The following is a 55,539-nucleotide window of genomic DNA, read 5'->3' on the forward strand; positions in this document are numbered from 1 at the left end:
GTTTCTTCTCCTACCAGTTGGTTTTCCTTCAACTGTTTTAGTTGCCTAATAGAACGCCGAGTTCCCAACACCTTACCATTAACCATCTGCATAGTTCAGCCTCTTACATTAGGCTTTAATTGAGTGTGTGCTTTTGCTTTGGTGCACATCAGCAGCTCTAACATCGGTCATTATGTTCTCTGTGCCTCCATCCAACTGTAATGGATAACTGAACCATAACTCAACCTCAACCAACTAGTTTTAAATGCCTAAATATATATATAAATAAATATATATAAAAATATATAGGGATAAATTAAATAAATGTTTTAACTGAGCGATTGTAAGATATTTTTCATTAGTCCTGCTCCTGGCAGGTTTACCACGTGAATTTGAAGTGTTAGCAAAAAAAATATTATCTCAAGGGATACAACTATTATTCCTAAAACTCCTCTATTTTAGATCCATATGGTTTTCATCCAAAAATATCTTCAAGCTCTTTTGCTCCATTAACACCTAGAGCAGAGCTCCACCTGTGCCATCAGCGATAGGCCACATATGACTAGCTGACATCTAGGAATGAAAGATAAGATTTAAACAGAACCATCCGTCTCCTGAAAACCACACAAGGCCTTTCAGACAGTAACAAAAACAGGGTGTAGATAATTCTCTAATGCCAGACTTTTTAGAAACCACAGACATGGTTTTCAATAAGAAATGGTCGACGGCACTTCCCATCTGAGCTGCCCAGCTGCACATTAACAAGACTAAAATAACCTTAACAAGTTAATGACATCAAATTATATGTCTAGCCATCAAAGTTTTATAATGTGCTGCAAATCATGTCAGTAAAATCTAAAATATTTTCTCTGTCAGACTACTGTGTTAGAAAGTGTAACGTGTAATACGTTTTTACTGCTTGTTATTCGGCAGCCTCTGCTCCGAACAGCTTACTTGGAGAACACAACTGCTTTTTTCAAACTGTTCTGGACATGAAGACGTGAAATTAACCGAACCACAAATAAAAACAGGCATTTGTCAACAGGTTTGATCCTGCTCACATGTTGCCTGCATAAATTACATTAATTCATTTCCTGGATTTTAAGGCCAGGTGTGCAAAGCTCCTCCATCTGGCAGCCGTAATTAGGTGGGATTGTAATTATGCTGCAGTCCAGCAAGAGATGAAATCAGCTTCCACCCCGGGGCCTTGGGAGCAGATCCATTGTATAAAGAAACATTTCCTCACTTCACTTTCTCTGTGACACGTCAACAAGGAGCCGCTGCCACGAACGCACAACCACTTCAGCAATCATTTGTTTCCCTTTTCCTCCTGCTAATCCAAAGTTAAATCCCATATTGGACATCTTTACAACAATGCCATGAGAGGACAGCTTTTATCACCGAGTATGTGACACCACAAAGAGCTTTACGGGTGAGTAATCCCTCCTTGTTGTTTTAAAGAGCAGTAATTCTGGATTAATGTTTTTGTTGGTGTCACCTGCTCAAAGGATTCCCACTGTTTCATCGCCAGGGGTCTAATATCAGTTACCACGTTTGGAATTATTTTAATTAACTTTCTGCCAAAACAACACTCTTGAACACAAGAGTTCTGCCCAGCTACCTTTTAATGCTTTTAACTAATTTCCTGAACACAACGGGAGAAGCTATGATGAGAAACCATTCAACGTGGCTAATCCAGCATGTCCCAAACCATATAAAAGAGGATGGTGCGATCTTGGGGTCAGAACAACGAAGCAACGAGCCCTGGAAGGAAACTCATCCACCAAGCCAACGCTTTGCCTCCGCCTGGAAGACCTTCACTATGAGACAGTCACTCATGTCCATCATCTTCGCCACAGCACTGCTATCCGAGTACTACACGCTGGCAGTGGCGTTACCCATGGGCAAGACTGACGACGGCTCCATGGAGCAGGATACTTTCGCCTCGCTGCTTAGCAATGACGCGACAGAAAACGACCTCGGCGACTCAAACCTGGCCACTGCGGGCAAAACCAGGGGGCCGAGGGTATTCGTCATCGCCGAGCCGAGCCTGTTGAGGGACCTGCGGGTGCTGCAGAGCGGACTGTCCATGAAGCGGAGAGCTGACGACAATAACCAGGTGTTCGAGCACAGAGACACCAGCCAGGACCTGAGCATCCCCATCCTCAGGAGGGACACAATGAGGTGCATGGTGGGACGGGTGTATCGGCCGTGCTGGGAAGTCTAGGACGTGGCGCCCAAAAGAGGACCATCACCACATCCTTTCCTGCCTCACACTGAGTTGCAACATAATCCTAAGAATCTATGTATCTATATTTAAATGATTGCAGATCTGACAATTAAAACCACTGAATTCTGCCTTATGTCTTGTGCATGTTTGGTATCTGTCTCGCTACAAACCTTTACTCCTAAAACTGAGAGATGTTTCTATCGTCAGACGTGTTCATAAGAAGAATGGTTATAGGACTTTTCTGTTTGTGTATGAATTACATAAGATGCAAGGTTTTAATTAGTGAGTTGTAGAGGTGCTGGTAGGTTTGCTGTTTTGCTTGTTCTATCCCTCTGCCTCCAATCTTAATACTAACCTCGGCAACTCATCTAACTCGACAAAAACACTAAATGTTGAACTGCTGCGACTCAAAACTAGACAACGGAGGATGGAAAAACGGGGCTTTAGAGGGCACACTTCAAAATGCACAAAAGCAGGTTTCATTTAAAATGCTTCTAAACGTGTTCCCTCAGTAGCAAACAGCTGGAGTAGTTGCAGTAATAGTAGTCCGTCTTCTTCTGGATGCATCGTCTGGTTTATCTTCTGTGACGGGAGGAGTTACCTTGATAACCCCTATGACTAGCTCACTTGCAGCAGCTCCACTAAAATTACAGACAGGTTTTTTACCTGAGAGATTGTTATATCAGATCCTGCATACTGGTTAGTCACCGCTGTCTTACGTGAGCTTCTAGCCTGCAGAACAAAGGCGTGCTCTTGGGAGAGTATTTCCAAGCACACAACAGCTCAACAGAGCATCAGGATAAATTATTTCCTCAGCTTTGCAGATGTGTCCGGCCCTCAACCAGCAGGGTTTAATAGAAAATGGCTTTTCAGTGAACCAGGAAGCTTCCTGATGTCCGACAAACATTAATTACAGATGATTGGGCTCATCATAGCTGCTGTGGCTTCTGCCTTTCCAGTTAATAATGAAGCTCCGAAGATGATGATGTTATAAACCGTATTTATACCTCTTTGAACCTTTCCTTCATTATTTACAACACATGAGGTCCAGTTGTGCTCTTGAATCATGCTCTTGGGTCTTTGTGACACCAGAGAGGATGGATTAACCCTTACAGTGGAGCAAGGCTCTGATAGTGCAGAATGATTGGTCAATTTGTGTGGGAGTTCATAACGCCAATGAATTCAAAGTGTGTGCAGCCGTGCATGCATGTGAGGTCCAGTTCTGACTTGTGAATACCCCCACCACCACCACCACCACCACCAGCAGGAATGGCTGGTTAAAAGCAATAAAAAGGCTTCTGGTGGTTGATTGTTGTAGGTCTGTCAAAGTGACTCAGTTAACAACTGCAGAACATTCCTCACAAAATGAGTGAGAGCAGTGAGTCAGCAGAACGGAGGATGTTTTTCAGGGACAGTCTGCACTCTTGGTATTTGGGATTAAGCTTCTGGTTGGAAAAATATTAGGCTGAAGATATACGGATATGCAGCAAGTGAAAAAATGTAATGTCTGACAAAACGACTGATGCTTTTCCCTAACTTGTGTCTAAATGAAAATATCTCCACAGCTATTCCATCTCATTTTGTGCAGATTGTCATGGTCCCTAAATCGTCATGACATTTTGTACAGACATTCATTCTCCCCAAAGGACTCATTTAAGAGTTTTCTTTTCGCAACACTGGCAGGTCCAAATTTCTCTTCATCAGTCTAAGCTGTACTTTGTGTATTAACAAATGTTAGCATGCTAACGATGTTATAGTGAGAATGTTGTCAACTACAGCCTTACAGAGCTGCTAGCTGCGGCTGTGGAGTCTTAGCCTGGTTTTATTGTGAACAAATGGTTTTACTCAACTGACCCTGATGAATCTGAAAGGGCAATTAATGAGTCATAATGTCGGGAAGATTTACAAATGTAGCGGAATTATGTGACGTAAACTATTTGTTACCGATTGAAATACCTACCGCAGTGTGTATTTTCATCTGTGACATCCATGCTCTAAAAACTCTTTGCCATAATGCGACGAGTCCTTGGCATTAAACATAAAAGACTTCTCCCTTTAGAGTTATGACAAATAACAAGGCAAGTGTTTTGGCATTTATTTACCTCATAATCATACTCAATTCAGATCAACGTTTTATGGGAAGGTGTTTTGTTTTACCAATAATTGTGGGGAGCAACATCTGGAAACGGTTAAACCAGAGGCTATGCAATTTTTTATTTTAATCAGTTGTTGATTATAGTGTTTGTTTGTTTTTTATATAACGTACCATGAATGTTATACATTTGATGAATGAACATCAGATACTTCACTGAGATGAATAGTTTTTTTATTTTATTTTAGTGTCGTATAATTCACTGTTACCAACCAAATTTTAAAGGTGCATAATACAAGATTTGGAGCATTTCCATTGACTTTCAATGGCTCTCAACATGGCGGTGCACCAGGAGCTTGTAGCTAACTACATTTTTAAACTGCAGCAAAGGTGCTGACAGATTTTCTGACTACTTAATTGGATTTGTTGCATATCACTGTATGTGAAGAAATGCTATAACCACTACAACCTCGTAGTTGGAGAATTTTATATCATTTAAATTTTTCCAGATTAAATAAAATACTGCTGCTATATTAATGCTACTGTATTTGTAAACAAAGAATCATCATTATTCTATATTCTACAACTTCTCAGAGATAAAAACAAATATGCAACCAGGTCAAGCTTTAATAACCTGATAGCTATACCAAAACTTGTCATTAAAGGCAAAAAACATATTTGACATAGTTAATAGCAACTGCAATCAGAGATTTGTCTATCATCAACTGCAATTACCAGAAGAAACACTAGATAAACAGAAAATATTTACTTTACTATGTTCCTTTTTGTTTTTGCTTAAAATGTGGACTTTTCTTCAGTATCTAAGTGGCTTTTATTCAACAAAAATATTGTATTAGCCCGGCCAACTAAGTATTTAGAAAAGGTTTGGGAGTTTGAACTTATTTCACTGACTAAAATGTCAATGTAAATTTTACATTCAACCTCAAAATATTATTATAACTGCAGCAAAAGCCTTTTTACTATGACGTTTTTGTGTTTGACTCAATAAACTCTTGGCCCAACATCGCTCCAGTTAATTGCAGGATTTAAAGGCACTTTGTATCTGCTGCAGGGGAGGCGTTGTAAGGCTTGCTTGCCTTGCCCGTCGTTTCTTACGGAATAATAGCACTATTAATAGCCGAGAAACAGCAGGAGAGAGGTTAGCTATCCATTGAAACTGGGTTTGACTTGAAAGGCTAGAAAGCACAGCTTGGCTGTCTGCTTCATGCTACACGTTCCTGAATCCCCTTTCACCAGGAACAATTCCATTTAGGAGGCTCTTAAGAAGCCTTTGGACAGTTGATCTCAGTGAATGGAGCATCATACTTCTTTAGCGAGGATTTAAAAGAAAGAATTACAATTGCAGTAATTTTGGAGGGCAATAAATGCACAGAAAATCAGGGAATTAATGTGAATGTAATCCATTTTCATACATGGTGTAAAACAAGGTGTGAGAGCGTCAAGATTAACTGCAAGCATCACAGCAAGGGAACATATATCTAGTATTACAAGGGACGAATTAGCACATGATCAACTGGAGCCTACTGTGGCATCAAACACCACTAAACCAAGGTGTTGACTTCATGAAACACAGAACATTTTCCATGGCTTACCATAACAAGACACTGAGTAAATAGATGTTCCTGCTTTACTGTGACGTTCATCTCACAAACACTAGTCCAGACACTATTTTATATTCATATCAAGTATGTGTTTCAAGCTATTAAATGCATGGGTCAAAGGGTCAGGATGATGGAGTACTGAAGACTATTTAGCTGTTTCGGTATTTGCTTGTGAACTAATATAATATAATGACTATGCCTTTTCTTGATTTATCATTTGAATCTGTATCACTGCAACATCATTGAATTATTATGTTGTTGTTTAAGTTATATTTTATTGTTGGTACTATTTACAGCAGATGAAAAGACAATTTTTTATTATTTATATAACAATTGTGTTCATTTTACATTTACTGCTGTATTACTATTCGCGTTATGTATAATTTTGAAAGTTACAGAGCCCTCAAAGTCTTGGATTTGTGTGCATGAAATTATTTGATTCATATATTGTTCTCCCAAGGTGTTCACTAAACGCAACATATTTTATAATAAATAAATCATGTTTTTGGACTTTAGTGGCCAATAGAAAAATAAAAGAATATGTAAACAGAAGAAAAGTTGAAAAAACGTATACACATGTATACAAATATACAAATCCAGCTCACAGATAATAAGAGTGAATGATGAATAAGAATAATTCACCAATGAAGGAAACAACCCAGAAGAACACAATAATCACTTACCTTTTGAATCTTGATCAGCTTCTCTCTGAAGTACAAAGCAGATTAAGTGGTATGATACCATTATAGAGTGAATGGTGTAACATGCTAATGTTTTGGACAAAGAAGATACTCAAGCTGTGGTAGCGAAGGCCTGCAATTGTGTGAAGTGGCTGAAACAGCTGACGCAGTGAAAGGAGGTGAACACATGAAAGCTAATTATAGCCGGAAAGGAGTCATCAGTGTACGGTTCCTGCACATTTCTGTTTGTTCAACAGTGCTCGTTTTGCACAGTTTACAACAAATGGCTTTCACCCTCGATGGGGTGCCTTGGTGAAAAAAAAAGAACATCTGGAACCCATTTTTGGCAACGTGATTATTCTGTCTGGGCTGTCAAGATAAAAATCAGTGCATTGTTTTACCAAATTGCAAGTGTTTTTATTTATGCCCCTGAGACTATAGCGTACTTGTGAAATTGAATAAACAGTATGCTACATCTAGTTCTGGTCATAGATCCGCTTGGAGCGGTTCCTATAGCATTCATATATTTTTCTTTTTTAATCCCATCTGAGGATGCATTTTGTGATTTTTTTGACAACAAGGATGCAAAAAATAAAGATTCTGTGAAATTATATAAGCGCTTACTTGAAAAGGGATTTGGGGATGGTACATCAAACCAACATTCTGCTTATGTCTACTAGTCACCACGGAACTTCTATGGGGTCTTTAGGACAGACAGAGAAACAAACCTCATCAAGTTGTTATGGCAAACAGTTGCATAGTAACACTAACTCCCATTGTAAAGCAAAGGCGCTTGTTTTGGTTGCTGCGCCAGCATCTGTACAACCACACATTACCACACCACAAATTCTGTCTTCCATCCTCCTTTTCAAAACCAAACACTTCCTGTATGTTTCAGAGTGAAAGCTACACCAGTTAGGGTTTTTTTTTAAGGACAAATGCACTTGCTTTTTTGTAATATTTTTAGTAATTCCTTTAGAATTCTTGAAATAATGAAAATCACCATCAAGCTTAAAGATTTAGTGATGAGGCAATCGGTGCAAAAATGTCAGCCCATGCTAGTTGACCCTTGACAAATGCGGCTGGTCTCAGTGGAAAACTGTGGTCATCGTAGTCTTAGCTGCCTCTGCTGCACTTTATTGATCCCCGAGGAGGATCTACACTTCCTCCCTCAATGGAGGGTGACAGCCAAGAGGACAGGGGTCGGTCAGACCACAGGGACCCCCAGGCTGAGAGGGAGTCAGCTATAAGCACGAGGATTGTTGTGCATCGGGTCTCAGCAGGAAGTTATTTGTAGATCATTTGTTTCAGGTCTCCAGTCTGATCACATTGTGGCTCGAGACCTGAAAGTGGACACAGTTGTACAGTTAACACATGCAGTAGACTCCATGAGACATGTGAGTGCATCCACAACCTCACACACATGCAATACATGCGCAACAAATAATCGATCATTAAGATAATAAAATTGACCTGTTTTATATAGACATATGTGCATTCATATTTCATAAAGTAAGTTACAACATTCATTCTTTAGAGAAGGTATATTTATCAGATGGTGTTCATTTTATTGTATGGTGAACATCTGCTCTCCACCATCTGTCTCAAGTCGTAACCATCGTACTTAATCTTTAAATTTATTGCATTAAGTGCAGCGATAATGACTGGCTCTGCGCGAATGAAACCTGATACTAAAATCGAATTAGGTCCGTCTCAATTCTTTGTTCCCTAATATGATCAGTGGGGCAGTTTGGTCAACCAGTTACATGACATCTGGCGCCAAAGGGCTCCCTCCGATGTCCAGTGCTAATTGAATTCCTCTCAGTCCGTTTAAATAATCAGTGCTCAACATGTTTGAGCCTGACAAGCTGTTAATCACCCAAAGGCTGGAGGCAGCTCCGACTGTTTTAGAGAATTACAGCTGGTTGAATGCTCTTGAATCTTTCAGGAATCTATGAGTCGGTTTTAAATGGACGGCAGGACAAAGTGCTTCACAGTGTCTCTTAACACTGATGCACTTCTGTCACTGAATAATCATTGTCGCTTTAAACAGGGAGCTAAATGGTGGTGAGCACTGTTGTAAGCTCAGCCATACTACAAGGCATTACTTCCTTGTTACCATTGTTTCACCTTGGAAGTGTGTGTGTGTGTGTGTGTGTGTGTGTGTGTGTGTGTGTGTGTGTGTGTGTGTGTGTGTGTGTGTGTGTGTGTGTGTGTGTGTGTCATCATTTCTGACGAGACTTCTCTAGAAGTTGATTAAAATACTGCAAAGCCACAGAAACAATCATAGTGTGATCCAAATACTTAGTTATTAACCTTATTAGGGCGTGTGCAGGACTACTTTTTACTGAACTGAACAGAACAGCTTGTTCATACTGAGCTGAGGCGTTCACTTACTGTTGTACATACTGAGGGGAATTTCAACAACGATATAATCACTTACCACCTCCAGAAAGTTTACAAACTGAGATTAGTTTGGCCAGTCTGTTTGAGGGGCGGGACTTAGTGATGGGTCAATTAGCAAATGTTAGGATGTTAACACTAAACTAAGATGCTGAACATGGTCGACATTATACCTGCGACATATGTTAGCATTTTGCAGCATCGCTGTGATAATAGCAGGAGTCAGGAATTTGGACTTGTTATCATTTTTAATAGTTGAGACCCTGATAACATTTTTTACAGTGTGCCTTGATTTGTTAATTCTGAATAAAGCCCTGCGTTTGTGATTTTGGCCCCTGTCCACCGTAGTCAGAGGCCCCTGGACACTGGCCTGTCCATCCTTCATCCTTGCATGTCTTGCAGATATCAGAGCAGTCACACACCAGATGTTTTTGAAGACCTTTCCAGGCTGCATGAAGGCCTTTGCTCAGAGGGCGAGAGACATGCAGAGTGCCAAGGAGAGAGAGAGAGAGAGACGACTCTTGGCAACAGGGTTACTACTCTTCTTCGGCTGGACTTTGTTGCTGACTGTGTTGATTTTCCGCTGTGTTTTAGTGTTTTTGCTGCATTCTACGACTTGGACTTCCCAGAAATGAGACAGCAGCAGACCAGCTGTGGAGCAGAAATACCTCACACTATGCATGGCTTATTTCATGTGCTCTAAAATTTCGTCCAAGCCTGTATTTTGGCGCGATTGTCCGAGTTCAATTGCCTTTCTTCTTTTCGTTTATTTCCACAGTCTCTCTCAAGGGTTCCCTGGGTTCATATTGTCACAAGTAGGATACAGTGGGAACACATTTGAAGTCAAGTGGGATTTGCAGGTTGCTATAAAGTGGTACCTGTCGATATGAGTCGGCTGAACAGCACAATGAGCAGCGGTCCTCCTGGAGAGAGGGCATAATGGCAGTATGTGCTGCTTGTGGTTGACAAAAGAGTGGTCAGTTGAGCGAGTTCAATCAGGCGTTCCTCCGCTTCGCCCTCGCTAATCCCTCACACTGTGATGTCGACACTCCTGTCAGCCGGAGCGACTCACATGTAACTGTAGCACTTCACTGTGGATCACTTCAATCAGAATTTCCATACAATTGAAACAGTGTCAGACTGATGAAAGCCACAAACTGTGGTGTGTGATCTCTGCTATCTTTGACAGCAGTCTCAACACTTGTGCTTTTCAGTCTTTAGGGTTTTAAAAAATGACAAACGATTAAATTGATTTATAAGTTGAGGTGTGGCACCTCCAGTATTAAGTATAAGAGAGGGACTTCTCTTTCTACTCATCAACATGTCACTCACGCAACTTCCATTCTCCCTAATCATTCTTTATGAACCATGATTACATAAGCGTGTATTGACAGATAGTGTCCTCTCTTGACAACCGAGCACGGTTGGTGAAGTGACCTGCAGAGGCAGAGCACTCCTTTCCTCAGACAGACTCTTCCGGCAGAGCGGAGGTCCCCCTCTCCATCATTCAGTCCCAGGTGCCCTTGTCTGGCTCCATGGGGCCGGGTGACATCATCGCCATCCCCCCATCCCCATCCCCCTTCTTCCCCCTGCTGTCTCTAATGGAGGCCCGGAGCTGGTGATGGGGCCTTGTGAATAATTTAGGAGCTCTGGTGCACTTTATAACCTGGCCTGCAAGGCTAACCGGGACATTCACCCTAAGTGCATTAGTATAATAGTTGGGGAGGAAACTAGCTCTCATTGACTGATACAATCAATAAGTGTGCTTGTGTTCGCTCTTGAGTCCCTGGAGGCTGCTGTATGTGTGTGGGATGGGCCAAACTACCAGAAAACACTCGTGAGAATGACCTAAAAAAATACTCTCACATAATTACACTTTGAGGAAATTGGGTTTATCCTAAATTCTCTACAAAATGAAACAGCTCGTTGACATTTTATTCATTCGTTCATGTCTTGGCGTTAAGCGAGGAGACGCCTGTAACACTCACTTTTCCCTGCGGCAAGGCAAAGAAACTCCACAGACTACAGGCATCGTGTGTCTGAGGTGACCAATTTCAACAAGCAAAGAGCCCTGTAATCAAATAAATTCAGAGTCGAGACTGACGTGACATATTACGTAATTATCCGAGGCTTCTTGTGTGAGATGAGGGTCCGCAGAATCCTCATCGAGAGGAGGAGCTCACCTTCATGTGGTGAAAGCTGGAGGAAACAAATGACTCCATTGTAATTTACCAAAGTGCTAACACAGCACTGTACACACCCCACAGTGTACCGTTAGGATCATTAGTAGAAATAAAATCTCGATAGTCCTTTAAAACAGCGAGTGCCTTTCTGCCTTTTTTACACACTAGCATCGTAGATGGCGATGCCGGCCTGTGAATTGGTCCACATTGAATTATCTCAACAGAAATGTGATGGATTTGCATGAATTTCTGAAGAAACATTTATTTTCTGACTTTGGTGACTCTCTGAATCTTCCTCTGACTCGTCGCGAGGTCCACATTTATGCTTTTGAGTGAAATGTCTCGCATACGACTGGATAAGTTGTCCTGGAACTTGATATGTCTAAGTTTACCACAAGATACATTTGAATGTGTTTGGTGATTCTTTTTTCATCTGGTGTCATCATCAGGTCAAAAGGTTAATTCCTCCAACACTTGGTTGGTTTATGACTAAATAGCTAACGACGTTCCCATCAGACTCATCTAACAGCAGACTCATCTTTTCAAGGTTTTTTTTTGGTAGTATATTTCTGCAAAAGCCAAGTACAGATTTTCTAAGTGCAACCATGGATTCAGGCTTGACTTCTTTCCCATAAAAGGCCATGGAGGTGCCAAGGTTCAGTCTGTCAATCTCTGTTTCGCATGCAGACAACAAAGGAGATGGCCAAGTGACCCCAGAGGTTGATTTACATCGTGTCAGCAGGAGCAGCAGTGTATCCCCTCCCTTCCTCCCAGCACACGGAGGATTTATCACAGCTCAGTGGCGACGTGTGCCAGGCAGCCTGAGTCACCAAGCAGGTCAGATTACAACACTGTAGATACCAAGGGACGTCTCTGAAGAGTGGCCATGCTGGGTGCTCACATTGCGACTAAAATTAAAGAGCAAAATGGTTTTATTACTACTTTATGTGTGGGAAAAAAATCTGTGGTTTTTCTGTGAATATAATGATCCTTTCTGAGGACATACGCGCTCAAAATTATACATTCAAAAGAAATTCAACAAAGCAAACCTTCAATTCTACATGGCTCATAATAAACCAGCCTAGAGCACTTGTCATCATAGGAGGGAATTATGTCCAAAACCTCCAATCACAGCGCCAAGCACTAGATTAACAAGCAGTCTCGTTCTCATTATAACTGATCTCGTAAATCAAAACACAAATACTGGCCCAGTGCCCTCTAAACAGTGATATAACCTCTGATAGTTATGGTGCCTGACAACATTAACTTAATAGCCCTTTAGTGGTTATTTTGTTGCATGGTGATGTCAGGTTAAAATACTGGGCACAGTCTGACAAGCAGACTGTTGGTGCTTTAGTCAGTATGATGTAATGAGAACATTGAGAAGTGCTGTACGTGACCACTGGTGAGAAAGTTAAAGGTAAACTGCATTTCTGAAGCCAGGCTGGAACCATTTAAATTACTATCAAACGATCAAATAAGTACTTTGTCTTTAATCTCCGTCTGCAAAACTCTGATTGATTGCTTCTCTAACCAGCATACAAAAATTCACTCGTCGCATCAGAAGTGGGTTAAACTAATGCATTATTTGGTACAGAAACACCCCTCAAACAAGTAAAACAAATGCAACCGTTCTCCTGATTGAAATGCAAATTTGTCACCAATACCTGATATCTAGCACTGAGCTTTTTCCTACTTACGATCCAGGAACAAAACAACTACTGTCGTTGGCTGCTTTGTCCCTGTGAGAAAATCCACTGGTACCTTAACATCCTTGGAGCGATCCTAATAATCCCTAGAATTTGCATCGTGAAGGACAGTGGAAAGATCTCATTTGGGGAAGTGAACCAACGACGGCCCTCACTTCCCTGAAACCACACTGTACTCTGAACTGGTCCAGTGGAGTTGCTCAGTGGCCAAAAATAACCTCAGGGAGCCGAAACAAGATAATAACTTCGTTTTGTCTCCCCAAAACAACATCTCTTGCCAAAGCATGCGTGTAATAACAGTTTGGATGTCCACATTGGGGTTTTTTTCTGTACAACTGAACTTCATTTCTCTGTTTGTTTTTTAATGTGTGCAGGAAAATATGGTTGTTATAGGATTCTTTTCCCAGTGTGTTGAAAGTTACATGGATCAATCTTGTCTTTAAATGCTCCTTTTAAGCTGAAACTGATGTTTGAGGCTCCACATGGATCATTTTAATTTGCTACAACTTTAGTCTTATTTTCAGCTCAGTAGCTGTTCTGGAGCTGCCAATCATAACACATGATCTCAGCTTTTCACAGAAGCTGTTTTGACACGTCCTAGCAGGGTAAACACAGGTTTAATTATTAATCATTAAACCGGCAATGACATGTCAGAATGGCTGTTGTGTAAAGGTCATATTCTCCTGTAATTGTTTGCATTTTCATTGTTATCTTGAGCACTTTGACTACTTCTCGTCCATGTTGGCTCAAATCAGCTGAGGAAGCTCATATGATATGATAGAAAGTTCCAGAACAGCTACTAAATGGACCTTTAGCTGTGCTCATTTTATCAACTGCTGTTTTCAAGGTGGAGAACGAACGTGGAAGCTCAACATTTAAGCCAGCGTGGACAGGAGGAGGACCTTGGAGTGTCCAGAAAAGTTACTGATCATGACCATGTGACATGATCAAAAGCTCCGGAGCAGCTACTAAATAGATCTTCAGTTGAGATTGTTTTGTTAAATGATTTACGGCTGTAAACTTGCAGGACAAGACACTTAATACATTCCTTATAGAATACATACTCAATTTTTCCCCAATTCCCACTGATGTCTGTTCAGTTCTTCATCGGCATTAAAACGTTAAAATGAATGTGAAAACATTTCTGCACTCCGACCAAAGCAATCTGCGTCGTCTTTAAAAAGGAAACACACAGCTCCCCTGTCTGCCACTATTGAACACACATGTAAGTGTTACCTTGATGGTGAGGAGATGGTGAGGAGAACCTCTCCCACGTACCAAGTCCCATTCACACCTGGCTCAAATGCTCCTCTGTTCAGGCCACAATGAGAGCCTTTCTTTGCTCCGTGTGACACTGAGCGTCCGAGGTCAGCAAAGTTCAGGAAGCACATGATTTTTATTTGAAAATCTATAAATTGTGAAAATGAATGCCCCTGTGTTTATTTGTGTTTCGCTCCACTCTCAAGCCCAGAGGCCTCTTTCTGCTTGCCAGTTGCCAGCCTATTAGCACCCCACAGAAACCCTAACAGTGCTGCCATGGGGCGGCTGTTTGTTTGACTTTGTCATATTGAATTGAGACGTGCAGACTTGGTGGATGGGAGGTGAGAACGGGCATTGACTCATTTTCAAGGGTGCACATGTCAAATCTCTGGCCATCACGGACGATATTTAGACTGGTCTTTGGACGCTCCGCTTGTGGGTGAAATCTGTATTGCTGAAATGCTGACAGGTCCTCAGCCAACCTTTGCATTCTTTCTGGACCTCAGTGCTGACTCGCAAATTCACTTAATGGGGAGAGAACTTGGATAAATATGGGAAAGGACAGAAGCATTTGGGGCTTTAAGGATACAGAAATGTGCATGAATGCATGAATGTTCTTTGCAGAATGGTAAATGTCACTGGATATATTCTGGTTCGGTTGTGGTTGTACATAATGGCATTTAAGTGGTTGGGTTACTCAACATATTTGATCATTCAATAGTATTACCGTAGTTTAGTTTTTATACCCATAGAGTGTTTCAGATATCCACTTCTGATGATACTACTAAACCAATTCTACAGTCGAAGGGAAATAATTATTTAGATAATCCCACTTCTTATTTTAATAGAGCAATTTTCTACCAAATAAAAATCCTTAATTGAAAACCAGATTAACAGATTCAGAATTAGTTTGAGTTATCGACATTGTCAGTAGACGGCTGGAGAAAGATGTTTCTGGAAAGTCTCACTGCTGTTTCAAGAGTACTCCAGTGATTTACTACTAAGCTTTTCCCATAAAGTTGCAAAAGACAGATTAAATGGAGGCTAAGAGCCTGCTCTTACAGGTTTATTAGTAATCACAGTTGTCACTGAATGATGAATGAGTAGCCTTTAAGCAGTGGAGCTCCTCTGGTGACAGAACGCTGTTGTCAGCTCAATCGTGATTCGCAGTACGTTAACTCGTTGTTAAAAGCTCATTAAAAGGCTGTGAGGGCAACATAAACAATCATAATCTGATCACTCAATCATTAATTAAAAGTCTGCTGAGCACTTAACCTTTAAAGATATTTCAATAAATAGTCAACCTCATATCATCGAGATAAAAATTCAGGGGATCACCAATGTCATTAGGGATATATTGTCTGGGTGCCATAAATGTGCAAAATGATGTCCCAATACAGCCTGTAGATGTTGAAGTATTTCACTGTGAACCACAGATGTCAACATCTGGCAGTCAGGAGTCTTTCTGTGAGAGATCTGTAGTCAACACTAAATAGACTAAGTGTGTGGATTTCCACACAGGTTCTCTTAGCTCCTATGATCAAAGTCCTGCTGTATTGCAGTATAAACCGATTCTGCATTCATATGAATTATTGACTCTATTATTATCTATTTGACTCTAAATGGATGTTTATTTACCAAATTAACATTATGCTATATTGAGCAACTAGAGATTGAGACCATAAATCAGAAGTAGGGTCATTTTCTCATAGACTTCCATGCAATCCGACTTATTTTTGCAACCAGCGCTGCCACCTGATGGCCAGTGGAGAGAATACAAGTTTAAGGCACTCCAGCCTTGGCTTCGCTTTTCAGGACCGGAGGTTGCTGCCAGTTTGTGCGGAGGGCAAAAGAGGCATCAGGCACGTTTGCGTGACTAATGTTATGAATACTAGCAAACTCTCCATCAGTTCTGATAACTTCCTCTGTCATTGCCATAACTGAACAAAAGTGCCTTCTGACATTTAAACAGTGAAGTGAATCTCTGCCCTTTAGCCCTGCAATAAAATGACCCTTTAAGTATTTTACAGCAAGGTCACTAGCAAACGCGGTGTCTCTGCTCAGTTGACTTGAACTGCATGTTGAATTTTCCATCAGAATAAATGTCACACAGCTGTATCTTCATCAGAAAGGCCAAACGGTGTTCCAGGCAGCTGCAAGTGTATGGTTTGGAGCCCCGCACAGGAGGAATCCGTCTTGTAAACTGATATGGCTGTCCAGTCATGACCTCAGCCTCCAAGTATGAATTCTCAGTATGATCTGTGGGTTTAAAAGCACAGCCTTCCAGGATAACTGAGGCTAATTATCATGTGTCTCTGCGGAAAACAGCAGAAGGCTCAGAGCTGGAGGGATAAAAGCTCTCAAGGAGTCAACATTACCGTCTAAATGTCAGCATGTCAGGTAACAGATGCACAGTCCTCAGTGTGTTGTTTAACACCTTTGCATTCTATAACTTTTCCAACTATCAAAGCATGGTTTGGCTGTGTTTGTACCTCACAAGACAGTGAAAGCACCAGTGATCTTTTATATGGAAATTGTACCAGTGAATGAACTATAATAAACCCAAACTTCACATGTGCCAAATAACGTTACTCCCTTTAAGCGGCAGATGATTTCTAGTCTCCGTCTATACAGCAACAGATGTATTCAAGCGGTTATCCAGCCGGCCTTCACGAGTGATGGCCTTATGTGACTCATCTGATGCACATGGCAGGTGGTCTTGTACAGCGGCGGCATCTCCCTGGGGGGACAGAAGGATGGATTGTGGGGCCTGGTTCCCTCAGGGTCTCAGCTGTGAATGGGCTTAAGTGATAACTGCTCCCACTCTGGTCCACCCATTAGCTTTAAATACTTTGTGATCCTGTGTGCAACAGGAGGGGGAGCCTTTGCATCTGCACCATAAGACCCGTGTCTAACTTGTATTAAAGTTTGTGATGTGGACAAATCTAATGGGGATCAGTAATGGATAACTTCCCGATATGGTGAAATTAAACTGAAAGACATGTTTAACAAGCCAGTAAATACCTGAAGGCAAGGTACCAAAGACAATTCAGATGGAAGTCTACCATGCCTGTAAAACTGCGCTGCTCAGTGAACAGTTTTGTAAACAGTGGCTATGTACCAAGGGACATTTTGCAGTTGAGTGACTGTTTAGTGGACAATATGTAAAGACAATTTGAACAGTTTGCAGACAGCAGCACTAATCCAAACTCAGTCTAGCTCTACTGCACAATTACTAAAGCAGTGTTGCCTTAGAATGGAGGCATTAAATGAGACAAATGACTGGGGATAAGTGCAACCGTGTACCAAGATTATGGTCCAATAATAATCTTTCCTCTGAATAAAGTGTAGTTTACATTATCCCTCATGAATTACCAATGCACTCTCAAAATCCGTCTCTGGTCAAGCAAACATGTGGCGAACTGGAAGCTCAGCAGAGAATCAGCCTAGAGTGACCTCTAGTGGTAGTCAACAGCAATGACAAGGGAGCAAATGTCTGGTCTGAACCATTTAATAGAGGCTTTAAGAACAAAATATTTAAAAATGCAAAAACTTATGCATTGCTGTACATTTTAATATTTAAAAAAATCCCATTTAAAAAAAAAAAATCACAATCGCCACTGGCCACTTTATCAGGGGGCCATTTTAAAAGCATGCCACAAGTTTTAGATTCAGTTTAAGCTATAAAAATAGCTGGACAGGGGATATGCATTAGGGACTTTGTAAAAGTGGCAACATGGGGATTGAATAGTCAAATGTGCTCAAGGATAGTCAAGATTTCAGTCAGACAACGTTGGAACGTAGTGCGTTAACGGTGTTTTAAGCGTTGTGAAAATGAAAGTTAGGATAAATCGCTGACTGAATCACATTGAGCAATCACCGAGAGCAAATCATTTAAAAAGACTAAACTGCCATTTTGCGTGGGCTATGAAGTCTAGAGGGCCATCTTTCAGATTGAAAACAGGGAATTAAAAACTTGTAGCATGCTTTGAAGAAAGTATACATGATATTCAGTTGGTTAACATGCAAACCACCGACAGTCCTTGGCATGGGGCTCCTTCAGTCACGTTAAAAAGTTTAAGTTACAACTGTACAAGTCAGCACATGGTGCCAAACACAATGACCTCACTGGGTGAGCTGCTTTGCAAGATCCTTCACCACTGAAGATTTGAGCTGCGAGATGGTGGCAATCTTCATCTGCTTGGAAGTAGAGTATTTGCCTTTAATAGCCTGCAAGAAGAGAGTGAATTTAGTCAGACTGTTCAATAGCCAACTTAAGATGGAGGATCTAAAGCTATGTGGATGAGGCTACAGATGCAGTTTAAAAATGGTTAATGGTCACTTACCATTTGCTTGGTCAAGCCCTCGTTCACCTTCACGACATTCTTTGCAATGTGTGCCATCACAGGAATCAAATTCTCTGCTGTGTAGTCCATGTAGTGCTGCAATGTCACATCCTGTGGAGAGACATGCCAGACAGTTGTCTACAAGTCCAGGTCAAGGGTGGCTAGTCCAAATTATCAATAATCCTGACAAACTTTGTATATAAAAGTCAGCTGTGCATGTTCTTTCCTAGTGTTTAAGAAACAGATGGGCCAATAATGCCAGGCTTACCCAGTCACCAGCATCCAAGACCTTGAGGGTAAAAGCCAATGCAGCACTTGCCACCATGGAAGGCGGGAAGTGAACCATCTCATAGTCCACCATGGTGAGCTCCAGGAGATATTTTGCCAGGGTGTGTTGCTCAGCAGTTACCTGAGGAGACAAGTCAGAAATAGAAGTTAGCAATTTGTTTATAGTAAAAAAATACAGAGCTCTCAAAAGAACTTGTGAAGCCGATTTGAGATGCCGCTACAAACCTCGTAAATCTTGGAGGCCCTTCTGAGGAACTGGAGGGGAAGAGGGCGGCCTAGTTGGAACTTGAGGACCCGGAGGAGCGTCATCTCCATGTCTCTGATCTGGGCAGTGGTGTAGGCCCTGTCCGTCACATACGCAAAGTCCGAGATCTCCGGGGGATACATCTCCTCATATTTGGAAGCGAGGAACATGGCAGACACGCCGACCAGCTGCAGCTGCTTCTTGGGGACTGGGTGGTCCTGTTGAAGGGCAATCACATGCAGATTTTACAAACTGGTGTGGCATGAAGACACGCCAGAGAAAGTCATGGTTTAGCCTGGAAGAGTTTCATGCATTAAGCAACCGGCTGGGCTCTAGTTTGAGACATTAACCCACCTGAAGAAAGCGATCGATGATTCCCACGGTCATGTACATCGTCTCCTGCAGCAGGCGGAACTTAAGGCTCACTTGGACTAGCCAGTCAATGAGAATGGCACGCATGTTACCCGTCACCTCCTGACCCTGCAGATAAGTGACTCGGACGTTCTGCTCGATCTGAGGAGATGGGGAAACTGGTTAAAACACAAGTTTATGTGGGCATACAGATTTTAATTTTAAAATTAGATATTGCTTGCCTCAAGCTGTCGGAGGTACTTGTAGATGTCTTTTACATATTCGCTGCAGAGCATGGGGTTTTCGTAGTCATCTGCATCCACATCCCTGATAGCCGTGTGAAGCATAACGTCAGAAAAGGCCTGACAGAGGTCAGCAGGCGCACAGCCAGAAGTCTCCATTGGAGTGGGGGATGCTGGTTCAGGGAGAACCTGGAACCACAGAAATCCCAACAAACTGAAGCGCCACACCCAGCAGTCATTTCTTATTGGCCAGACAGCAGTCGGCATACAACTCACCTGCACCTCAGGTTCAGCAGGAACAACATTTTCTGGTTTTGGTTGCTCAACTACTACTACTACTGCTGCTGCTGCTGCTGCTTTTCTGGTGGCAACTCTGGTCTTCTTAATGGCTTCTGGCTTGACAGTCTTTAAAAAAGAAAAAAAAAGTTAAAAAGTCAAGATTGATAGAATAAGTCAGGTGAAACGGTATCTTCGTTTGAAGTAATGTAGAGAAAAACAAACTGGATTACACTTAAAAATGTGGGTATTGATAGTTAGTCGTCGTCTTTTTGAATGTCACACAAAAACAGTTCACTAAGACAAAGCTAAGCTCTTTAAAACATGTAGCCGAGTAGCATTGGCAACAAAATGCACACAGGTTAGCTGGACCTTCTTACAGCGTAGTGAGTGCTTGCATGAAGCATTAACATTACTGGCACAATTCCATAGTTGTTCACACTTTTGATCCAATACATTTAGGCTGTCTATGGGCATAGCCGTTAGTTGTTTTGCATACGTTTCGTGCAACATGCAGACATAACCACTCAAGCTACAAGACACGTTTCAAAAGCAACGCATTAGGTTAATCAGCCCACAAACCTGAAGTTTAAATGCGTGTGTACATAGGGCGTATGCATTGTAGCACTATTAATGTACCATCACCTATATTCGGTGTTAAATCACATTTTACCGAGGGGAAAATAATTCATAAAAATACCGTTCTTACCTTTTTCTGTACTTCTTTGTTAGCCGCGATGTTTCCGATTTCCCCCAGCGCTGCTCGAGGCTTGGTTGTTGCGGGCCCGGTGACGGAGCAGGCCTTCCCCCCGAGGTCGGCGGTCCTCGTAGAAGCCAATCGGTTCTGCGGTGAAATAGCAGCATTTAGGGTCAAGTTGCATTGCATGACATATTATGCATTTTATCAGAGGGTTGCCCAGTCTTTGGTCAAATGCCTATTATGGAACGCCGCACGAGCGCAGACGCCACAGCGACGCACGAGGACCTTTAACATTGCATTTAGAAAAACAGAAATTCAAAAACATAGCTCTACTTACCGTCTTTCAAGTCATAAATAACAAAAGCATGAGTAAAAATGTTTAAAGTACGTACTCTGGTCACTCGGAGAGCCATTTCGAAATGTGCGTCGCTTCAACAACAGGCAGAAAGGCGTAATGGTGAACGTTGTGGTGTGAAGTTTTGAGCTTCGGCGTCTTGGTTTAAATCCTCGCACGCTTCAAGCTGATTCGCTGGTCCCTGAATTATCCGGCCCATTGATTGGTTGAGCGCATCTGATTCAAATGCGTCCCCCAGACAACCGTGGTCACGTGATTTAAATTCCGTTCTCTTCCTTTTCCGGTTACGTGTTGCTTATTTTTTTTCACGTTTTCTAAATCTGAACGTACTTTTCTTTTATGTTATTTACACAAACGAACAATTTTACTCATGTTTACATGCCCCCCCCCCCCCAACAAAAAAAAAACAAGAACTGTGCTGATTTACTGTAAATCGGAAGTCGGAAGTAGTCACATTTAAACCCTAGAAAACATTAATTTTTGTTTCGTAATGAGGAAAGACTGTACGATTTCGATTATGTATTGTTTCATTTAGAAGTTTCTGACTTTTTCCCCCTAAACAGTTATTATGCTCTATCGTGCATTTATATTTTGTCATCGGGGGATCAATATGTGCCACTCTTTACCCGCAAAACTCAAAATGCTATTAAAATCAAGTTCGATGGTTCAGTCATGTAGTCATGAATAGGCTGTTGCTTGTCACTGTGGGATTTTATTATTATTATTATTATTATTATTATTATTATTATTATTATTATTATTATTATTATTATTATTATTATATACGAGATAGATAGCTAAATGGTCAGTTTTTTAAGTCATCAGCTTCTTCTTTGGGGCCATAGAGGTCTGACCCCTATAACCCCGAGATTATGCCCTGGGCCGCGACCTGTTCAGTAATCCATCCATGTGTAATGGTCTCCAACAATGAGGACTGTTGATTTCACTGAACAGTGAGGACAAACGTCTCAGTGGGTAGCTGGAACGTACGAGCTACCATGAAGGCAACACATCCTCTCCGGCTTGTTTTGTTGGCTCCACAGACAGCACGGCTGCGTTTAGCGATTACATGAATATTGATTTATATGAGCAACGACGAGGTGGAAGCTACGGCCCGTCTACTTAGTGGAGGAAGACGCTTTACTGTTTTGAAATAGCCTGAAATAATATGTGGCTTTACTCCAACACTCCTGCCTTCCAATCAGAGGATCACACTTTCCGTGACGTCCACCGGAAAAGACAGGACGCAAACGCACCACGTAAAACAAAACAGATGCCACCACAAATCAGCGACAGAGGACGTCAACGATATTAGCCAGCAGTGTGCTCCCAGGCGGAGTGGAGTCGATGTTTGTGTGAGGAGACTGAAGAGAACGGCACAAACAACGGTTTACCTAGACGGCCCTAGTAAGTTAACGCCAACATTAACGTGACGCTAGTTATTCAGTCAAGCCAGAAAAGTTTCAAGAAAAACCAACGTTTCTCAGACAGAAGGTAAGTTGTCCGACGTTAGCGAAACCGTAGCCTACTAGCATTAGCTGTTGTTTGGGAAGTTTCCGAAGTGAACAGTGAAACACAAACAGAGAGACGACGTTTAAGTAAATATTTTTAGCTTTATGTGCGCGTGAGCCCCGACGTTACTGTTCATTCGACTTCGTTAGCTAGCGAGGATTAGGTTAACACGTGTCGCTCAAAACTTTTATCAAACTGCGAGGTTGGAGCTTTAAACATAAATCAAACACAATATAGGCATTTTATATCGGCTATTAAATCGTTAACATCACAAAAACATCGTTAATAGGTTTGGCCTGTCCACCAATTAAACATTAAGACGTGTGTGACTTTGCAAAATGATTAATCTTCCATCAGCACCACAAGCGTATACTTGACTGTTTTTTACGATTATTTGATGTTATTTCTTAGCAGTTTCGACTCAACGGTCATTTCTCATGTTAATACCCGCAAAACACTCCGTTATTAGTGATTGTCAATACACTCCGTTCGTCTGTGCTGGTAACAAAAACAAAAGAACAGACAAAGCCACAGTGCTAACAGTTTTCTGATAGCTAACCTCTAGCATGCTAGCATTAGCAAGATCACGAGAATCTGCTCACACGGCTGTCGGGGCTAACTACCGCTAGCACACGAGCAACTGGACTAAACCATACAGTAATAAACTGCGCTTATGTTGTCTTTTAACGAGACGCGTGTATAACTCGACTCGGAGGTGACGATGTTCACCCTGCCAGCTGTCGTGTGCCATATTTTATTTGTTGGAAGAAAGGCGTAAACAGCAGCCGTTAGCCTGCTAGCATGACTCAGTGGATTTGTAGAAGTGACACGGCTGTGGCCCGGTGTTTGTCAGGAAGCAACCGTAGCCGACAAACATGGTGATGATTGCTTAAACCACCTCCTAGTGTACGTAGAGATGGGGTTATTGAGCTCGGGTGAGTTGGACGCTGCCAGTACCACTAAATACATGTTTGGGGTCAGTGAGTGATTTTGGCTTTTGTCTCGGTGATAAACGTGCTCGACTGTTTATGCGATCTACAGGTGTTGAGTTTAATCGTATACCCGTGTCCCAATCTGTTCCTGTCTAAACTGAGTCTGTCTTTATAACCTGTTTCCTCCCATGGCTTATACAGCTGATGTGGTCTTTGATGGGGAAACCTACTCTTACACTCGCATGTTAGCTTGATGCCGTCTCTGTTTACAGGGCTCACGAGGCTGCCTATAATTAGATGTGTCCACAGCCTCCTGCATTGAGGTAGCTGGGAGAGTGTGCACCTCTGACATCACGATGTCACATTGCACTTCTGTGACAGGAAGGTCATCATGCACAGGTCCATGTGAGCACTGCAGACTGCAGTTTTGGGGAGAGAAGGAGGACTCTAGTGCAATTGACTTCCCTTTTTGGTTTCCCCATGTTTTGCGAATGATTATGAACTGCCCTCCCCTCAAGTGATAACCTCAACATCCTTTTAATGTAATTATGTGGCTGTTGCAAGTTCAAATTTACTTTGGCTAGAGAGTGTTTGCATACACTCTGTTTTCTGACTTGTAGAAGTAAGTATGTCAATATTGGCTCAAATTCATTTATTTATTTTTTTACATCTAGATGCACCTCCTGCCCTATTTGTGACAAAAAAAATTTGCTATGCAGTATGTATGGTATGACAATCAGATGTGAGTTAAGCTCCAAAAAAGCTTAGAGGCCTGATTATTTACAATATTTTATCACATAATGATTCCCAAGTCAAGAATAAACTTTGATGCTATTGTCTATAATTGGTAAATTGAATCATTGCTGAATCCACGGGGTCGTCTGGTTGTCTGGTCAGGATGGTTTGTTTTTATTACTCCTGAAGGAATAACCAATAACGGAAAGTGGTTCGTGATCAGCGACTGTCTGCACTTTGCTGTTTGATTTTGTGAAAAGTAGAATATAATGTCATGTTAAATACATTATGTAGCTCAGTAGCTAAACAAGCCAAAGTCAGATATGAGCGTTAGTTAAAGGTTGAGTAGGTCATGGTCCTGTCCTCTTCGTTCAGACCTCTGTTCAAAGCTGCTCCCCCAGAACGTTGATGTTTTTTTTGTGATTGTTGCCTGGAATGCATCTGAAGTTTAATTGAATCACAATATCACAGTACTCCCAATTCCAGACAAGGATCTCGGTTTAACAGATTATTGATAAGCTTGAACAACTGACAATTCTTTGTTAGCCACTTCTGGGGATGAGTAAATCTTTGTGCAGTGTGACTCCACTCACTAATGCGTATTCATTCTGGAGGTCTATCATTTCTTAAGGCCAGTTTTCCACCCTCAGTTTTGGATTTCCAAACACTCCAGCATGTGTCCTTGTTTGTGTCTCCAGGTCAGCTCAGCCGGTGGCAGACATCATTATGGCCCAGGAGACCAATCAGAGCCAGGTTCCTATGCCCTGTGCCAATGGCTGTGGTTTCTATGGCAACCCTAGGACTAATGGCATGTGCTCTGTGTGCCACAAGGAGCACCTGTCAAGACAGAACAATGGTGGAGTTGGTTCTTTGAGTGTCGTGGGTAAGACCTGCTGTGTCCATCACGTTGCGATTGTTTTTTTTTTTTTTGCTTCCACGTGTACATTGGACAAAACTCTGAACGTCTGTATCCGACTATAACATGCTGAAATCTCTCTCAGGCAGCAGCAGTGGCTCCACAGTTGATGCTTCTGCCATCCAGAGGTTAGAGGCCACCTTGAACAATGCTGCAGCTGCTGCAGTCGCTGCTGCTGAGGTTGCAGCTGAGGCTGCCGCCTCTGCTGAGGCTGCTGCCAACAACGCTCTCAGGTGAGCGGATCCACCAGGATATGTTATACTGCCTTCAAACAAAGCTTACGAGGTTGCCATTTTAAAGTGGGAAGTTGAGAACACAATATCTACTCCACTTCTAAGGCTGGGTCGTACCAACATGGATTACATTGTTACACCTTTTTAAAATCTGTATACCCTATTGCACCTAACTTTCATAACTATCTTAAATTAAGTATTTGTCCAGTTTTTCCTCAAAGGTTGAGAAATTAGAACTTTTCTTGACTCATCATCACCAAGAGTACCTAACAGACGTTTTAGTGAATGTTTTTATATTAATTTGTCCTATTTATCCTTTGCAGTGGGATTTCTACTGCCATGTCTGTAACACAACAGATGACTGAGATGAGTCTCTCCTGTGAGGAGAAAGGAGCATCGGGGACCAAAGTAGAGCTCACAGAGCCAGGTGGGTTGGATTTAGAGGGTCAGTGTGCTAGTACTTTGATTTGACGATTCACTTCATTATATTGACCAAAATAGATAAGCTTCTGATTATTTTAATTATTAACAAAATGTACCTCAACAATATACAGCATATTAACTATATCATATCTAAATATAATAATTTCTACTCCCTCATTTAGATACACAAGGGTAATGATAGTCTGAGAAATTCTTTATTTTTTTATATGGTGACCAACACCAACATGTGTAGGTTAGTAAGATGGATACTGAGATAAGTGTGTTTCATGTACATCTCCAGTGTTGACTCAGCCCACATCCTCAGCCTCCCATCCCTCCACTGCTGGCAGTGAGCAGTCCAAAGACCAAGAGCCCCCAAAACCCAAGAAGCATCGCTGCTTTATGTGCCGTAAAAAGGTCGGCCTTACAGGTAAGATATGACACCGATAACTGACTTAATATTGCAAGAAAATGTCACCACTCGTCGCAGGTGTGTTCTTTCAAGCTCAAGCTGAAAATTGTCGCTTCCTTTAGGTTAAAAAAACGACAATTTAGTTATTTACAAGATGGAGTCCACAGCAGAATATGAGTAGTGGATAACATTTTTGCATTGGCTGATTTAAAAAAACAAAAACAAAACAAAAACGCAAGTAATCCAACATGATCTTCTGCCGCAAATGTAAAAGTGATGCTGGAGGCAGCAAAGGCCCAACAGGGAGAGCGACAGAGATGAGTTCAGAAGTTATTGATTTCACAGAGCACCCTGGTTGCCGTGGTAGTCTCCCCCCCGTTTCCTGTTTACATCTTCACTGTCAGTCTATCAATAAAGGCAAATATGCCCCAAATCTCTTTTAAGGAGTTATTAGAAAATATCAGCTTTTAAGTTTTCACAGAAGCTGAAGTTCCTTTTTTGTGGTTCCATTTAAAAAATAATTCATCAAAACATTTTGCATGAAAGATCCTGCAGAAGACATCACTTGAGTCTAAATAATGTACTCTTCGTTCACTTTTGAGATATGCCTGTAATTGTAAGTTATTTAAAAAAATGATGAGTTTATAAGGCGGGCATGCCACATGTGTGTCAGGCTGTGTTCACCGTTCGGGATGTTGGGCGGCTGTTAGCAGTTGTTATTGATTTGACTGTCTGTCCTCCTGCCGTTTCAGGTTTTGACTGCCGCTGTGGGAATCTGTTCTGTGGACTTCACCGTTACTCAGATAAGCATAACTGTCCATACGACTACAAAGCTGAAGCTGCTGACAAGATTCGCAAAGAGAACCCTGTAGTTGTTGCTGACAAGATCCAGAGAATATGAAAAGGACTCTCAGTTTGACTTTGAACACTGGGAGCAATCGGCTTAAAAAAATGGACTCGAGCCCAACCTTCTTCCCGAAGGACCCGTTTTGTTTTCCTCGTTTGTTACACATTCAAGACTTTTACCCCAATGCATGGAAGTTCACGTATATTTTCAGCTTTCATTCTTGTTTTTGTGTGCGTTTAACACTTTAGGAGGGGTGTATGTGAGAAGGGGGGGGGGGTTCCATATCTATGGGACGTTTTAGAAGATGTTGGTGGCTGTGCAGGCTGCTTTGTCATCCTCCCGAGATCGCTTGAACTCTGCCTGCAAGGAGCTCGGACACTTGGGCCTGTTTGGACTCTCAGACTTTTACTGCTGTTGGCTGATGGCGCCATCTCAGCCGTGCTTGCTCTCTGCTGGCTTGAGTAGCAAAATGGTTGTCTTTTTCCGTTTTTGGCCTCCTCCTAACTCTGAGAGGTCAGAGTTTAACCCCCTATACCTGTTAGAAATTGCGTCCTGGTAAGTTTTTATCAACCTGAAATGCTTCACTGTGCCACTGGAATCTCATCCACTTTGTCCCCCTGACACACAGCCGGGACATATTGAAAAAGAGACTTCGCCGCTGGCCCTTTCTTGCTGGCTGGCTCATTTTCTTTACCTCCTGCTGTGTGTGCGGCACTAGAAACACAATGTAGTTTGACAGTTAACTTTTTATTTTTCTTCTATTGATGTTGGGCTGATTGCTGTGGCTCGCTCTGCCCTGGATCTAGATAGCAGGCACGGCCACTTCCTGCTTTTTTTAGGTCCTTAAAACCATCCACTGAAGTCACATGACTACACAAGTCACCGGACACTTGTTAAATGTTTGTTTTCCTTTTTTTGTTTTCCAGAAAAGTGGTGTGTATGCTGTGTGTTATCGTATGACAAGTAGCCTAAACGTATATTAATTTTTTGCCTTTGGAAGGGTTTAGCTCCACTAATATTTTCATCTTTTACTTCACTATTGAATGTTTTCCTCTATTTTTAATGTGAGCTGACAAATTCACAACGTTGGGGAGTGTTGGACTGTTGCATACTGTGTATCGAACACAAATGTGTGTGTTTCAGGGAGTAAATGTGGACGGCCGGTGTGTGAGTATCGTATGAGGCTAAGTGGTTGTGTACCGCGGTGACTTAGATCTGTGGTCGTAGGTTATTAATCATTTTTCCATTATTTGATTTTTTTTTTTGTTTTTGGTCTGGCTGCTTAATCAGTGTGTGTTTTTTTTTTTTTACCCTTTTAGTTATGCAAGTTTGTACAAACATCTTTATTTATATACTGCAGTGCGCGTATTCTTCCAATAATAAATAATTAATTGTATGATGTAAATATATTATGTTCACAAATATAAAATCAAGACTTCATGACTCTTCATTTTGATATGCCACTGTGGTCCAGTTTAAAATTAATGTTGATGGGGGGGGTTTAGCTAAGGAGGTAGAGCAGGTTGGCTGGTAACCGCAAGATTGCCGGTTCGATCCCCAGCTCCTCCTAGCTGAGTGCCTGGTGTCCCTGAGCAAGACACCTCACCCTTATTGCTCCTGACGAGCTGGCTGTCGCCCTGCGTGGTTGACTCCACCGTCGGTGTGTGAATGAATGGGTGAATGTCAGTCATTATACTGTAAAGCACTTTGGATAAAAGCGCTGTATAAATGAGGCCATTTATGATAGCTAGGCCTTTTGTTTGTAAACTTTTACGCATATGACTACTTTTTATGCAGTTATTATAGTGCTATTTATCAATCTGTATGTCTTGGTTTGAGTTGGCGAGTGTTGGAGATATCTGAGATGTTTGACTGCTCTCTAATATAATAGGATTAAATGGTGTGCTCAGAGTGCCAAAAAAACATTTGAAAAGCTCAATAGCAACGTCTTTCCAAAAATAACCTGCTGACTCATGATAAACCACATTGTTGTGAGTAGTTACACGCAGGAACTAATTTTACTACTACTACTTTTACTACACCACCCAAACATATCACTGCATAGATAGAGAACACCTACACAAATACAGCTAGCTCACCTAGCAGTGATCTACCTTAGTTACAACTCCGTCGAGGAAGAAGCCGTTCATATTTACACTTCATGCTGGCTTGCTTCCTTCTGCCTGTACCGGTGTACACATTGTACATCAAATGGCCTGGGTAAAACAGCATAGATAGTAGATGACAGGTTATTAGATTTAACCAGCATTTGAGTGTTAAAATAGATTTTGTAAGCACGTAACTAGGTGAACCACAGGTCTGACATTTAAACCCCCTCAGTCTATTTTGCCACAGCTCTGTGTTTCCATGCGACTCTGCAGGGGAAACAGGATCTGCTGCAGCGAGTCTGGCCTCGGGTCACGTTATGACACCCAATGATCTACACGTGCAGATGAAACTCATTCATCAGCAGGGGCAGCACATGGTGTCATGAACACTTCAGTTCCTCAGACTGGCAGCCTACCTCCCCTCCCTTCCTGGTAGAAGTGGTTCCCCAAATAATCTTGTCTTTGTAGAAGTTAATGCTGAGAGCTTCTATCTTCAAAACATTTAGTTATAGTTTTGCTTTTACTTTCAAACTTTCAGTAAAGTATTACCTAACATTCCTCCTACAATGCTGTTGTAGTTGTATTCTCTTGGTGTTACGACTTAGAAATTGTTTTCTCCGGCTGGGTAGGATGCACTAAACTCTGTTGTCACGCACCCTACAGAGTGTGGAGAGCTTGGAAAGGTTGGCTGCCCCCTGCTGTGGTGCACACTATACAGGATGCTAGAGCCCCTTCTACTACAGCTATGCGGGTAGATGGTCTGCTTTTCAGCACTGGTGTGTGGAGAGATCCCAGACCATGTCCCTGGTTTCACGTGTACCTTCAGACATTGATAACAATTTATCCCTGTTAACTGTTTTTGTCTGTGTGACTCCATCACACAAGCCTGCTGGGGGAGAGTTTTATCCTCATCTATGGCTCTTTGGAGGAATGACGGTGGCAGACATCTGTGCAGCAGCAACATAGGTTTTTTTTTGCTTTGCCACCTAGTTTGCCACTTTGCCAGAAGTAGGGGGAGGGGTCATTGACCACCCCAATTTTCTGCCCCTGGCACGGTTCGGCGTCTCAGCTGGTGTTATGCCAGTATTCACGTCATGCACACACGCTTTGTCGCCCTGTAACAGGGCAGCATTTGCTAGACTAGATCCATTAACTTTTAATTGCTCATGCATCTTTCATGGTGCTCATGCATGAAATATTGATTTAGAAACATGTGATGGGTTTTTAGACATGCAGGTGTTTAGAAATACGTGTCAAGATCCCAACATGTCCAGATTTGAAGGAAATGGTGAATTCCTGCTGTTTATTTAGTTATTTTAACCAGAACTAGTTTCCTGTAGCAGGCATCCACAAGACTGCATCACTGAATTTGGTATATAGAGTATATATTTTACAGAGTACATGGAGATGAAGATGGAACGGCCAAAACCTAGAGACCCATTTGACTACGTTTTTCTTTGTTGAAACCTAAATGTTATTCAAAGAAAACCATGATGCATTGATCTACCTGACCAGGCCAATGCCTTTAGAATGCGTGCAGTACAGTGATTCATCCACCAGATGGAGACGTGTGTCAATGGAAACTGGTACAGGGAATTTTGGATGTAGATTGATAAGACTTATAACGATGTAATTTGTGGACTCTCAGCTTTCATAATGTCAAATGGTGGTATATCATAGCTTCAAACTTATATTATACAAAACACTAGCATTGATGTCCACATACTGTATGTAACAATAAGGATCAGGTTATGCTGGATCAGAAAAGGTTGTTCCGCCACAACAGGGCAGACACCGTTGTTTAAATACGGGGATAATCGCACATCAAACAGTATCTCCTGGTTTTTCACATGAAAAGGGACAGAAATACAGGACTTAAGAAAATAGTCCAAAATATGATTCCTGAAGCACACTGGCAACTTAATAACACATATTTTTACATACCAAATGTGAACCCTCATATCCATTACTTTAAAATGATGTTGTCCAAATATTATGATCGTATATGAATAATCACTTTAGGTTTCAGAAACAGTTGGTCCGTTTATACCATCAAATGTGTAATCAGCCCTCTAGCAACATCCAAGAGAGCAATATTAAGCTGCCATATACACTTTTTAAACATATGGACCACCTGTGCCCATATTCTCTGAACAGGTGGGCAGGAATGCAGCAGATGTGTCACCCGAAACACACTCACATGAACACCGGTACAAGTTTAAAAGGGTGTGATCCACGTCTCACCTCTGGGAACTGACAACCATGTAATGGAATCATTTTGGATGTGAAAAAAGATCTCCACTCTATTATTTAATGAGGCTCCTGTATATGAGGTATTTCTCCCTACGTTTTCCAGCTCTGCAAACACGGGTCGCTGCTGTTGCTCTCCGGTGCAGGTTGGCTGACTCCATAGCTGCTACGTTTCTATTGAAAACGTCCAAAACATAACAATACTGCATCTGCAAGGTCATCGCAGTATTTAATGCTTGCCTAATGGGCCTCGCCAAGAGAAACCTAAACCTTCATTAAATCTTTAGGGCGTCTGGTCTTCGTGTGTCTGTGTGGTCTCCAATAACAAGATGAGTGAGAGTGTCTCTCTCGGCGCTGTAGTTGACTTCGTCCTTTGGCCATTTAGGAAAAACAAAGCAGGACACCACACCTTGAAGCCCAATAACAAAAGCTTAGTGAATAGAGCATCACTGAAATGCTTCTTAGGGTCAAGGGCCTGATGTGATCCTCGGGTGTGAGCCACAGATGTATGTCACCACCTCGTATGTAGTCATAAGTAAGCATAAATGCCTCAGCTCTCACCTTTCTGATTGATAAGCCACAGCAGATCACCTTTGGTTTCCAGAATTTACTGCATCTACTACATCTGTTGAGAGCGGGTCACATGCAGCAGTCGTCATAGTGACAGCACTGTTAGATACCTGAGTTGGGTGCTGGCGGGGATCCGAGGCAGAGGAGAGCCGACCTGCTGGTGGGGTAGACCGGGCGAACGCTGCAGAGGACACAGAGGACAGGCGCCTTTTCTTTGTCGTCATGCCGAGAAAAAGAGATACGGCTTCAAACGATGATGGTGAGCTGCAGATTAGAGGAATGATTTGCTTTGTAGATTATAATAATGTGTTGTGCAGCCTGGTTAATTTTAGAAGATAATTTGTGTCATAAAATGTATGAAAGCTTACTACGTACAGACTTTATACAACATTAACTTTTAATGCTCAAGGTGTGGAAAAAACGTGTGGTTTTTGGCCCCGTCATCACAGGTACTACTTTTGTTTCCATTGGTCTCGATGTCAGGCTGAGTTCCTCTGACTAAATTTGTGCACAGCACAGGAAGTTATACTTAAAGCAAGTTCCAGATACTTCCAGGAGTTTAAGGCACACGTCCACATTTGTGGTACGCACATCGGGGACCCAATGTCAGAAACTCAACGGGGAACCTTCTCCATCTTAACTTAGCAACATTGCTTATTAGCACAAAGTGTAGTGTAGTATTGAACGAACTGAAATGTTGACTTGATAGCGTGAGATAAAATGTCTGGCTCATCAAATTGGGAAACAAGTTGAAAAAATATCTACATCTATTGTTTAGAGAAGACAAAAATGTGATTGTGTTGTTTTTATGTGTGTCTTTCCTCAGTTGAGATCGAGATTGACGATGAGTTGAGTGACAGTGATGGTGAGTTGATCAAGCAGCATGTAACAGAACCGATTTAAAAATAATTATTGACTTAATTGTTTGATGACTAGAGCACCAAATGCAGTATGTCATGTGTTTTATATGGTTGAATAGATGGCAGCACCCAGAGGAGACCGAACAGGAGGCAGGGAGCTGCAAGAGGAGGTGCCAAGGGAAGAGGCCGGGGGAAGAAAAAAAACAGTGAGGAAGACGACGAGGATGATGAAGAGGAAGCACCCAGGGGACGCAGGGGAGCAAACAAGAAGAAGCCCACCAAGAAACGTGGGGGTGGAGATGATGATGATGATGAGAGTGACGACGAGGCGCCCAAAAGGAAGCGAAAAGGAGCAGCCAATAATAAGAAAGGACGCAAGGCTCAGGACAGTGATGAGGAGGACAGCGATGCGGGGAAGGGGAAGAAGGGGAAGAAGGGAGGCGGGAAGAAAGGAGGGAAGGAGGAGGAGGACAGTAAAGGTAAGAAGGGGGATGCCAAAGGGAAGGACAAGGGGAAGGACAAGGGGAAAGACAAGGACAATGACAAGGACAAGAAGAAGAAGAAGAAAAAGGACAGGTAAGAAGTCAGATAACTAACTTATTTAGTTATTTCAACTCAGGTCTTTAAGTCAAGATCCAAATAACTTAAATGGACAGAATGTGTCCAGAAAATGTCCAGACAATGTGTGTTTAAGAGCATGAGATGTCGTATTTGCTAAGATGTCCTCAGAGTGGCCTACAGGAAAACTCACATAGTTAGAAATGAAATGGAAGATGGAGTTTATTCTCGGTTAAACGTAAAAGCTCAGTAAATTAAATGTTTATCTGCCTATTTGATTTTGATATTTTTGTGTACAAGTGGAAGTTTTGTCTTAATAGAAAGGACAGGGGGTTGCTAAAATCCTGAGGGGTCATCCTCTGGGGAACATGGATATACCCATGTTCCCCATAGGATGAACATGGGTATATCCATGTCAGTAGTTTTCAGTCTATGAAGTTGAAACTTTTGTTCAACTTTCACTCAGCTTTTGAGTGTGGTGTTTGCAGAAAGCCTGTTGATGTTAAAAAGAAAAGGGTTTATCATCTTGGGAGCGTGAACTGTTGACATCCTGACTTTTCTTCTGGCACCACCACATTTTTGTTACATTTTTGGATGGATTGCTCTGAAATTTGGTGCGGATCTCTATGGTGTCCAGTGGATGAATCCTAAGGACCTTGGTTTAAATTTTTCTAACGCACCACAGCTCACAGTTTAAATTCCTCCAATACTTTGTTGTATACTGAATACCTATAATGGCATTCCCATCAGCCTCAGCTGTACTTTGTTTAAATTAGCACGTTATCATGCTAGCGCGCTAAAATTAGGTAGTTACCAAGCAAAACAAGCAAGGCTGCAGACTTTCAATTTTTCTCTGGTTGATATAAATCATTTCTGGCCTGAAGCAGCGAAAGTAATTGACAGTCCCTCCCTCCCTTCTCCATCTCCGTCTGCCTTTTTCCCTCCAGTTCATCTGATTCCGACTCAGATGAGGATGAGGAGGAGTCCATGTCGGAGGGAGAGATGGCCCGGCTGATGGAGGAGGTGGAGGAGAAGAAGAAACTGATCGCCACCATCAGGAACAAGCCATGGAGGATGAAGCGGAGGCTCGTACACCTCAAGTAATCTCCTGAACCCTGTTTTCCAGCTTGAGATACAGTTTCTTCACCGTAGCCAAAAATGAATCATCCCTTTTAATTCAGTTTGTAGGTGGAATACTTTATCTGTCAGCACATATTAACATATTTGTTTTATAAATGAAATCTTCATCTTATGTCAAAGAGGAATATCCATAAGTGAAAATGAAAAAAAACAAAAAAACAAGACAATTAGCATGTGTTCAATGATCATTTCTGCTTGAAATTTTACATTAGAAATGCTTTACAGTGACACAACTTTGCCTCTGAAGCTATAAATATGCACTTCATATGTTTGTAATCATCTTTCATGTGAAAAAATTGCTATGAAAAAAATAAATACAGCTCATTCTAGTGAACATTTATCTTGTTTCTTCACAGGGAGGCTCAAGAATTTGTGGATAAGTTTGAAGGCGCTTTGGGCAAAGGAAAAGGCAGGAAGTGGTTCGCCTACAAAGTGATGATGACAAAGGTTAGGCACAAAATGCAAACTTTCTATCTTTTCTATCTGTATGTTTTCCTTCTGTAATTTTTAAAGTTGTTTTTTTAATCCCAGAAATGGATCAAGTTCCAGAGGGATTTTGAGAATTTCAGGACAGCTTGTATCCCCTGGGAGAGGAAAATCAAAGAGGTGGAGAGTAAGTTGCGTTTACAACACAAAGCAGTGTTTACCAGCTGAACAGCGACTCCTAGTGGACAGATGCTGATCTTATATATCTCCTCAATGTCCTCAGGTCACTTTGGTTCATCTGTGGCATCTTACTTTATCTTCCTGCGCTGGATGTACGGCATGAACCTTGTCCTTTTTGGGTTCACCTTTGGACTGGTGGTCATCCCCGAGGTGAAATGATGTCCTAAGTAATTCAAAAGATGACACACCCTAAGCTTGCTTTATTTTCATGGGCAGGTTTTTCCCGTGCCTTGATGGCCGGACGATATTTGAAATTCATCAAATTCAATGTTTCTACTAATTATCCAGGTTTTGATGGGCCTTCCCTATGGGTCCATTCCCAGGAAGACTGTACCTCGAGCAGACCAGGACACGGCTCAAGACTACTCTGTCCTCATGGACTTCAACGTGAGTTTAATATATAATAATGATATAAATATGCCCAACCCTCACTGGGTTCAATGCATACGTTTTCAAATGATCACTTAAATCACTTAACCTATAAATTAGGTTTGTACCTACTAGATCAATCCAAGCAAATCCAACATTTTTACTTCTTCTTGCCTTTTTCAAGAAAAAGTTAGCAAACTTGAACACATCAATAACAAACAAGCACTTAATTTGATCAGAATCAACTTAATTTGGCTTATTTTAGCTTAAAGTAAGCCTACACATACAAGGCACAATCCACTTCACAGAAATAGAAGTGCATATTATGATGATACAGTCAATAAAATAAAAGAAGTAATAATTATGTAAAGATATATTTTTCCACTTTCTCCAAAACGCACAGCTCAAACAATCTGTTTTGCTCCTGAATAATTTTTTAATCTGTCAACCACAAGATTTGTTTTGCTCTTTTTATTTGACCTTTAATTACCTAGAGATGTAAATTGAAGGAAATAAGCGCCTCTTCTTTTCTTAGGGCTACTGCAAATATTCCGTCCTCTTCTACGGATATTACAACGACCAGAGGACCATCGGCCTGCTGAAGTTCAGGCTGCCTCTGTCCTACCTCATGGTTGGGATCGGCACCTTCGGCTACAGCCTGATGGTTGTGATCCGCACGTGAGTCTGAAGCAGCAGCCGGCTTGGGGGACTTCATACGTTGCTTTTTTATTAATTTACTGCATCAACCAGGCTTTTTAAGCTGCTCCTCATTATCTTAGTCCTGCCGTGAGAAAATCATCAAGCTCCAGTTTTGATTATAAGAAACATTTGAGTTGGATACACTTTGCTGTCAGTTTTGACTTCATTTCATATCATTCATATCCAGGTTTCCCGCCTGCACGCTCATTAGGAAGGCTGTTTTGTGTTTTTCAGAATGGCCAACAACGCTGATGTCGGCGGTGGAGACGGGGACGAAGGAGAGTTCACATTTGCTTGGAAGATGTTCACCAGCTGGGATTACCTCATAGGCAACTCGGAGACTGCTGACAACAAATACGCCTCCATCACCACCAGCTTCAAGGTAACCAACGGCAACCGTTTTACGAGAAACGCAATGCCTGTGTGCCATGCTTTCCAACACCGGTAGTTCCATTTGAGCTGACCGCTACACCGCTAATGGCTGTACATCCTTTGTGTTCCTGTTTCCTGACAAGAACAGGAGTCCATCGTGGATGAGCAGGAGAACCAGAAGGACGAGAATATTCACCTGCGGCGCTTCCTCAGAGTCCTGGCGAACGTCATGATCACCTGCAGCCTCGGCGGCAGCGGGTACCTCATCTACTTCGTGGTGAAGAGGTCCCAAGACTTCGCCAACAGGGACGACCTCAGCTGGTACGAGAAGAACGAGGTAACGTTACAACATTCGACACGAGACTTTCCATCGTCACACGCCACTGACACAAAGACAAATAAAAGGATTTGACGTGAAGGTGTTATTTGTGATTGGGTTTGTTTCGGACAGTTGGAGATCATCATGTCTCTGCTGGGTCTGGTGTGTCCTCCTCTGTTTGAGACCATCGCTGAGCTGGAGGACTACCATCCTCGAATCGCCCTCAAGTGGCAGCTCGGACGCATTTTTGCCCTCTTCCTGGGAAACCTGTACACCTTTCTGTTCGCCCTGTTTGATGAGGTCAACACCAAGGTACAGTACCACTGTTTTGTGTGTGTGTGTGTTGTCCAGTTTGCATACAGATATGTCTACCATTTACATTGTTTTAATATCTGTGATCTTTTGAAGTCAGATGACTTCTCATGTAGTTTCACTTTGTGCCTGGTAGCTGGAAGAAGAGGAGTCCATTAAGAACGCCAGCATCTGGGCCATGAAGGAGTACTACGCCAACTACACCCGTTTACTCAACAACACCGATGCCACGCCTCCCCCTATGAGCCCTGCTGATGTCATCAGAGGACCCTGCTGGGAGACCGCCGTCGGCATTGTAATAAAAATAAACACTGGTTTGCTTTACACTGAAACACAAGCCTCAAGTTTTCCTAAATGATTCACTTCATTACATAATGATATATTCACTGTTGTTATACTTAGGTGTTAAAGGCTTATTTGCAAACAACAATCTGAGAAATTCCGCAATTTCCTTGAGTCACCTGTAAAATATACCTGTATTTCAGGTTCAGCTTGGCTCTTCTCTCAGACCAAAGCATCAGCTGATTTTCAAATACCTAAACATTTTTAATTCCAACAAAAGTTATTCTCCGACTTCCTGTTACAAATTTAAATCGTATCACTAAACCTGTAATATATTGACAGATTCCTCGTGTCCCTTGTGTGTGTGTTGTTCCAGGAGTTTGTGAAGCTGACCGTGTCGGACATCCAGGTGTCCTACCTGACCATCCTGATTGGAGACTTTGCTAGAGCTGTCATCGTTCGCTTCCTGAACTACTGCTGGTGCTGGGACCTGGAGGCTGGATTTGTGAGTCTGACTGCTTTTAATTTGGATGGTTTACTCAGGGCGTGTTTGAAACAGTGAGTTCAGTTCCAGCTGCGATAGAGCAGCTCCAACATTTCAGTTCTGTATTCATTGTGAGACAACGGTGTCCACTGTGTTCTATTCACATATTCACTTACTGTATAATATGCACAGCCTTTTAATTTAGGTGTAGAAATCAGCATTGATCCTCACAGCAACTTGCTAATTTGTAGTCTTTATGCTTTGTATTAGACATTTTTCACTTTGTGACTTGTTATATTAGTACAAGCACAAATGTTAATGGTGGTTCAGTCCCATTGTGGGTTCCAGTTCTGCTGACCTGGGGACAAATTTAACCGCTGTGTTAAACTGCAAGCTTAACTCCATTATTAGTATAGCTTTCTGTTAATTCTCTGTATGTCACCTCTGTTCACTTTCAGCCGTCATATGGAGAGTTTGACATCAGTGGCAACGTACTTGGATTGGTCTTCAATCAAGGGATGATCTGGTACGCACTTTGTTTTACACATAACACACACACACACACACACACACACATACACACACACACACACACACACACACACACACACACACACACACACACACTATTTAAAAGAATATCACAAGTTTCGTACTTGGCAGTGTAATCCATTAAACAGGTTTTCCTTTCCTATTTGATGAGTTGTTACACATCCTCTGATCACATGACATGCTGTACCTCAGGATGGGTGCGTTTTATGCTCCCGGGCTGGTCGGCATCAACGTGCTTCGCCTCCTCAGCTCCATGTACTATCAGTGTTGGGCCGTCATGGCCACCAACGTCCCCCACGAGAGAGTCTTCAAGGCCTCCAAGTCCAACAACTTCTACATGGGTCTGCTCCTCCTCATCCTCTTCCTCAGCCTGTTACCTGTCGTCTACACCATCATGACCCTGCCGCCTTCGTTTGACTGCGGACCCTTCAGGTAACAGCCAGCACATAAATAACCCTTAAGAGCTTAGTGAGAAATGAGCTTGTGTAAATACTCACCCACGCGTCTCTCATGTTTGCAGTGGGAAGGCGAAGATGTTTGATGTGATAATGGAGACGATAGACCTGGACCTGCCAGCCTTCTTGGGGACGCTTTTCAGCTATGCAGCCAACCCAGGCCTCATCATACCAGCTGTGCTGCTCATGGTGTGAGTGTAGAGGAGACATAATGGATCACACACACACACACACACACACACATCTTTGTGTACATCTTTGCAGTCGCTGAAAAACAAGAAATCCCGTCATTTCTCCTTCACAGCCTGGCCATCTATTATCTGAACTCGGTGTCTGAGGCCTATCAGAACTCTAACATGGAGCTGAAGAAGAAGATGCAGATGGTGAGTGGAGGATGCAAAAACCCTTCTGATAACAACGCAGTGCAGTTTACAATGTTGTCCAAAGTACTTTTAACCATACTAGCGTGGCTCAAGGCACATGGTAAACATCTACCTGCTAAACATCAACATGTTGACATTGTCAGTATGAGCGTTTTAGCATGCTATATATTTTTGACTCAATCTCACATACTGGCAGGTCGGACCTAAACACTACCGTGACCAGCTGTTTTAGAAAACATCCTTTTTAAAAATCTAACTTTATGAACTGTTTTTGAGGCTTACACCAGTAGGGATGACAGACAGGGAAGGGAAGTCAAAAAGAACATTGTTTGTTTTGGTCTTTTCATGGGATTTCTTATCCCCTTTTGACAGTTTAAGCAGTTTCATTCCTCCTAATTATTTATTCTCCCTTCCTGAATGTCTTCCCCACTTTTTTCTGTCCTTCACCTCTCTGTGTCCCTCCGTCTCCGTCTGTCCAGGCTCGGGATGAAGAGAAGAACCGGAGGAACAACACGGACAGCACCAACCAGGTCATGAAAGACCTGGAGGACCTGCTGCCAAACCGATCCCTCATGCCCCCTGCTCCTCCACCTGGTCAGTAACCCCTGAACAGCTGATCGTCCTCTGCAGATAATTAAGACTTAGTATTTTAAAGTGTTAAAATGAATACTGAAAAGTATTGCATCTGTGTGTGTATGTTACTAATCTGTAGTTTATCCTCTATACAATACGATAAAACGCCTTCTGGATCTCAAACACTAATATGTTATTCATGGGTTTGTCCTAAATACTTACAGCTCTGATTTTTGATGCATTCACTTATTGTGATTTTAAAACTGATCTAGAAATCTAGATATTCAGCTGGTTTATCACCGTCTCTGTCTGAACAGAAAAGGCAGCAGAGCCAGAATCCAAGCCAACTAAGACGAAGCCTGGCTCAGCTGGTAAAGACGTGAATCTGCAGAAAGATGTGACTCTGGCATCGCCCAACCCCAACGCTCGAGGGCCAGTGAGCCGGCAACCCAGGCCAAGAGGAACTGGACCGATGCCGGGTGCTGGACCGGGCCGAGGCCGTGGGAGAGGGCCCCCTCCGAGATAACAGTATGAGAAACTCACATTCCTGCAGGCTGTGTTCATCCCTCAGACCATCTCGGCTCATTTCACAGCTGGAGACATAAAGAGGCACAAACTCAAGGTGTTCAGATTGTGGCATTTCAGTTACAAGGACCTTCATTAGCTCTTCATATTTCCTCACTGACATCAATGGTTCAAAGGTTACCAGGGGGTCATTTTTGAAAGTGACAGCTGTTACAGTACAGTTTTGCAACACAGTGCTGTAAAAACCTTGTTTGTCTTGAGCTTATAATTCATGAAGAAAGAGTGTGTTGTGGATCCATGCTTCTGCCCACGAGGGTCTAAAGCTGTGCATTTTAATCTCTGGATGTCTGTTAAAACTGTATATCAGGTCATCTCGGTCAACAGTAAAAACAAAGTTCTAAATCAGTGCTCAATGTATATTTAACTGTAGGTAACCATAGCAACAGCACATCTGATAAGATACGATACAGTGAGATGAAAATCTATGTATTTTCATGTTCATATACTGAATTCTGAAAACTGAATTGTGTGGTCATGTCTGTGCTCAGGCTTTTTTATGTTTTCTGTTCAAATTATACTGACTTTGTAATTCATGGTACGATTCTGACTGTGAATAAAATTTCAAATCTTTTAATAAAATCTTTGTAGCAACACTTTTTATATTTATTTATTTATTTCATTTATTGTATCCTATTTTGTTTTAGATCTCATTTACTTGATTTTAGTTTGCTTATTTGTTTCCCCAACAGTTCCTAACATGTCATGTCTTTAAACAGGAAGTCAATCCAGACACTCCAGAGAAGTCCAGTAAAAATGAGGAAGGAGACCTTTAAAAGCCTTTAATGCTGTTGTCATAATGAGTGAGTCCAGGTCCAGAGTCACGATGGACAATTTTAAAATATTACCAAAATTGATGCAGCAGAACCAGAGATATTCTTTTTTTTATTATTATATGCATTGTTCTTTCCTGTGAACATTTTGTGCACGCCTTACCCACAATGCTCTGTGGCTGACAGTTGGAGATTCTGGAGGGTTATGGTTGTAGCAAATATACCGTATCACCTTCAAGTGACATCACTTGAGTCAATTTATTAGACTTTGTGCAGCTCTCTCTTCATACAACTTTTTTTTTTAATGTATGTAGCAGTAGCTTACTTAGGCAACACCTGTACACACGGTTGTGTCTGTGTGTGAAATCAGTTGAGACCCTTTCAGCAGTTTCAGCTCAAGAGAAAATGTGGATCATCAGGTTATTCAGCAAAAACAACAAAGTGGAGTCTCAGCATTTAGGCGTGTTTGCTTCACCAGCTCCTTTAAACCTGCGGTCTCATTCATCTGAGCTGTCACTGCTCTCTCTCCATGTCTGTGTGTATCAAAGAAGTTGTTTGATTAAAGGTTGAAAGCGCTCACAAATTTACAGTACAAGTCTGTGCAGAAGAGTCACCCAACCTGTCAGAAGCTCCCGAACCTCTGACCGTCACCCGGCAGGAATGTTGTCTTTGAGAGCTGAAAGACGATTGGCTGATCGCGCCTGCAGGTGAAAATAAACCTGTTTGGAGACCGAGATGGGTGGAGCCGCTGCACAGTGAGTTAAATACTGCGACTTGCACCTGACGTCTGCAAACTGGGTGTGAAGACTGCAGCGCAGGTGAGGTTATATCGGATGTCTCACTATGTATAAATATTTAAACCAACTTTTAATTCTCTTTCATTTCTTTTGCTTTCATCTTTGCCCTCTAGAGTTAGTTTGTTTTCTTTGTGGTTATAACTTTCCAGTGGAAGGAAGCATGTCCCTCTTCAAGAGATTCTTCAAAAATGTCATCCATAACAGAGACCCCGACGATGACACCGTCACAGTGAGTATCACGTATCCATGGAAACACTCGTCATGAGGAGAACACACCTGTTGTTGACTAGCTGCAGTTTGGTTTAACATGTGATCGTCCTCCAGTCTTAAGTTTTGCATTAATTGAACAGATATATGGACGTTAATGAAAAGTTAATATTTTCTTCGGTGGTTAAACATTCAAAGTATTTGGATTCCCTATGAATATGATTGTTTTTGATATAAAAAATGACTTACTGTCTGTCAAACCTGGTAGCTCTGCCTGTTATCTTTCCTGATGAAACTTTCAAAAATGATCTGCAGCTTTGAATTGTGGAGCTTTGCAATGAGCTGAGTCAGTAAAACATCTGTGTGTCTGTTGCTCAGGTGAAAGGAAAGCCCAAACCTAAGTATTATGGGACAGTCGTCCCGCATCCCAACTTTGAACCCGGGAAAGATGCTCTCATTCTTCAGCGCGCCATTGAAAGTAAAGGTGCGTGTGCTCACTCGAGTGATCTTAACGGTGTCCTCATGCTGGTAAGGATTGGGTAAAGCTTGTTGCAGATGGTGTATGTGAATAAAGTTGAATAACTCAATTCAAAGCCATTTCCATCACTGGATGCAGATCAGCTGCTCTGGATCATTTTAATGCACTTAGGAGGGTTTTCTTTTAAGACACTAATCTTTTTTTAAGACTCCACTTTTCTTAGGTAGTGGCTGTGCTCTAAGTGCTTCAAAGAAAGTAAGCTAGAGTACAATGTTTCCCTCACAGAGGTGGACGAGGACATGATCGTCGCAATCCTGGTGAAGAGGAGCAACGAGCAGAGGCAGAAGATCAAAGTAGTTTATGAAGCGTCCACCGGGCAGGTGACTGATTCATTTCTCATGAAGATAGAGTTGTGTATGGCCAAATAAATATAAATGTCCAGCAAGCCTCCCTCTGACCTCACTGTGTAAAGGCTTTTATAGATTTGCAACACAAATGAGGTCAAATATTGTGGCAGCAACAAGTCAGTCAAGATCTACTGCATCCGAATTAAAGAGATATAAGTCACCAAAATACAATCACAAGCACACATACAGGCTTCCATTTCCTTCAGCGGTCTGCAGCACTAATCCATTTTTGAAATGCCATGAGTATAATAAACAGAAGTGCCCTCATGCTGTCTTGTTGCTGCTCCCTGCAGAGGCTGGATGAAGCTCTGAAGTCGGTTCTCAGGTCAGATTTAGAGGACATCTCTCTGGCTATGCTCATGGAGCCCGCTCACTTCGATGCCTTCCTGCTCAGGAAAGCCACAAAGGTAAATATCAGCGGTTTATTTACCAAAAATCTGTGTTTCAGACATTTTTGCTGCTGGGGTCCAATTTTTTTTTTTCTTTACGGATAGAGAATGAGTCAGTAATAATCAAATATCATCTCCTGCACACTGTCAGCCTAAACATGTATCAAAAGAACTGTGAATTTGGAGCTGACGGCGTGGAGACGTTCACCAATCTTTCTCAGCAGCATTTACAGACACTTTTTATTCCAGCCACTACTGAGCAGCTGCACTGCACCATCATCAGAATAGACAAATAATATAAAGGACCACATAAATAATGAGAAATACAGCAAATAGGTTTTTTGTTGCTGTTGATAACAACACTTAGTTTGTATTTGTGTCAGAATAGTCCTATAAAACAAATGTTATCCTCCCAGCATTTGCTCTATTCCAACAGGGTTTCGGCACAAACGAGGAGGTCCTGGTGGAGATTCTGGCAACAAGATCAAACCAAGAGATTCGAGATATCAAGAGGGTCTTCAAAGAAGGTTTGGCCTAATTCAATTCAGTCATTCTGTCAGTCGTTGGTGAGCATGCTGAGCTCTTAGTTCCTGAAAGGTTTTTGTGTTTTACATAACATCTTAGGTATTTGCCTGTGCACACAGCAGTAGAACAACACTGAATTCGTCGACGGTGCAGCGCTGTAATCACACAGCCATGATGATTACAAGCCTCTAACCAACAACAACATGATTATTTCTATTATCTTACTGCAGAGTATGTTATCTTTGTGCTGAAACGCTCTTTGTCCCTCAGAGTACCAAACAGAGCTGGAGGAAGTTATTAAGGATGAAACCAGCGGTGACTTCACCTCGGCACTTCTGGCCATGTTGAAAGCAAACAAAGATGAGAGCATGGAAGTCGACCAGGATCTGGCCCAAAGGGATGCAGAGGTAAATTCAGGAAAGTCTACTTTTAAATGGTACCGCTGGCGTCATTTGATATGTTAACGAATCCCACGACAGAAACAAAACAAATAGTACTTAGATATTAAACTTGGGTCACAAGTGCATAGTTTCATCATTTCAAAATAAGACTCAGTCATTTTATAAAACAGCTGGGCACTGTAGTTTTTATGGAACATTACTCAAACAGGAGAAAATAATGTATTTGTTAGGGACTATTTCCAGCAGTGGATTAATACACATTTGGTGCCTTAGTGGGTATTTACAGCAGCAGGACAGTGAATGATGAATTGATTCAAAATAAACCACATTGCGTGTGAACATTCATGGTGATGAAGGTGAAACAGTGTGGCTCTGTGTTTTTTAATAGCTTTTTGGACAAAGGAGGCACAGAGGAAGAAGATATGGTTTTGGGTTCATAACTAATACTTGTTTTCTTTTTAATAATCAGATTTTATTTTATTTTTGAATTTACATATCAACAATAAATATAAGCATACATCAACTAATACTTGTTAGTGGGATTGATTGTTGACAATAAGGAACATACAGAATATCATCGGTTATGTAGAGAATTATATGAACCTGCTGTGGTGTGTTACTGTTTCGTACCTGCAGATTCTGTTTGAAGCCGGTGAGAACACCAAAGGAATCAATGTCTCTGCCTTCATCGACATCCTGACCACGCGGAGCGGGCCGCAGCTCTCCAAGAGTGAGTACTGGAGAAGATGTGTGAATGAGAAGAGTGCACACACACACACACACACACACACACACACACACACACACACCTGGACAAACCGGTGGAACTAGGTGGAACACACCCAGCAGCAAAGCAGGCCTGATTTTTCAAGGATTTTTTGTGCATCAGTTCATTCATTTTAAGAAAAAAAAAAAAGAAAAAAAACAGCGGTGATGAGGTAATAGATTATTTTTTTGAACTCTTTAGATTTATGTATCAAATTTAGGTTTATTTGAGCACACATACAACATGCTGATGCTCCATGCTTCAGGTCGATATTTATTTAAAATATACCTTCTGGTAGTTAATGTCTATAGATCCTTTCAAACCAGATTAAGACTGTTTTTTAATTCCAGAAATGTTTGAGATGTGTGGAATGATCTCATACCTTGACTACCAGCTTTTCTGGAGACACATCTGCTTTCTGTCTGACAAGAAGCCCATTTACCCATATACCTGTTGTTTGTCTGTTTTCTTGTTAGCGTTCCAGCACTACGCTTCCGTCAGTGACGTCACACTGCCTAAAGCCCTGGACATGGAGCTGGGGGGAGACATCGAAGACTGTCTCATTGACATTGGTAAGGAGGGTTCCTTCATCTCTTTCCTGATTTGATAGCATTTGTGTTGCAGGGTGTGATTTAAAAAAAATTGAATTTAATAAAGTGTACAAAACCAAGTTGGAGAATAAAGTGAAGACAAGGATGAAAAAGAGATTAAGCTCCAAAACAAAAAGGCAAATAATTAAACAACACTATATGGAGAAATAAAAGCAATTAATCCCAATCTCATATAGCCTATATATACTGTAGCCTATATATGTTGTCCTGAGGGTGGAGCAAGAAGAAAGGTCAGGGGAAACTAATGCTCAGCAAAATGAATGGGTTTACCAATTAGACTTTGATATTGTTTATGTACAAGTGAAAAATGTGGTGATCCACCAAAAAGCCCCTGAATTTCCACAGAAAATATCATGAACATCTGGCCAGTGGTTGCCGAGATGTGTGACACGATTACTTGCAGATGAGAGAATAGACTGATGAACACTCTCATGCTAAAGAACATTCTGGAAAAAAAGGTTGAACTTTCAATTATCATAGTGTTCCTGTGAAGTCTCAGTCATGCAACATGTGGTATCCAGAAAGAAAACACTGGATGGAGCGCGTCCATAAAGAACAAAGAGACCACGAAAAAACCTTTAAAGCTGAACAAGCAAGTGATGAAACAACAGATTCAAACACCGGATAGACCCAATCCAGCATGTGACACATTGTGGCCTGACACGTGAGATGTCATGAATGTAAATTAACGGTGCATATTGTCAGTGGAAATGTTTGTGTCTTTTTTTGACGTTTAGTGAAATGTTCCTGGAACAAATCGGCTTTCTTCGCTGAGAAGCTCCACAAGGCAACAGAGGTGTGTGTGTGTGTGAATATCTCATTCTCTTTCTCAGTGTGTGTGTGTGTGTGTGTGTGTGTGTGTGTGTGTGTCTGTGTGTGTGTGTGTGTGTGTGTGTGTGTGTGTGTGTGTGTGTGTGTGTGTGTGTGTGTGTGTGTGTGTGTGTGAATGCAGTTTTAATTTTCAGTTTTGCTCGTGTAATAATTTGAACAATGCCTTAATTATCATGGTTGTGTCTTTGAATCTATTTGAAATATGTCAAGTGTTGAAAAGCCTGTATAACATACTGCATTCCTATATAACATGTGAAAAGTACGGAAGAGGATTAGGGCCACATGTTAATTTTTTTTCTTTTCTTTTCTTTAATCTCAGAATTCTGACTTTATTCTCAGAATTCTGACTTTATTCTCAGAATTCAGATTTTTTTTCTCTCAGAATTCTGACTTTATTCTCAGAATTCTGACTTTAATCTCAGAATTCTGACTTTAAAGTCAGAACTCAAAAACAAAATTCACATGTGGCCCTAATCCTCTTCCGTAGAAAAGTGACTTTCCCCATAAATAAATTAGCTTGTCGATGAATCCATGTTTTGCTGATGAATCTCAAATACCAGATTTTGGAGGTCTAGTCAGCATAAATGTTGTCATTCTCTGAAAAACAATTCTTAACTTTAGTGTTATGCAACAAATCATACACAGATGTTGCAAGTGTTGATAAATGTGACGGCTGCATCATACGAATACTGAATGAGAGAACAGTGAGTAGTAAAGCTGCAGAGTGAGGTGATTTGCATACTTTCTACCAATTCAGTGATGGGGCCTCTGCTCCATTCTCACAGGGCCACGGCACATGTGAGGACACGCTGATCAGGGTGCTGGTGAGCCGCTCTGAGGTCGACCTGAAGAAGATTGTGCAGGAATACAGGGCCATGCATGACGTTAGCCTGCAGGAGGCCATACTGGTAAAATAACATTTCAATCATTTCATCAAAATTATGATTATGAGTGATGATGATGATGAGTATTCATGTGAGCATATCTTTCTCTCCGTTTCCCAGATGGACACTAAGGGACATTATGAGACCATCCTGCTCAGTCTGTGTGGACCTTATTGAAATTCTACTGAGGCCACTTCAGTGTAAATGGAGGCCAGCTTCTCCATCGGATCTTTCGAAATGATTAAGAATAACACAATCAATCCGTCAACAATAAAAAAACATCTCATACCATTTCTATCTTTCCTCTTGTTTGGTGTTTCTCCTTTTGCTTTAACACACTTCTTTTCTTTGTTATACTTCGTTATAAGACAGCTAAGTCAGTTTACCAAATCTAAATTTTGAGTATTACCTATAGTCATTTAAAATCTGTGGAACCATAAAATAGCCATTTGAAATTAAATTAAATGAGGAGAAATTACTTCATTAATATGACTGTTTAAGTAATGATCTAAATTATAATTTTCATGTAGTCAAAATATTACAGTAAACAATAGATTCAAATTTCAACGTAAAATAAAATGATGAGATATTAAAGTCAATAATGAGTCATTTTAAATTAGAATTGTGTGCTCAATGTGTCATAATTTGCATTTACTGTCTAAATTTGATTCTGATATCTAATTATCCTAACATGGAAACGGGTCCTGTAAGTTTATGGTCCTTGAGGATTTTTTATAACTTGGATGGATGGAAAGATAGATAGATGTTGTTACAGCAGCCAGCCAGTTATCCAAAACAACAGTAAAGGTAGGCCTACAGTGAATTTACACACTAGATATATATCCATAGAATAAATAATATAAAAAATATACTAGAATATACTATTAACCAGACTATAACACGTACAGTATAATATGTCATAAAATAAAGTAAAAATCAAGTACATAAGTTATATTTAGCCAGTTAGTTTCCGCCTCCGTCGTAATCATCGTCATCATCGGCGCAGAACCGAACTGCGCAGCAGCAACGTCACGAACGCTACGTACACGTGACGTGGACTTGTTTACCGTGTCCGGAAGTGCTGTGGCTTTTTGGCCAGGCTGGATTTTTTTATCCTTTCATTACGGACTCCAGCTGTTATTGTGGTCCGCTCAACCTAGAAATAGTTAACTATCGAGCTCTGCCGGGCGCGTATGTATTTGTTTGACGTCCACCGCACACAGGGGACGTGTAGCAGCTAGAGACTTTGGTTAAAATCTAACTTCATTGGCATGTCAGATAGATAGCTAACTCTCTAGCTAGCATGCTAACAGGCAAATACAGCTCAGGTTAATGCCTGTATTTTAGAAATTCAAGTTAGGTTTAAACGGAAGGATGGAGCCTTCCGTTTAAACTAAACGTTTAAACATATTCTCCACCGGTTATTTAGTCTAAGGTTTGATTTCACTGCTCGGGTAACAGTGATGTTCAGGATATTAGGGACATAAACACACTGGACTGAAACTGGTCGACCTTTGGTGCTTGAAGATGGAAGACAAATACAGCAGCAACGTGCTTTCGGGGGGGCAGCTGGGAATGGTCGAAGTGCCCAATTCTAGGTATGTGTTCAGCTTACATTCATCTCAACCAAACGCTTTGACTTGACCTATTGCTTGTGTTTTGGTGACATTAAATCAGCCGAGTCGGATCATGTTAGCTGTAGTCCAAGTAACAGTCTGTTGATTGAAGTCCACAAGGCCAACTGAAACTAAATCAGGGCTGCATCTAATGATTATTCTCATTATATCAAGTGATTACCTGATTATCCTTTAAACGTCTAAACTAATGCTAATGTGATGTCTTTAAGTTGCATTTTGTGTCCAAACTTAAAACATATTCAATTTACAATAATTATATCAGAAGAAGCAAGCAAATTTTCACGTGTGAGATTGCTGATGACCATGATTGTGTCGGCACATATTTGATGTAATGTACAAAAGCTCAGTGGGAGTGCATAACATTTTTGCCTGTACTAATATATGTTTCTGTATTTTTTCTCCTCAGGTTAACCAGATACATAGTTTTACTGGTTGTCGCGAAAGTACTCAAGGCTCTTGGGATCTTTGAATCTTACGATATCCTAAAAGTTGTTCACATCGTCCAGTTCATCTTCATACTAAAACTAGGGTAAGTGCTCTTACGTTACTTCCATGCCATTTTATTGAACTTGTACTTGTTGTTTTGTGTTAGTATTACTGCAGTAATAGTAATCTAATAATGGATGGGGACAACATGCTGACAGTGACCCTGCTTCTTTCTCAGGAGTGCTGTTGTTCTGCTTTTCTTTCAAAAGCCTTTCTCCTCTGGCAAAGTCATCTCAAAAAGACAGGTTAGTTGCAGTTCTTCCTCTGTGTTCTCGCTTCATTTAAGAAAAACAATTTTTACTTAATTTGACATACCAGTAGGGGTACACACTTTTAAAAGTAAAACACATTGTATCAAACTGCCATAATGATTAATCTGCTTTATTTTTAAATCTGTTTTCTTTGTAGTGGATAAAGTTACTAAAGCATGCTGTTTTCAGCTGTGTCATATCCCTCCTGGGATTCTTCGGTCTGACTCTCTGTGGACCTCTCAGGTAAAATGTCTTAATGAATATGTGTTGATGGGACAGTTCCACTCCAAAATCAAATCACTCAAAATACTATCTATAGTGCTAGCTTTGGAGATATCGGCCATAGTGATGTCTGCCCTCTCTCTTATATAATGGGTCTATGTGATGTGTGTTTTAGGGTGTGATTTAAAATCTTGGTCTTGTCTTTTATAGGACATTGTTGCTTTTTGAGCACAGTGATGTGGTGGTCATTGCTCTCCTCGGTGTCTTGTTCACAAGCTCAGGAGGGGGGCCGTCCAAGGTAAGGAGGCCATGAGTTTGCTGGTTTGAACAGAAACAAAATGACTATGTTGGACTGTGCATACTGCCTCAGGTTAATATATAACTGTTGTGGAAGTATGTAATATGCATTTCTGTTGGTTTGTCTTACTTTGCACAGACCAGAGGGGCTGCTCTCTTCATCATCGCTGTGATCTGCCTCCTCCTCTTTGACAATGATGATCTCATGGCGAAGATGGCGGAGCACCGTATCCTTTGCTTGCTGTTTTCACTGTTATTTGCCTGATCTGTCTGTGTTCATCATAATTCTCTGTTTGCATTGTGTTTGCCTTGACTCGGCTTCTTCCCAGCTGAGGGACATCATGACAGCGCGCTCACTCATTTCCTCTACACTGCCATTGCCGTTTTAGGTGTTGCAGATCATAAAGTAAGCAAATGCCGTAACACACATTAAATCTTATGTTTAGTGCTACCAACAGAAGTATAGTCCAGTATTGGTTTAATTTTCTAAATTAATTTACTCCCTGTCTTGCCGTCAGGGGGGTGTAATGCTGCTGGTGGCCTCAATGTGTCTGAAGGTCGGCTTCCACACAGCTTCCAGGAAACTGTCAGTGGAAATTGGTGGTGCGAAACGCCTCTATGCCCTTGACAACCTGGTTTCTGCGATTGTGCTGCTGCCCTGGGTCATAGTGCTGTCAGTGACCACTGAAGTAAGTGCACATGACCTTGCATTTATGTATCTTCTTAGGCTCCCTGTCTCGTTACTGCAAATGAATTCCAAATTATGTAAAGGTTATATTTTTCATCTTCATCTACGACACTAAGATGCTTTACTTGACCCCTCACTGACTGCTTTTTCACTCTCTACACCAGAGTAAAGTAGAATCGTGGTCGTCCCTCATCCTCCCATTCGGGATGATCATCCTCTCGGTAATGATCCTGGAGTTTTACGTCGAGGCTATTTGCAACGCGAAGATGGAGACGCCAAGGTGTGCCCGCTACGGCACCACCGCCCTCCTCCTCAGCGCCCTGCTGCTGGCCAACTTCTGGACTCACCCGCTGACTGACCAGCTGCGCTCCATTAGCAAACCACCCCAGCAGGTCAGCACGGAGCACGTGCTCTCGGGAGGAGTGCTTGTCAGTGCCATCTTCTTCATCATGTGTAAGTGTATAGTCATCATGTAAACCTCGTCTCAGATGGGCCTGGTTTTTAAATGTACATGCCCTGCAGCACTGGCGAAGCATTTATGTACTATTTCACCACTGTCACTGAAACGCTTCAACAAATTCCTGATGTTTTTCTGTCCATAGTTAAATGTGTATCTATTCCCCTTCCCTCATTCCTCTCCGCAGCATCCAGTATTCTTGCATCTCCCTCAAAAAAAGGTCAGAAGGGCACCCTTGTGGGCTACTCGCCTGAAGGGACCCCTCTGTACAATTTCATGGGTGATGCCCTGCAGCACACATCGCAGTCCCTCCCGCGGTTCATCAAAGACTCCCTGAAACAGATCCTGGAGGAATACGATTCCAGACAGATCTTCTACTTCCTGTGTCTCAACCTGGTATGTAGGGTGACAGGAAGAGAAAACTCACACAGCCGACCATGTGAAAAGGATATAACTGGAGTGGTCAATTTACTGAAATGCTTACAAGTTGGTAACACTGCATAGACTATTGAAATCCTCTTTTGTTATTTTGAGGTCTTTTGCTCTGCGTGTTTAAGGCTTTCACCTTCGTGGAGCTGTTTTACGGCGTTTGGACCAACAGTCTGGGGCTGATCTCCGACGGCTTCCACATGCTGTTTGACTGCTCGGCTTTAGTCCTCGGCTTGTTTGCGGCCCTCATGACGCGCTGGAAAGCTACGAGGATCTTCTCCTATGGGTAAAGTCCATAAAGAAAAACATGTGCAATTGCTTTGGTAGGAGAGTAGCATTTTAAAATTCAGCAGGATGTTTAACTAACGTTATTTATTTTATTTTTTTGCAGGTATGGTCGTGTGGAAATACTCTCTGGATTCATCAATGGCCTGTTCCTGATGGTCATCGCTTTCTTTGTATTCGTTGAGTCAGTCACCCGTGTGTTGGATCCTCCAAACATAGACACAGACATGCTGACTGTGAGTAAACTGCATCTACTAATTAATGTAAAGGTTTGAGACTGAATGGACATTTATGCCAATCTGTCAAGGTACTTTAGTAACATTTATTTTCTGTATCTCTGATCATGTTTTTATCATATCATTTAATATCTAGTATCTGCTAATACAGAGTCCTCCCCAGATATTTATATTTTAAATTTCACACAATGCCGTTAGTATTTAATTTAATTTTAGTTTATTTAGTAGGGGCCATCTAGTGGGCCTCGAAGGTACTGCCAGATTAGATTAAATGAAAAACAACGTTTTGGATAATTTACAAAATCTGCTCAAGAATTCACATAACGGGTGTCCTCTTGGGTGAATGTTCTAACTTTGAATCATTCATCCACAACCTTTCTACTACTACTACTCCTACTACATCGACTTAATCTTTATGCTAGAAAGTGCTTTCAGTTATAAATGGTCTGTCCTCGAGTCACAAGACAGTAGCCAGTCTGAAGTCTGCTTGTGGTTTTTTGTCTCCTGCAGCCGGTGTCGGTCGGAGGCTTACTGGTCAACCTGGTGGGGATCTGCGCTTTCAGTCACGCTCACTCCCACGGCGGCAAAAGCTGCTCGTCAAATGACCAGGGTCACTCACACCATGGCCACTCTCACGGCGAGCACAGCCACGGAGGTCACGGCCACTCTCATGGAGGGCATGGGCACGGCGGGCACAGCGGACACGGGCATGGCGGACACGGGCACTCTCATGGCTCCGGGGGCGGAGGCATGAACGCTAACATGAGAGGTGTGTGTTTCCATTGATGTACTGAAAGGATTTTGTAGAAAGGAGGCTGTAGCCGGAGACGATCCTCATTCTTTTTGCTTCTAGGTGTTTTCCTCCATGTCCTGGCCGACACGTTGGGCAGCGTCGGTGTGATCATCTCCACCATCCTCATCCGTCAGTTCGGCTGGTTAATCGCTGACCCAATTTGCTCGCTCTTCATCGCCACGCTTATTTTTCTCAGCGTCATCCCGTTGATGAAGGACGCCTGCGAGGTGCTTCTTCTACGGATTCCCCAGGAAAACGAGAAGGACCTGAACATTGCGCTGGCGAAGGTGAGGAGGATGTGATGAGGACAAAGTTTCTGCAGTTTTCTTTAATACAGATGGGCGTTTTTTCTCCCCATCAAACTAAACAAAATAATGTGGTTCAATGTTCAGTGTAGTTTTTAGCTTTTATTTAAGATTTTAAATCAGTGGTATGTGATGCTTTTCATCTCCAACAAGGAGGTCATGCGTTTTTGAGTTTGTATCTTTTTCTTGTTTTTTTTTTTGTGGAGATTCAGGATTTTTTGCATATAGAACTACTGGTAACTACTTCACTTAATGAAAATATGCCATGTGTCCCATAGTTGACTACTTTGATGATATGGATCCTGATTTAAGACGATTTAAACATTTTGTTGTGAAAATAATTTTAAAAAATTGTGTATTGGACTGTAAAGATTCAAATATGGTCTATTTGCCTTGACAACAGTAAATATATTAACACCCTGTCAGCAGAGGTGTAAATCGTTTTTTCCTGGTTCATTTCAGCTTGAGAAGATTGAAGGAGTTTTGTCGTACAGAGATGCTCATTTCTGGAGGCATTCAGCCAACATGGTCGCCGGGACCGTCCACCTTCAGATCATGCCAGATGTGGTGGAGCAGAGGATCGTACAGCAGGTCGGTACAAACAGGAGAATCCTGCTGATGTTTTACAGGAAGAATCCATATCTGAGGTCATACCAGCTAACAGTCCATGACCTGTGATCGTGTTTGTAATTGGTGGTCATTTTATATTCATGCTCTCTAGAGGATGACTCCTCACGCTGACCGCGGTGAAATTTGGAGTTTATTGCATTGACAGTTCTGATTGGTTTGTGCGTTTCCCTGATTCGTAGGTGACGGCCATTTTGAAGGATGGCGGGGTGAATAATTTGTCGGTCCAGGTGGAGAAGGAGGCGTACTTCCAGCACATGTCGGGACTCAGCACAGGGTTTCATGAAGTTCTGGCAATGACGCAGCAGATGGAGTCCATAAAATACCTGAAAGACGGGACGTGTATCATGTAACCACCATCTGTTGGACCAAAGGACCAAAAAGTCTCTTTTTTTGTTGAAATGTACAGTTTATGTATGTATTTGGTTAAAATAAATCTGAATATATTGGTTTTATCTTTGTGTATCTTTTTGTTTTTACAGTTGAATAATTCAGTATTTATTTTCTCATTTTTACTGAAGAAATACTTGAATAACAAAGTGCCTTTTGATTGTTGCAATGTTTGACATGAAAACGACTTTGATTTCCTTTTTCCTCAGAGACTCCAATAACATATGACACATATTTTGTTTTCCACACTATAGTGTGCGTTAGCTACCGGGGAAAACAAAAGTGTTGTCCGCTTCATATTCTGGTTGCACAGTAGTCGACCCACTTTCTTTGTCCCGTGAATGGAGCCTTCATCTTCCAAGGTGGCAGACAATCTAGATGCTAGCAGTGTCATTATTTTAGAGTTATTATGTTGTGCAATCAAAATGTGCTTCTTGCTCTGAAAGACATTTAATATTAGTTCAGAGCATATTGGACTTATGTCGCTACAACTACAGCACATTAATCAATAGAGGATTTATAACGACACCATACTTGTGTGTAGGATTTAGTGGCATCTAGGGGTGAGGTTGCAGATTGCAACAAACTACTCCGTTCCTCCTTTCCAAGTGTGAACTACAGTGTCCTTCACATAACGTAAAAATGCGAAAGGTCCCCTCTAGAGCCAGTGCTTGGTTTGTCCCTTCTGGGCCTCTGTAGAAACATGTCGCTGCAACATGTCAGACTCCACCAACAGGCTCCCTGTGTAAATATGTACAGCCCAGTCACAGCTAGTGAAAACACAATGATTCTTAGTTCCAGGTCATTACACACTAATGCAGCACAGTTTAGATAATATTTCTGCCAAAAGGTCCATCGAAATC

General features: G+C 41.7%; 6 protein-coding genes across 9 annotated transcripts; 5 read left to right on the forward strand and 1 right to left on the reverse strand.

The window, feature by feature from the left end:
• Positions 1–1,318: 1,318 nt before the first annotated feature.
• Positions 1,319–2,287, forward strand: pmchl (pro-melanin-concentrating hormone, like). Of its 2 annotated transcripts, XM_084035094.1 has the most exons (2): positions 1,319–1,411; positions 1,511–2,287. In XM_084035094.1, the coding sequence occupies exon 2, from the start codon at positions 1,607–1,609 to the stop codon at positions 2,204–2,206; it is 600 nt and encodes a 199-aa protein (XP_083891220.1). In that variant the 5' UTR covers positions 1,319–1,411; positions 1,511–1,606; the 3' UTR covers positions 2,207–2,287. The 2 variants fall into 2 exon arrangements, with proteins under 2 accessions (XP_083891220.1, XP_083891219.1); XM_084035093.1 differs by lacking the exon at positions 1,319–1,411 and having other exon boundaries at positions 1,638–2,287.
• Positions 2,288–17,653: 15,366 nt separating this feature from the next.
• ccnb1 (cyclin B1) lies at positions 17,654–21,088 on the reverse strand. The gene is made up of 9 exons (XM_084035084.1): positions 20,998–21,088; positions 20,615–20,749; positions 19,906–20,034; positions 19,630–19,818; positions 19,391–19,549; positions 19,018–19,254; positions 18,773–18,913; positions 18,505–18,615; positions 17,654–18,388 (listed from the first exon to the last, which is right to left on the reverse strand). The coding sequence occupies exons 1-9, from the start codon at positions 21,016–21,018 to the stop codon at positions 18,284–18,286; spliced, it is 1,227 nt and encodes a 408-aa protein (XP_083891210.1). The 5' UTR covers positions 21,019–21,088; the 3' UTR covers positions 17,654–18,283.
• Positions 21,089–22,242: 1,154 nt separating this feature from the next.
• On the forward strand, positions 22,243–28,410 carry LOC311029764 (AN1-type zinc finger protein 5-like). 2 transcript variants are annotated; one of them, XM_084035089.1, is made up of 6 exons: positions 22,243–22,454; positions 24,838–25,022; positions 25,141–25,288; positions 25,612–25,715; positions 26,013–26,141; positions 26,876–28,410. In XM_084035089.1, the coding sequence occupies exons 2-6, from the start codon at positions 24,866–24,868 to the stop codon at positions 27,022–27,024; spliced, it is 687 nt and encodes a 228-aa protein (XP_083891215.1). In that variant the 5' UTR covers positions 22,243–22,454; positions 24,838–24,865; the 3' UTR covers positions 27,025–28,410. The 2 variants fall into 2 exon arrangements, with proteins under 2 accessions (XP_083891215.1, XP_083891216.1); XM_084035090.1 differs by having other exon boundaries at positions 22,253–22,367.
• Positions 28,411–32,052: 3,642 nt separating this feature from the next.
• On the forward strand, positions 32,053–40,927 carry tmc2a (transmembrane channel-like 2a). The gene is made up of 20 exons (XM_084035064.1): positions 32,053–32,157; positions 32,725–32,763; positions 32,878–33,334; positions 34,264–34,416; positions 34,813–34,903; positions 34,988–35,069; positions 35,166–35,272; positions 35,411–35,509; positions 36,027–36,169; positions 36,425–36,572; positions 36,711–36,899; positions 37,014–37,193; positions 37,330–37,488; positions 37,852–37,980; positions 38,418–38,485; positions 38,704–38,943; positions 39,032–39,157; positions 39,271–39,349; positions 39,829–39,943; positions 40,240–40,927. Exons 1-20 carry the CDS (start codon positions 32,121–32,123, stop codon positions 40,446–40,448), a joined length of 2,850 nt encoding a protein of 949 aa, XP_083891190.1. The 5' UTR covers positions 32,053–32,120; the 3' UTR covers positions 40,449–40,927.
• A 1,128-nt stretch (positions 40,928–42,055) lies between these two features.
• Positions 42,056–47,853, forward strand: LOC311029623 (annexin A1-like). 2 transcript variants are annotated; one of them, XM_084034845.1, is made up of 12 exons: positions 42,059–42,095; positions 42,188–42,303; positions 42,660–42,765; positions 43,045–43,139; positions 43,460–43,573; positions 43,992–44,082; positions 44,351–44,487; positions 45,118–45,211; positions 45,724–45,819; positions 46,596–46,654; positions 47,475–47,597; positions 47,694–47,853. In XM_084034845.1, the coding sequence occupies exons 2-12, from the start codon at positions 42,235–42,237 to the stop codon at positions 47,748–47,750; spliced, it is 1,041 nt and encodes a 346-aa protein (XP_083890971.1). In that variant the 5' UTR covers positions 42,059–42,095; positions 42,188–42,234; the 3' UTR covers positions 47,751–47,853. The 2 variants fall into 2 exon arrangements, with proteins under 2 accessions (XP_083890972.1, XP_083890971.1); XM_084034846.1 differs by lacking the exons at positions 47,475–47,597; positions 47,694–47,853 and adding an exon at positions 46,824–46,852 and having other exon boundaries at positions 42,056–42,095; positions 46,596–46,724.
• An 814-nt stretch (positions 47,854–48,667) lies between these two features.
• On the forward strand, positions 48,668–54,725 carry slc30a5 (solute carrier family 30 member 5). Its single transcript, XM_084035264.1, has 16 exons — positions 48,668–49,171; positions 49,617–49,739; positions 49,875–49,941; positions 50,105–50,190; positions 50,380–50,467; positions 50,606–50,693; positions 50,796–50,872; positions 50,985–51,155; positions 51,319–51,607; positions 51,799–52,007; positions 52,169–52,326; positions 52,432–52,561; positions 53,072–53,330; positions 53,415–53,641; positions 54,122–54,250; positions 54,469–54,725. Exons 1-16 carry the CDS (start codon positions 49,101–49,103, stop codon positions 54,637–54,639), a joined length of 2,343 nt encoding a protein of 780 aa, XP_083891390.1. The 5' UTR covers positions 48,668–49,100; the 3' UTR covers positions 54,640–54,725.
• Positions 54,726–55,539: the final 814 nt, after the last annotated feature.

Source organism: Eutrigla gurnardus (assembly GCF_963514095.1).
Source record: "Eutrigla gurnardus genome assembly, chromosome: 19".
NCBI classification, from domain to species: Eukaryota; Metazoa; Chordata; class Actinopteri; order Perciformes; family Triglidae; genus Eutrigla; species Eutrigla gurnardus.

What these genes read in the sequence shown, in the direction of transcription:
- LOC311029623 (XM_084034845.1), top strand. Translation starts at nt 42,235, where the DNA reads ATGTCCCTCTTCAAGAGATTCTTCAAAAATGTCATCCATAACAGAGAC. An exon ending in TGCTCAGGAAAGCCACAAAG is followed by an intron (nt 43,574 to 43,991) that starts GTAAATATCAGC and finishes CTATTCCAACAG; the next exon opens with GGTTTCGGCACAAACGAGGA. An exon ending in TGGCCCAAAGGGATGCAGAG is followed by an intron (nt 44,488 to 45,117) that starts GTAAATTCAGGA and finishes TCGTACCTGCAG; the next exon opens with ATTCTGTTTGAAGCCGGTGA.
- pmchl (XM_084035094.1), top strand. Translation starts at nt 1,607, where the DNA reads ATGCTTTTAACTAATTTCCTGAACACAACGGGAGAAGCTATGATGAGA.
- LOC311029764 (XM_084035089.1), top strand. Translation starts at nt 24,866, where the DNA reads ATGGCCCAGGAGACCAATCAGAGCCAGGTTCCTATGCCCTGTGCCAAT. An exon ending in TGGTTCTTTGAGTGTCGTGG is followed by an intron (nt 25,023 to 25,140) that starts GTAAGACCTGCT and finishes AATCTCTCTCAG; the next exon opens with GCAGCAGCAGTGGCTCCACA. An exon ending in AGTAGAGCTCACAGAGCCAG is followed by an intron (nt 25,716 to 26,012) that starts GTGGGTTGGATT and finishes GTACATCTCCAG; the next exon opens with TGTTGACTCAGCCCACATCC.
- ccnb1 (XM_084035084.1), bottom strand. Translation starts at nt 21,018, where the DNA reads ATGGCTCTCCGAGTGACCAGA. An exon ending in CTGCTGAACCTGAGGTGCAG is followed by an intron (nt 19,819 to 19,905) that starts GTGAGTTGTATG and finishes CTGTGGTTCCAG; the next exon opens with GTTCTCCCTGAACCAGCATC. An exon ending in GGGCCTCCAAGATTTACGAG is followed by an intron (nt 18,914 to 19,017) that starts GTTTGTAGCGGC and finishes TTGTCTCCTCAG; the next exon opens with GTAACTGCTGAGCAACACAC.
- slc30a5 (XM_084035264.1), top strand. Translation starts at nt 49,101, where the DNA reads ATGGAAGACAAATACAGCAGCAACGTGCTTTCGGGGGGGCAGCTGGGA. An exon ending in AAGTCATCTCAAAAAGACAG is followed by an intron (nt 49,942 to 50,104) that starts GTTAGTTGCAGT and finishes TTTTCTTTGTAG; the next exon opens with TGGATAAAGTTACTAAAGCA. An exon ending in AGCAGAGGATCGTACAGCAG is followed by an intron (nt 54,251 to 54,468) that starts GTCGGTACAAAC and finishes CCTGATTCGTAG; the next exon opens with GTGACGGCCATTTTGAAGGA.
- tmc2a (XM_084035064.1), top strand. Translation starts at nt 32,121, where the DNA reads ATGCCGAGAAAAAGAGATACGGCTTCAAACGATGATG. An exon ending in GAAAATCAAAGAGGTGGAGA is followed by an intron (nt 35,070 to 35,165) that starts GTAAGTTGCGTT and finishes CAATGTCCTCAG; the next exon opens with GTCACTTTGGTTCATCTGTG. An exon ending in TTTGACTGCGGACCCTTCAG is followed by an intron (nt 38,944 to 39,031) that starts GTAACAGCCAGC and finishes TCATGTTTGCAG; the next exon opens with TGGGAAGGCGAAGATGTTTG.